The 59,553-nt window shown below is 39.5% G+C and overlaps 2 protein-coding genes across 8 annotated transcripts in view; both read left to right on the top strand.

Moving 5' to 3' along the window:
* LOC143020724 (dopamine receptor 1-like) overlaps nucleotides 1–1,294 on the top strand; it is a 389,347-nt gene extending 388,053 nt beyond the window's left edge. The window contains exon 10 of the transcript XR_012965927.1: nucleotides 546–1,294. The gene's annotated coding sequence lies outside the window, so the exon portion shown is untranslated. The remainder of the gene's footprint in view (nucleotides 1–545) is intronic.
* A 7,791-nt stretch (nucleotides 1,295–9,085) lies between these two features.
* On the top strand, nucleotides 9,086–57,925 carry LOC143020723 (solute carrier family 25 member 45-like). 7 transcript variants are annotated; one of them, XM_076177413.1, is made up of 8 exons: nucleotides 9,086–9,203; nucleotides 35,257–35,327; nucleotides 37,297–37,409; nucleotides 38,994–39,216; nucleotides 41,271–41,400; nucleotides 47,841–47,956; nucleotides 54,210–54,295; nucleotides 56,181–57,925. In XM_076177413.1, exons 2-8 carry the CDS (start codon nucleotides 35,282–35,284, stop codon nucleotides 56,358–56,360), a joined length of 894 nt encoding a protein of 297 aa, XP_076033528.1. In that variant the 5' UTR covers nucleotides 9,086–9,203; nucleotides 35,257–35,281; the 3' UTR covers nucleotides 56,361–57,925. The 7 variants fall into 7 exon arrangements, with proteins under 7 accessions (XP_076033528.1, XP_076033532.1, XP_076033525.1 ...); XM_076177417.1 differs by lacking the exons at nucleotides 9,086–9,203; nucleotides 47,841–47,956 and adding exons at nucleotides 11,530–11,611; nucleotides 52,051–52,154; XM_076177410.1 differs by lacking the exon at nucleotides 9,086–9,203 and adding an exon at nucleotides 11,531–11,611.
* The last annotated feature ends 1,628 nt before the right edge of the window (nucleotides 57,926–59,553 follow it).

Below are 59,553 nucleotides of genomic sequence, written 5' to 3'. Positions count from 1 at the left end.
CATGCAGTGCAAAAAAGGATTAGGCGGGACGGCCTCTGTGACGCGCGCGCGCGCGCGTGTGTGTGTGTGTGTGTGTGTGTGTGTGTGTGTGTGTGTGTGTGTGTGTGTGTGTGTGTGTGTGTGTGTGTGTGTGTGTGTGCTCGCAAACTTGCGCGCGTATATGTATATTTACCTAATTGTATTTACCTAAATGTAATATACAGGAAAGGAACTATACTCATGAGTATATCTCCTATTTTCCAATTGTCATACTGTGTGTGTGTGTGTGTGTGTGTGTGTGTGTGTGTGTGTGTGTGTGTGTGTGTGTGTGTGTGTGTGTGTGTGTGTGTGTGTGTGTGTGTGTGTGTGTGTGTGCAAAAAATTTGTATCTACTTGCGTTAGAACATTCCAATAATTTGGCATGGATGTCTGATTTGTTTCCATTTAAGAACTTATTAATAACTTATTTTTACCTCTAATTTTTCAAATGGATTAAAATATGGATACTCATATCCACTGGAAACTTGTCATTTTCATCATTTTTCTCTTTTTTTTTTTTTTTTTAGCAAAGATGGTGAGTTAATAAGTTTTACAAGTCAGTGTGTACACTGAACGGTGGGAACATAATTTTTATAGTATAATTTAGAAAACCTATGTAGATTTGAAGACATATACACATGCAGTGTATTCTTCGTTCCATGTCAAAAAATCATTTCCCCAAGTGATAAGCTTTCTTCATTGTGTTGATATGTAAAACAGTATGCACATATATGATAATCATTGATATCATTACTGCGTTCTTAACATGAAATAGTCTTAAAATCTACTATCATGTTAGATAAGAGACTCTACGTATTCAAGGATTTAAACCTAAGAATCGTAGGTCCTAAGCGCAGTTTCTAGTCAATTTAACAGTGAAGATGATTTGTGTAAAAAAAGTATATACATACATTATATATATATATATATATATATATATATATATATATATATATATATATATATATATATATATATATTTCTTATGAAGGATCATGTTAAGTTCATTTTCTGAAATGAGCCCGCTCTTAACAGGACCTAGTTTTTTGAAACGACAGCCATTTTCACAATTGGCCGTCCGAATTATAGATATAACCAAAATAGCTGAGATATTACATGATATTACGTAAATATTTTTTAAGAATGCGCTAGACACTGAAGCATTACAATATTTTTTGTTTCTATAAAATGTTCAATTCTGGACGAGATTGTAAATTTTGTAATGTAAAAAAAGTAATAAAGTGGAAGAGAAGTGCAAGTTTGGTATTTCAGTAATTCCTTAAAAATCATTTGTGGTTACTTTTTCCTCTCAGTCTTAAAACCATTCTCAGACAACTGGTACAATATTTCGTCTGAGCTTTATCAAATACATATGTACAGTGTCATGGCATTGTTCCATTTTCTTTGTATATGTTAGTATTCATGTTTGTCTTTATTTCTCTTTGTCTATTTTTGTTTTTGTGTTTATCTTTACGTTTATATTTTGTCATGGTCTCATTAATTTTTTCCATTCTCTGTATCCCACTGATGTGCGAGGCGTTTAGGTTGAAAATTATTATTTTTTTATCCATTATTTCGTCTGTATCGGCTCCATCCCTTTGGGGAAGCCATAGGTCACAAACTCCTATGAGGTTTACTTGGTAAAATAAATATAACCTGTGTTAGGCCGGTAGTCTCTATGCCCTACGTTGGGCCGTCAAATGTTAGGCTGGAAGTCTGCCCAACGTTGAGCAACCAGTTAGGCTGGTTGAAGGCAAACTCTGGTGGAGAGTTGTGCCTTATTTGACAATGAAATGTTGGATTAACAAATTTTGGGCGCCAGTGGGGGGCGGGGAGGAACGAGAAAGCAAGGGAGGTGACAACTGTGCTTCAAGTCGTGTCTCCGGTGATCTGCTTATAGGGATCATAAAGGGGGGGGCGAGAAGCAAGGAGAAGAGAGCTAGACTCACGTATGCTGTCCGAGGCTATCTGTATCTTCGGCATCCGTACAACTCCTTATATACACGGGCAGGTCATAACCCGTGCTCCTAATTGTCGTGAGGTCACGTGTGCTGCGTGGGAACTCAGAAGCAAAAGGTTCTGACGCCGGTGACTCACGAAGATAGAGGGTAGGCACTCCTCAATGAATTCAGTGTTAGGTCACGGGCTATCCGAGGTGCAGGCCAGCCATGGCGGGCCGATACTGGCACTACACGTGTGTTTCTTGAAGGCAGCTTTGTGTGATGGCCATGCGGCAGACCCTAGTATTGTTTAGCGTATCCCATGGGGCCACTTGGGGATCAGCAAGGTCGTGAGACTCCGAGAAGAGATGAGGCGAAGGAGTGAGGACCGGTGAGTGAGGAAGTTAGGACCTGTCGTGATGACTACTAACACGCCCCCACGGAAGTCGAGGCTGGAAGTGGTGCCTCGACAAGAAATCGTCAAAAGTAGTTGTCCTCACGACTAGGTCGGAACTTGAAAGCGGGCTAGTGCTGGCCATGAGACTGCCGGAGTAGCAGCAGGTGGCAGTCCGTTTGCCACAGGGATGACGTCGAAGACGATGGTGCATCTCGGGAGGCTACTCAGGGGATCTCGTACCTGGAACGCGTCCTGGGATCACGGCATACGTTGGCATTGGAGCGTGGTTACATGGTTACATCTCCCTGAAAAGATAGACACTTGAGAATGGTCGTGCTTAGTGGGTGTTAGGCCGTCGGCAGACCTGGCAGTTAGCAATGGCAGTCGGCAGACCTGGCAGGCAGCGACGGTAGTCGAGCTGTTAGGCAGGCGAGCTGCCAGACGGCAGGCCTGGTAGGCGAACTGGCAGTCACGGTGGCAGGTGATTTGGCAGACAATCTGGCTGACAGTGATGGCAAATAACTGTGGTAGGCGAGAGTGTGGGGAGTCAAATTGTTAGTCGGCAGACGACCTGGCAGTCAGCGACGGCAGGCGAGCGAGCAGAAGGCAGACCTGGTAGGCGAACTGGCAGTCACGGTGGCAGGTGATCCGGCAGACAGTGGAGGCAGACGATCTGGCACCTGTGGTAGGCGAGAGTGTGGGTAGACATATTGTCAGTCGGCAGACGACTTGGCAGTCAGCGACGGCAGGTGAGCTGGCAGACGGCGGTAGCAGATAGCGGTGGCAGAGCTGGGGATTGGGGCCCCAAACATTGGGCAGCCAAATATTAGGCCTGTGGTCTATGTCCCACGTTGGGCCATCAAATCTTAGGCTGGTAGTCTGCCCAACGTTGGGCAGCCAGTTAGGCTGGTTGAAGGCAAATTCTGGTGGAGAGTTGGGTTTTATCTAACAATGAAATGTTGGGCCCCAGTTGGGGTGGCAGTGAAGGAGTAACGAGAAAGAAAAGGAGGTGACGACTATGTTACAAGACGTGTCTCCGGGATCTGCTTGTATGGATCAAAGAGAGGAAGGGGGTCGAGAAAGCAAGGAGAAACGAGCTAGACTCACGTATGCTGCCCGAGGCTATCTGCATCTTTGGCGTCCATTCAGCTCCTTATATACATAAGTAGGTCATGACCCGTGCTCCTTATTACCGTGAGATCACGTATGCTGCGTGGGAAGTCGGAGGCAAAACGTTCTGACGCCGGTGACTCACGAAGATAGAGGTAGGCGCTCCTTAATGAATCCAGTGTTAGATCACGTGGTATCCGAGGTGCAGAGCAGCCATGGCGGGCCGATACTGGCATTACACGTGTGTTCCCTGAAGGAGGCTTTGTGTTATGGTCATGAGGCAGACTCTAATGCTGGTTAGTCATCCTGGGACCCCACGAGCGATTCTCTCAAGAAGGCTTTGTTCCAAACGTGGGCCTCAAGGAAGCTCTGGGTCGCGTCACAGCTGGGCAGACGCGAGCATGTCCCATGGGGCCACTTGGGGGTCGTGAGACGCCGAGAAGAGGTGAGGCGAAGGAGTGAGGACCGGTGAGTGAGGAGGTGGGGACCGGTTGTGATGACTATTCCTAACCTGTAACTAATAAAATATACAAAGCTACTTTCTACACCTGCGTAGTGCTGCCTCTTTTCTACGCATGTACGAAATCATTTACAGTAATGTCGCGCTCGATCTCGGTCTCTCTCTCTACCCTAAAAGTAATTGGACTGTCTATTCGTATTGAATATTGATTGTGTCTATACTTGTTTTGTGAAATATATATTTTGATTTTTGATATGCACATAATTTCAGCAACATGTTAAGTAACAACAACCACCAAACCTAACCAAACCTAACCTAACAAAACCTAACCTAACCAAACCTAACCTAACCTAACCAAACCTAACCTAACCAAACCTAACCTAACCTAACCTAACCTAACCAAACCTAACCAAACCTAACCAAACCTAACCTAACCAAACCTAACCTAACCAAACCTAACCTGACCAAACCTAGCCTAAGTTAACCTAGCCAAACCTAATCTAACCAACCTAACCTAATAAAAACCCAAAATCGGCAGGTCACCGATTTAGACCAACCTTACCCTAGAGAAGAGTAGGGCACATTGCACTGCGAGGTAGACGGAAGGAGCCTGGGCACAAGGGCCTGTGTGTAGCAACCATCCTAATTTGAGCCTTTTTTTTTTTTTTTTTTTTTTACATTTCCGCCTCTGGGCGAGATGGTGGCCCAATCGGAGCAGGTGACCAAAATGATCCCATAACGGAAAAAGAAAAAGGAAATCCCAAAGGATCCACGGATTTTGCCCAAAATCTACAGGTCACCAATTTGGCCCAAACTTAACCCAGAGGGAGAGAGTCGGACACATTGCACCACTAAGTAGACGCTAGGAGGCTGGGCACAAGGGCCTGTGCGTGGTGACTATCTGAATTTGAGCCTTTTCTCCGATTTTTCACATCTCCGCCTCTAGCGCCCGTACTGTTACCCTGAGCGGTGTCTAAGTGGAATCCACAGGAGCCCTGGCGGCCCTCAACCTGTGGATGAGGTGGTGGCCAAATCGGAGCAGGTGACCAAAACAACCCCAAAAAATCACAGGACCCACGGATTTTGCCCAAAATCTGCAGGTCACCGAGTTTTGCCTTTCCGCCTCTAACGCCCGCACTATTGGCCTGAGTAGTCTCCAAGTGATATCCGCAGGAGCCCTGTGGCCCTCCACTTGTGGTTGAGATAGTGGCCCAATCGGAGCTAGAGGCTAAAATGACCCGAAACTCTCACAGGGATTTATAAGCGAAATCGTCAGGTCAACCGATTTGGCCCAATTCTGACACAGAGGGAGAGAGCCGTGTATAGAGCACTGTGAGGGAAAATCGATGTAAACATCACTCATGACTTCTCGCTAGAGAGGTTCCTCAAAGCCAGTGTGTCTTAACCTCACCACCTCTTGTAGTCAGGTCAATGTAGTGTAACACTCCCTATATTTATAGACTAGAGACAAGGATTACAGCTGCTAGATCACCACAAAGAAGAGAACGTTATCATACATCCCAGATAAGTTAAATAGCATTGTTCTAAGCTCCTGTATTCAGGTCTAGGTACTGTAGCACTCCCTATACCTCTGGGGACAGGGACTACAGTTTCTAGATTACTACAATGAACACTTCCCAGGTTAAGAAGCACTGTTCTAATCTCCTGTACTCAGGTCTAGATAGTGTACCACTCCCTATACCTCTGAAGATAGGGGTAAGCTAAGTCGAATAAATTCGCCTGCCGAGAAAAAATCCTGAAAGTATACGACCTTTCTCTTTGTTGACCAATCTTTAAGATACCCTTCATAAAGTACATGAAATATCTGAGTAACTTCTTTTTAAAGCAAAGATTCATGTGGAAGGTCCTTCTTCTGTGGACTCACCGATTCTCATGGGAAATAGTCTCGAAGTCTTCTTTCTCGAAGTCTTCTTTGGTTCAGATCTAGTGATCGTGCAGGCTAGAAATAATTCAGAATTAGCCAAGGATGGGTCATAAGAATCTGGCTTTTCACTCTAGGAGGCACTACCTTGGAATCAGTTATATCATTGAAGAGCACTTGAGGGGATAGGAAATCCATATGGGCCATAGAAACCTAGTCCCTAAGTAAGGTATGGTTCCAAAGTTCAATCCTCGCAAACAAATTAACGATTTCTATTTGGAATCTGAAAGGTCTCTACCTTTTCTTTTGTCATGATATTTACATTTCCCTGTGGTCACCGTTTTGTACAAATAATTTCTATGAGTGAGACTAAATACATATGACTCACGGAATCTGCCAATTGCTGTTATAGAATCCCTGCTTTTATGTACAATGTTTCCAAAGAGTTTAGTCTCCATATGTCATAGCCAAATGCATGAGTGCTGGTATCCTCTTCAAGATGTCCATACACTTTGGTCGATTCACTGAACTTCCACGGCATCTTAACCAACAGCCCTAGCTCCGGGGTTCTCAATCTACATTCACGTATACCCCGTAGTTATACACTACTGTTTCTTAAACTACTGGAGATGACCTCAACACTAAATATAATCGTTTTGCATTCCCTAACTGCTAGTGGCTTTTGGTTGGCGGTCCCTTTTATTGACCCTCGTGGCCAATTGAGTTCCATAAACCACAGGTTGAGAACCACTGCTCTAGATGAACGTAAAAGTCCAAAGACGTTTTTTTGTCGTGGTTTTTGGGACTAGTACCCCACCTGACCTCAACCTTGCAGGCACTCCGGAACAATTCATATACAAACGCAGGAGACAGTGTTCTCCACGTTGGGCCACTGTTGGGGGTAGTGGTACCCAGAGGAAGCTAAAGTCTCCTCGAAAGTGGGAACTGTTTCTTTCCATCAATCAGTCATCTACTCACAGGGCCTGAGGAGAACCATAACATCATCCGATATGTATGAACGTGGCACTTGCCGACAAGTCAACCGAATTAAACACCACAAATGAAGACAGAGGCTTTGTCAGTTCGATGTTTCCCTTGTTATTACAGCTTTTTTCAACCAGAAGTGTATTACAACACATTATATTTACACGACTCGGTGGCGCGGTTGGTAGAGTCTCAGACTCTCAGTATGGGAGTGCCGGCGGTACCTGGTTCGAATCCTGCCCAGGGCTGAAATTATTTCAGTATTGCTGCGCTTCGAGTCGTTACTCCAACTCTCGTGGGCGGGGAGTTGGGTGTGTATGTGCGTATAAGGTCATAGCATTACCCATAGATCGGTCATACGAGCTCTGAGCTCTCTTCCGGGAGGGAAATAGCTGTCGATCACGAGTCCAACACGTGATTCAAGGACCAAGGTGAATCAAATGTACTTGCGAAATGTCATACTAAAAAAGGCTCCGTCCTCAAATAACCCAATATCAAGTTAATCAAGTCACAGAAGACCGATATCTCTACGATGTGTGACAACCTTTGGAATTTCCCCCGTGGTAAGTACTGTATAGACGACCCATACCAAGATTGGTCAGTCAATAGATACCATGCTACACAATTATAACGACACAGGTACGTGGAAAAATAGGAGGAAATGCACAACTAATAGAGGTGATTAAGACGAGTATAAACAGAAAATATGGTATAAAGTTTGCTCAGACATACGTGGTACAACTACAATAGAATAATCAGAATCTTATCAGACAAAAGGTCTGGGGTATGATCTCGCCTTGAATATTCTCAACAGAAGTACCCTGGTTTTGCATTCGCATAGTTGTGGGTTCGAATCCCCCACTTATCTCAGACTCCTTACCACTTATTTACCAACAATAGCCCTTAGAATAAACTAGATTTACCCAGAATATGCCTAAAGTACATGTTGGTTTGCTACAACGGTAGAAGACCCTTTTAGAAGACTCAGGTAACATCATATCATGATACTCTCACCTGGTGGGCCACCAGGACGGTTTCGCTGACAAGGCTGTATCCAGGATTAGATAAGATATAAGGAGTTCTGTGCTATCTCATATCAACATGATGTCGCCCCCCCCACGTGCAGATGCTGAGACAAAATTATTTACGATGTTTATCACTTAAGCATAATTTTTTTTTTTTATCATCACTTCCGTGCTTCGTATGCGATAATGGTTTATCTCGACAACTTCTCTGACTTGTCAAAAATGTGAAACCACGGATTTCAACTGGTTATGTAACCCTGTAAATACTTCAAAACCGCTTACAGGATTATTACACACGAGGGAATATTTTCAGTGCGATGCACGAAGAGCAACTAGGTTAAAAAAATTACTAAAAAAAGTAACAAACATATTCTACATCTCGACGATAATTATCCGCCATGCTGAGCCGGGGCCGTTGTCATAAGGTGAGTCTTCAAAACTAAATGTTTTTTACACAGATTTTTTGAAGGAAAATTATCATACGATGCTAGTTGAGGTATATAGCCCTAGCTGGCCTATTGACTTCGATGTTGACAACTTTCTTCTTAAACTAAATTGCCAAATACTTTCAGTTACATTTACAACGGAGATTAAACAACAAAATGTAATTTTCAATGCTTCGATACATCAACATGAAAGACACTTTAATGTATTCAGGAAGCCCATCTTATATTTATTTTCATTTTCTTCATCATCATAATAGTAATATTTGTGTGTTGGCCTCCATATTTCGGGAAGCTTATAAGGTTAGTAGGTTTGGATTTTTAGATCACAAGTTGAAAAAGTTATGTAACATTATCACTTCTCCATATATGAACAGGTGGAAGAAATGCAGTTGAAGTTGATAGAATTCTAGGTTCCAATCTGGACACTAAATGTTAACCTCTTGGAGTTGCATTTCCAAATGGAGAGAACGGAGGTTAGGAATTTCCAACAAGGAATGAGGCACATCTTACAGGACCACCACAAACAAGTACTCGTCATTAGGCATAAATTGGGTTGACTAGTAGTTTTCCTTGATGTACGTTGATGAATTCGGCCGTTTTGATTTTTTTTTTTTTTTTTTTTTTAAGATGGTCTTGGCTGTTTTTTTTTTTTCAGCGTTGATCTGGTGAGGACAGTGTACTTGTTTTTTTGTTTTTTTTTTGCGAAGTACTTTTTTCTTGCGCCGTTCTCAAGGCTGTATGCCAGCCTCCTTGAGAGGCCAGTGTTGTGCTCGTTTTTTTTTTTTTTCGAAGTACTTTTTTCTTGCGCCGTTCTAAAGGTGGTAAGCCAGTCTTCTTGCGAGGGTCGTGAAAGTCATGCCCTTGTAAGAGGTGTGGTACTGGACAGGGCAATAATAACGGCACACAATATGGACTTTTTACAGTGGGAGTGTGGTGGTGAGGCAAGTACTCTTGAACATTTTGTTTTCGTCGTTTTAGCCACCTTAGATTACACTCTCTGGAAAGACGTCAAGTGCGGAGTGATCTAATAGAGATAATCAAATACGTCAAGGGCGATGCAAGCAAGGACATCGTATTAAGATAGTAGGGTGGGCCTCGTAGTAATGGACGTAAATTAGATCAGTTCAACTGTAAGAAGGAAATAAACGAGCTGATTTACCAATAGAGTGGTAAACAAATGGAACAGATTTAGTAACTATGTAGTGAGCGGTTTTTTAAGAGAAGATTAGATAACTTTATGGATGGGGATGGTAGGTGGCAATGGACATGGAACTGCCTAGTGTAGGCTTTAAGGTCTCTTACAGTCTCCTTCGTTCTTATGTTTCGTAATAGGTGACAAGGAAGACCTTTGTTTCTGGTGCTTGTGGATTTGGTGCTTCACAAGATGATTTGATTTGAACTGTTCTGTTGTCTTCTTTCTTTCCGTTCATACGTCCTTTAGAGTTGAGATGGAGATGGAGAGATGGACAGTTGGAGAAACTTGCTGATCGTTGGCCGAGGCATAATATGATCTATATTTTTCTTTAATGTTCAAAAACATTTTGTTGTAATAAAACACCCGTTTTCTTTACAACCAATAATACACTATTTTCAAACACTATATGGCCAGCATGCAGCAAAATATGAAGATCAAATAAAAATGAATGTGATAATTAATGATGATACATTAACATACTTTCATACTTCAAGGAAAAAAGAAAAACAAGAGAATTACACAAAAGAAGCATTAAAGTTGGTACAAAATTTGAACAAATTGAGAAGCATGATGATCAAATCTACAAATGTAAAAAAATTTCTTTCCTATAAAATTTTAACAAATGAAAAGTGCTAAAAAACAATACAATGATCTATTGAAAATATACATTTCATGGAGGCAAATTGTTTCATAGTACATATTGTATTCACTTATAAAATGTAATTTTCTAATGGCACACCCGCTAATTTAATCTATTGTCTAGAACGGACGTATGTTTAGAAGACTTTGTTTACTAATGCTTCTCTCACGGCCACTATCAGAGGAGCAGTTATCATTATATTAACTCTTCTTTTTTTGTGCGCTTTCAAATGTCGAGGTAAAGCGACCAGAATTTGTGCACGAAGCATAAAATCTAAAGGGTGGGGGGGAATGTTACTGGTATTTCGAAACTACGCAGTGTATATTTTAAGCCCTGTAGCACTGATACAATTAATATATATTATATTTTTAATGTTGAAACGACAGTACTACTTCCAAACAACTCTGTCGGTTTTATCACGGTGAAGGTAGGGAGGTAAGGAGGAAAGTGCACGACGTTTCAAAAGGGTACTTGGTACGTGCGGTTGGGGAGGGGGAGAGGATCTCATGGTCAAGCAGACAGGAATGTAACAAGGGGTACCCAAACATTGCTGGGATTTTCTTATCTTTAAATACAAATCCACTGCAATGAATTTACATACTGGAATTATTACCCATTAACTGGGGGGGGAACTACAGTCATTCAGACCCAAAACCACCCAATTTCTTTCCAACACTGTAAGGTCTGAACCTGAACGAGTTTACAAACTCGCTTCGCCTCTTGCTGTTGTCTTGTTTCACCACCAATCTTATTCATATTACGAAATGCACAGGTCCTGGTGGGTTCGCAAGACGGGGAGATGTGGCGTGTTTGTAACGTGACCTTCGTTAACCTTATGGACGATGCACGTACGCTGCTTTTTCTTCTTCTTCTTCTTTTTCCCTTACTCAGTGTCGTCTGTTGCTGATGCCGCTGCTGCTGCTGCGCGCTCTCACCCACAACGCATCTGATAAAAACTACAAATCTTTTCGTACAGCATCCGCCTTCATAATCCTATCAAAGAATCTTACGTTAAAAAGATTAAGTAATCAACTAGGAAAGCCTGTTACTGTTGGATACAGACGTACAGTCTTATTTTGAGGAAATGGTTTGTTTTTCAATTATTTATCATTTCTTCGTAGATTGTGCGTTTTTTCAGACCTGCTCGGCGCGCGATCTGCAGCGACGTTACCCGGGGGCCGTTACTCAAAGTACACGACCTTGCTCGCCTCTGCGCAGCGGCCAGGATTCGAACAGACCCCAAAATCCCCCGCGCAGTTATCAGACGTTCGTTTCTGACCATAATGCCTACATACTTTCTTCTCTTAACTCTTTCTCTCTCCACTTTGTACATTTCATCGTGGGAAAGATGGTTAACCTAATCTTGTTTTCGCTCGGATTTCAGTCATAATACTGACCTGCGATTATGAACTATAACTAATCAGTGATAACAGATTACTTATCACTGAGCCCTCGCGCATTACGATCGGCATTCGTGGCTATAATCCAGTCTAGGAACCATCACTACTACCACGGTAATTAGATTCTCCTCTTCTAAGTATAACTACCATAGTCCCGTCTAGAAGATAGCGTCCCACGATATAGTTGAAAGTCCCGGGTACGAGGCTCAACCAACCGTTTATGGTTCAGTTTTGTATCATTTGTGTAGTAATGTACACACACACACACACACACACACACACACACACACACACACACACACACACACACACACACACACACACACACACACACACACACACACACACACACACACACACACACACACACACACACACACACACATACACGACTCGGTGGCGCAGTTGGTAAAGCGCTGAACTGCCACAATAGTGGCCCGCAGTTCTCGGTTCGAATCCTGCCCGGGGCCGAAATTATTTCGGTACCACTGCGCTTCGGGTCGTTACTCTGACTCTCGTGGGCGGGGATTTGGGTGTGTGTGTGTGTGTGTGTGCAAGGTCATAGCATTACCCATAGATCGGACCTACGAGCTCTGAGCTCTCTTTCAGGAGGGAAACAGCTGTCGATCACGAGTCCAACACGTGATCCAAAAGACCAAGTGAATACATATACACATGCACGCACGCACGCACACGCACATACACACACACACACACACAAACATGCACGCACACACACACACGCACGCACCCTTCTTCGAAATGTTTATCATGTATTTAGTGACTAACTGCTTGATGTCTGCGATAATCAGACGCGCGTTTGGTGGCTTTAGACACGTTAAATTTACATATTCATTTACAAAAACAGTGCTGGTAAATAATGGTGAATGAATATCAAGAAAAACTGACGAAAATGTCCAATCAACGTGATGGCCATTTACTCTTAGAAACGTGAAAACAATGTAAGACAGAGTACAAAGAATAAAAAGGAATATTAAAAAAACAGAAAACGACATCATGAAAACTTGCTCTACATTTTCTTTTGAGGAACTCTTAGAAGATGTGTAACGTCGTCCAAGATTACAAAGGATTACAAAGGCGGAGCATGCCGACAGGAGACCTTTTGATCCATATCTAGGTCGGATGCAAAAAAAAAAAAAAAAAAAAAAAAAAAAATATATATATATATATATATATATACACACATATATACATATATATATATATATATATAGAAATATTACTCCAAAGAAAGAAAAATTATAAGAGAATGTCAGATGTGAACTGTGCTGTGATTGTCGATCAGTGAAACTTAATATAGTAAAAAATATCGCTCGCTAGTGTCAGCATAGATAAAAAAATATATATAAATAAGTGGATAAGTAAGCAAATAAGTAAATAAATGAACAGATTAATAAAAACATTAATAACTTAAATAGATAAACAAATTAATTAATAAATTAACAAATAAATAGATAAGCAAATAAATTAATAAATGATTTAAAAAATAAATATATGAATATACTGATAGATAAATAAAGAAATAAATAAACATTAATAAGTAGAAAATACATAAATAGATAAATGAATAAATTAAATGAATAAACTAATGAATAGACAAGGACATACGAGGCAATATTTACATCGCATATAATTCCAAGAAATGTGTGATAAAGAAAAAAAATAGAAAAAAATAGTTCGTGGTACATTTAACAGTGTGTGGAGAATATTGGATACATATATTAATGAAGGTACAAGACTATATATATATATATATATATATATATATATATATATATATATATATATATATATATAACATATATATGTGTGTGTGTGTATGTGTGTGTTTAACCCCATTAAATGTTTCCGTTTAACTCCTTGCAAACGCGATCAAGACCAACGGAAACCGGGGACCATTCAGTGTGTGTCGTAATACTATCCCATTTGTGTACATACTACTAACTGCTCTATCGTGGCGGGGGTGGGTTGAGTATAAAATGTGCATATGTAACTTGAGTACACATGTACAAGAAATTGTGCACATCTCCTATCCCACTTGATGGCGCAATTGGTTAAGTCACTGTCCATTTGTTACGAATCGGCTAGGTTCACGGTAAGACAATTGCTCATAAATAATTCTGTTAATAGTGATAAAGGGTGTTTGATTTGGTTAATGAAATATAGATAAAAATTCAAGTAAAACAGTAAAAATAATAAACATTCACAAAAACACATCACAACAACATACTCTCACACAATCTTAAATAAAATAAACCGATGTCTTTCAAAAACTTTACAATATTCTTCACATGAGCTTCCTCCCCTAAAATTTGTTTAAAAGATAAATTTGTTTAAAAATTTGCCCTGCGCTTATTAGAGAATGCAGGGCACTGAATTAAAATGTGTTTTATTGTAAAAACTACTTGGCAAGTGGGACATTGGGGGGCCAGCCTTTCTGCTCCACTTGCCATCAAAAATTTATGGGTAATGTAGGAATGGCCAATTCTCAGTCTTGTTAGAACAATACTTGACCTTCTGTCCAAAGAAAGACACTTCCAAGGGTTCACCAAAGGGGTGAATCTCTTTTAACTTGTAACTACCATCCAGCCTTGTCCATTGTTCTTGCCACTTTTCCATTGTATAACGATGAATTACTTGTTTGAAGTCTGTATAAGGGATCTTTTGGTCTGTTATATGGTTAAGCCTGGTGGCGGCTTTGGCTGCACCATCGGCCTGTTTATTTCCAGAGATACCCACATGGGACGGCACCCAGCAAAAGTTTACTTTTATTTTCTTTCTGTTGTTAATGAGAATCAACCAGTCCTGTATTTCTTGGATTAAAAAGTGACGAGGTAATAATGTATTTAGAGAGGATACAATGCTCATGGAGTCTGTGAAAATAACGACGTTCTTATTACATGGAACAGAATTAAAAACAAATTTGAGGGCGTTGCTGACTGCCAGCAGTTCAGCAGTAAAAACAGAGCTAAAATGAGGCAACTTTCTCTTTAAAACTGTGCTATCAGATACAACAGCACAACCAACACCATCTTGGGATTTTGAACTATCTGTATAAATAAAAATTGAATCAGCATGTACTGATAAATGTTCTAAAAATTCGCTTTTTAGCTCTACAGCAGTTCTATTTTTCTTGTTTTTAAGAGGACATATTACAGTGGGGCATCGGTTCCAAGGAGGGAATTTGGGAGGCGTGATCTCAGCAATTGTATTAGGAACAAGTCCTACCTTCTCTGTCCCAACTTCACATCTCACTTCTAAAGGTTTCGGCAGAGTACTTTTCCTTGGAGCTCTGTCTACCGGCTGCTTTACATATTTGAAGTTTGGATTCTGTTTGGATGTCAAGACACGAGATATATATCTAAGGCTTAATTCCTCCCTGCGAATATAGAGGGGAGGAATTCCTGCGTCCACATACAAGCTATCCACTGGAGATGTTCTATAGGCTCCCGAACAGATCCGTAAAGCCATATTGTGGACTATATCAAGCTTCTTTAATGAAGTTTTACATGCCGATCCATAAATTTGACATCCATAATCCATTTTGCTAAGGCACAATGTTTGGTAAAGCCTTATTAAAGTTATACAATCTGCTCCCCAGTTGAAACGAGACACTACCTCGCTGTTTAACAGTGTATACAACCTCGTTTATGTGATGAGTGAATGTCAACCTTTTGTCCAAAACCAGACCCAAGTATTTTACTTGATCTTCATATAGTAATATGACACCCTCTAAGAATAGTGTTGGTATCTCTTCCTTGCGTCTTAGTCTGGAAAACCTTACGGTTTTTGTTTTTTCAGCAGAGAATCTGAAGCCCCTGCTATTAGCCCATGCTGTTGCTAAGTTAATAACCTCTTGAATCTTTTGGCCAGTTTCTAGTGTTGTCGATTTGCTGCACACAATAGCGAAGTCATCAGCATAAGCCAATCCATGAACTCCTGCGGGAACTTGTTCTAACAACTTATTAATGGCTATGCTGAAGAGTGTAGGACTCAGAACACTTCCTTGGGGAATCCCTTCCTCTTGAAGATATGCAGAAGAGAAAGAAGAGCCCACTCTGACTTTTAGACAACGGTCAGACAAGAAATCCTTTAAACAATTGAACATATTACCCCCGATACCCCACTCTGCAACTTGCTTCAGAATGCCTCCCCGCCAAGTAGTATCGTAGGCATTTTTCAAGTCAAAAAACACACCAATGCTAGAGTTCTCAATTGCAAAGGCATTCTGAATCTCACGAGTGATAAAAAGTAAGGGGTCCAGAGTGCACTTATTTCTTCTAAATCCAAACTGTCGGTTAGATAGGAGATTTTTAGATTCCAAAAACCAAACTAAACGCATATTAACCATTCTTTCATAGATCTTACAAATGCAGCTAGTGAGAGCAATAGGTCTGTAACTTTGTGGGTCATGAGAGTCTTTTCTTGCCTTTAAGATTCCTATGATAATTGAAGTCTTCCAAGATTTAGGAGATCCAGAAGACCAAAATTTGTTCAGCACATTTAAAAGGAATTTCTTCGACGATATGGATAAGTGAGCAACCATGGAATAAAGAATGTCATCCTCTCCAGGAGAGGTTGGGGAGGATAAAGATAAAGCATGATCCATTTCATCCAAGGTGAAAAGATTATATGCCTCCGAGTTCGTATTGGTAGGGGGAATAATCGTGTTCTTGGCTCTAATTCCTCTGAAATCATGTGAATAATGTAGTGGACTTGAAATATCAGCATAATGTCTTCCAAAAGCCTCTGCTACCTCTCTTGTATCTGATATAAAAGAGTCATTTATCTTTAGAATGGGTAAAGGAGATGGAGTAAACTTTCCTTGTAATTTTCCAATCCTATTCCATTCTAAGGTAGGGGAAGAGTCATATTTCAATTCGCTAATATATTTAATGAAGGATTCCCTCCTTGCTTTCTTGAAGATTTTCTTCTGCTTTGCTCGAGCTCTTCTGTACGTTATCTTATTGACTAAACAAGGATATCTCCGATATCTCTTATAGCAAGTTCTTGTAATCTTTCTGCTTAAAGCACAGTCATCGTTCCACCAGGGGACTACTGGGCGTTGAGTTTTACCAGCTGTCCTAGGAATGGAAGAGAAAACACCAGAAAGTATAATGTCTACCAGATAATCATATGCATCAGAGTTACTACAAAAATCACTAGTCTTATGATTAATCTCTGTGGATCTCCTAAATAATTCCCAATTAGCCTCTCCTGTCTTCCATTTAGGTAAGCAAGAGGAGGGAGTGTTCTTTAAATATTTGATATGGATAGGCCAGTGGTCGCTACCATGTAGATCTTCATCTATTGACCAACTGTAGTCTAATCTTAAGGATGATGAACAAATAGTTAGGTCTATGGCAGAACTTGAGTTGTGAAAGATATCAAACCTAGTTTTGGAACAGTCATTCATCAAAATGACATCGTTATCAATAAATTCTTCAATTATATTGCCCCAGGGGTCACACCTTGATTCATCCCATAGAGGATGCTTGGCGTTAAAGTCACCCATTAAAATAAAAGCCTCAGGGAGCTGGTCAACCAAAGATTGTAGGTCATTTAACACAAACTGACGGGGGTGGTTATATATGTCTAGGAGTCGATCTTCCAGTTCAAGTTCCAAATACAAAGAACATAAAGTGATCCATTTAGTGGTAAAGATTTGTACTGCACAAGCCTGCAACACCGAATGTAGGTGGACACTTCTGTGGTTTACAGATTTCTTAACAATGATACCAGTACCTACCTCCATGGGCACGGCCCCCAATCATAGGAGGAGATCTGTAAAATTTATAATTAAGTCCAACATTAGGGGATAAGTCGCCAAGCATAGTTTCTTGGAGACAAATAGCAGACACATCATGTTCTTTAAAGAGAATCCGAACCTGCTCTCGATGAGAATTAAAACTTTGAATATTCCATTGAGTTATGGACATTATACTGTTTCCTTTTTCTTTTTTGGGTCTACTGGTCTGGGAAGAGAAGTCTGGGAGAGAGAGGGTCTACAAGATGGGTTCTCTTCTAATTTATTTGCTTTCGCGGGTGGCATCCTCCTCTCTGACAATGGTCCGACCGACGATGTAGAGTCTGGGTTATTAGTTCCTTTCTTAGATTGCTTATCACGATTTGGAGAAGAAGATGGAGATGAGGGTGGACTGTGGAGTATTTTACTGCGCACAGCTTCAGACTCCATAGCTTTGCTTCTGTGCGCCTCAACTGAGTGAGGCACATCAGTCCGTGATCCCTTTATTGGGGGGCACCCCAAGTTTGGAAGGTTGACTGATTGAGAGGAGGCTTTATTAGAGGAACCCTGTGGGGTTTCAGCAATGGGAACTTTAGGTGCCCCTCTAGATGGGGCAGGAGACATTCCCTCAACTGGGGATGGGAGAACCTCCGCAGAGGAGGGTTGAGGAGTACTACAATTTCCAAGTTGTGGAGCAGAACGATTAGGTCTAGTAGTGACTCTTTCACGTTGAGGCTTGGGTTCAGCATTTGGTTGCTCCTCATTGCTTTTGTGCACCTCTACCGAGTGAGGCACACTAGTCAGCAATCCCTCTACTGGGGAGTCCCCCAGGTCTGGAAGAGAGATTGCCTGAGAGGAGGCTTCATTAGAAGAAGTCTGTGAGGTTTCTACAATAGAAACCTTAGGTGCCCCTCGAGATGGGGCAGGGGACACCCCTTCAACAAGGGGCGAGGAATCCTCCGCAGAGGAGGGTTCAGAAGTATTAGAAATTCCTAGTAGAGAAGACGGTTAGATTTCATAGTAACAATTTTACACTGAGGCTTGGGTTCAGTGTTAACAGAATTCATATTGGCATTTTTATTTCTATTGGGTTCTACAGTTGGCTGATCCACTTTACTGTTTGTTTTAACAACATGACTGTATCTTTTGAAATTACTTAATAGTCTTTTAGCATGTCCTACACTTATATGTTCTGCATGAGCTTTTAGTAGTATTTCCTGTTCCTTCTTATAAATTACACAGTTCTTATCTCTGGCATCATGCTCTTCTTTACAATTTATAAAAACTGTTGGGCGGGAATAATCCCCATGTTCAGGCTTAGCACATATCAAACACAGTTTGTCCCTTGCACATCTGCGGGAAGGATGACCAAAACCATAGCAGTTAAAGCACTGAAGGGGACGGGGCTTAAACTGCTTCACATAAACTATCTCTTTTTCTATCTCTACATAATGAGGTAGATCTTCACCAGAAAAAATTAGGATAATCATAGAAGAACGAGGGATTTTAGCAACCTTCCAAACATTAGTTGGGCACATTTCTAAAATTTCTTCTTCCTCAAAGTCATACAGATCTCTATTAAAAATTACCCCTTTGGCATAACTAAGGGTATAGTGGGGTTTAACTTCCTTAATGTCGGATTTCTGTTTCAAGTTAAGCACCATGGCAGCTTGTTCGTAAGATTTTACATGAATTAAGAAGGACTTTCCTCCAAATCGTGATACCTGCGAGTTAGTCAAATTACCAGAGCCAAGGTGACTCTTCAAGAATCTTCTAAACTCGAACAAGTTAGCACGTTCCTTTGCAAGAGTGATAATAAGCCACTTAGCTGGATTGGGAGGCCTCTGCACACTTTCCTTCCTTTCCTCTACCGGAAAGATATCCAGGTTAGGTGGCACTCTAGCAACTTTTCATACAAATCTGTATAACTCTTATCAAGAGAGACATATTTTAGATGTAAGATTCTATGACTATTAGGGGCAGTATTTGAGCTATTTATTGGTTTCTGAGTATCTAAAGATGTTTTCATCACTTCAGAATCCATTCTAATTGTAAGTTTCTGGGCTACAGAATTATCTGTCAATGAAGTCTTATTATTTTTACCAAAGTCCTTTTTTCAAGCCGGAGTCATCAACTGGGGGTTTTACTTTTGCTGAGTCAATAGCGTCAACATTAGGATTGGCAATATTAGGAGAGGGATCGGGGGGTTTAGGAGGAGGATCAGATAGTGGTGGAGGTTTAGAATATTCAGTTTGAACAGCCGCCATGATCGTATATATTTATGAGGCCACACCATATATTAGGAAAGAAAGATAAATGCATAGAAGAAGATACTGCAGTTGCCTGATGCCTCAAGCAATAAAAGAAAAGTCTCTGCAGAGTCGGGAAGTTCCAGAAACGACTATTTACACATGCAGGGCCTCGGAGGCGAGTTAGAAACTTTGTCAACCCGGGGTTTGTCCTCTTTTGTTTTGTCCCATTTAGGATGGGTCCGGCGTAGTCACTCTGCATGTGTACTGGATAGGGAGAAAGGAAGTCGGCAGCCTAGTACCTACCTCACAAACATGCATTCCCCAGTCGGTGGGCTTTCGGCCCTCGCAGGGAGTAGTGACCTCGCGGTATACATCCCCACTTGACTGGGTTCAGACATGTAGCTTGGGAGGCACCAAGATACCAGAACCTTCCTTAACAAGTATTGGAGAAAGATGGTGAAAAAGGAGAGTAGGGTAGCAAATATGAAGGGTGGGGATAAGGGAATTCACAAAGGAAAAGGGTGAGGGACCCCCTATCTATTCACTACCCTCCCCCCCCCCAAAAAAAAAAGAAAAAAAAAATGGCTCAGATTTCGTCTGGTAGCTTAGGGCTGACCTCTCCAGTATGGTTGCACCTGGCTGACACAGCTCAGCCCGTCCTTGCTACACGGAAGCCCCCCCCCACACACACACACACTACATCAAAGTACTGGGCCTCGGGGGGGGGGGATGAAGGCACTGAAAGTTAGTATATGTTTACGTTTAAACTTGATAAGAAACACGAAGATGATTGAAGAACTTGAACTTGAATTAGTGTTGGATTTCGTGGAACGAACCAACATGAGAAGAATGGAAGAAAGATACCCATAAATGTATTGTGGATGGAAACTCGCCGGAAAGAGGCCCACAGAAAGACCACGAACGAGATGGAGGACATTTATAGAATGGATCATCGAGAAGAGAGGTACTACGCCCGCAGTCAGAACTTACGACTTGGGGTCGGGGAGGCTTAACGTTATCGAAATAACTAACCTTGCATAGCTTTTACGTAAACAGTGACACAGCAGTGTTGCGACACCACTGCTGAGCCATCAGACATTAACCCATTCAACTCCGATGACAAGATGTCTTGTCATTTGGTCAAATAAAACAAAAAATCATAAAACACCAAAATGTTTGATCAAACACCAGAAAAATATGACGTCAGTCCTCACTTCGCTGCGAGCGAAGCGAGGACTGACGTCATATTTTTCTGGTGTTTGATCAAACATTTTGGTGTTTTATGATTTTTTGTTTTATTTGACCAAATGACAAGACATCTTGTCATCGGAGTTGAATGGGTTAACTGACTATGATTAATTATCAGTCAGAGTCAACAAGATAATCAAGGACATATGTTTGCAGCAAAGAATATTCTCGAAACTCATTAGTCTGCACCGAACTGCAAACTAACTTGCAGTTTTATTCTGACAATCAATGTATACGAAAAATTAATGAAAATACAAATATATGAGCTTGAGAGTTTGGGGGGGGGGGAACTACCTGTACAGTCTCCTCATATTGGAAGAAGTCGAAAGAACAAATTCATTTGGAGACAATGGAAGAAGATTAATTTGGTCCAATAACTGACAAAACATAGTATCTATCAGGAGGAGGGTGACCATATAAATACTTTTTTTTTCTGAAATGCGAAATAGAATGCCAAGACTGCCCGAATGACAATCCTGTAAACTAAAATTTCACGTTTTTTTAATAACTGGAAATGTGAATTTTTATATTATTTTTCCAGTATAAAACTCAAGTGTTGGGCATATTTCTTTTCATTATATGGAATGATAAAACATTACTGTTAACAAAAGGAGTTTCTTTGTCATAAAGCTACTTTTGTATTGTAGTTACCCATATAATAATATCGTTCTCTATCATGCCTATAACAAAGAAAATCGCGCACCTTACTCAAGTATAACCAGTATACATGTAACTAACACATAATGTTGATTTCTGTAAGGGACATTTACACGATCAAACGGTTTGGCAAACCCGGTTTGTCAAGAGGTTTGAAAAGGTGTCAGACGGTCAAATCAAACGATTCAAACTCAGCGTGGCTCGTGGAGTTGTTAAGCAAAGATGTCTCTCTACCAAGACATATTACTTGCTATTGATTTGGCGGTGGCATTAAGGAAAAAGAAAAGAAGATCGAAATGGACAAAGGATTGGTTGTTAAAAAGAAACCAAAAAATCACAAACCAAATTGCTTGCCTAATTTCTAGCAATTCTATCTACGACCCTATTTTCAGAGGGGATGAAGAAAGTAGTCTATCTAATATCAGCATTAGTAAAGTAGTAGTCAAGCAGATTGAAAGACAAAGCTACAAAATCCCCGGGTCCAGACGAAATTTTTCCGAGAATGCTAAAGGAGTGTAAATTTGAAATCTGCAACCAGTTAACTGAAATATTTAATAAATCAGTAGATACTGGCTTCGTGCCTACTGCTTGGAGGCAAGCAAACGTTGTTCCTGATTTAAAGAAGGGAGATAGATCGTCTATATGCAATTACAGGCCAATCAGTTTGACATCGGTTATAGGAAAAATGCCTCAATCAGTAATAGTAAATAGACTCGGAGAACACATCGAAAGACATAATTTAATTCGTGATTCACAGCATGGTTTCTCCAAGGGTAAGTCATGTGTGACTAATCTTCTATTCTTTTACACTACAGTATATAAGGCGTCAGATAACAATGATAATTACGATGTTATTTACCTTGACTTTAGCAAAGCGTTCGACAAGGTCCCACACCAGAGACTACTAAATAAAATCAAAGCCCATGGCATAGAGTTAAAGTGTTAGAATGGATTAGAGCTTGGATTAGTAACAGAAAACAGCGGGTCACTATAAATGGAGTAAAATCTAGGTGGGACAATGTTGCTGGTGGGGTCCCCCAGGGCTCGGTTTTGGGTCCCTTGTTGTTCATTATGTACATAAACGACTTAGACGACGGGATAAGTAGTGATGTTAGTAAGTTTGCAGACGACACTAAAATAGGACGCCTAATTAGGTCAGGAGACGACGCAGAGATTCTGCAGGATGATCTTAACAAATTGTTCACATGGTCGATGAAATGGCAAATGAAACTTCAATATCTCTAAGTGTAGCGTGTTAAACGTAGGGCTACACAACCCCGAAAATAGATATAGCTTAGATAACACGCTTTTAGAGAAAACTGAGTGCGAGAGAGACTTGGGAGTTCTAGTGAGTCCGGACCTTAAAACCAGGAAACAGTGCATTAGCGCCAGGAATAAAGTTAACAGAACATTAGGTTTCATTGCTAGGACGGTAACGAATAGAAGTGCAGAGGTAATTATTAAACTCTATCTAGCGACAGTTAGACCCATTCTTGACTATGCGGTACAGTTTTGGTCTCCGTCCTACAGAATGGACATCAGTTCACTAGAATCAGTACAGAGAAGAATGACCAAAATGATACATGGACTCAGAAATTTACCCTACGAAGAGAGGCTTAGGCACCTTAACTTACACTCTCTGGAAAGACGCAGGGTGCGGGGTGATGTAATAGAGGTGTTCAATTGGATCAAAGGCTTTAACAAGGGTGATGCAAACAAGGTCATCATATTAAAACTGGGCAGGACTCGCAGTAATGATTATAAACTGGACAAATTTAGATTTAAAAAGGAAATAGGCAAGGATTGGTTTACTAATAGGGTGGTCGACGAATGGAATAAACTTAGTAACCATGTAGTAAGCGCTGAAACTATCAGTTGTTTTAAGAAATGATTAGACAACTTTATGGATGGGGGTGACAGGTAGTGATGGATACGGAGCTGCCTAGTGTAGGCCTTATGGTCTCTTACAGTCTCCTTCATTCTTATGTTCTTATTTCTTATGTCCTTATGTTTCGATTTCACCTTCCCTTAACCCATTCAACTCCGATGACAAGATGTCTTGTCATTTGGTCAAATAAAACAAAAAATCATAAAACACCAAAATGTTTGATCAAACACCAGAAAAATATGACGTCAATCCTCGCTTCGCTCGCAGCGAAGCGAGGATTGACGTCATATTTTTCTGGTGTTTGATCAAACATTTTGGTGTTTTATGATTTTTTGTTTTATTTGACCAAATGGCAAGACATCTTGTCATCGGAGTTGAATGGGTTAAGCTGGACGTTCTCTGTATTTATGGATAAATTCGAATACCACCTCTTCTCGTTCCTCTTTCCATTATATTCCGCCATATCCATGCTTTCGACAGATGTAATTATTGTTTCCACTTTAAGGTGTGAAGCGCTACTAAGGTTTGATGTTTGACCGTCGCTCTCACGACCAAACTGCTTGTTGATGACGTCATACAAAGGATTACATAGGAGGAGCATGCCGACTATGTCGGATGCGAAAAAAATTATAATGATAAATAAATAAATAAAAAGAATAACAATATAATAATAAATCAAATAAATAAATAGGTAAAGTTAAATAATAACCAAACAAGTAAACAGTAAATAATAATAAATGGACAGATAAATAAAAATAAACAATAATTGAATAAATAATAATAAACAATAATTAAATAAACAATAATAAACAATAATTAAATCAACAATAATAAACAAACAAATAATAACAAACAAATAAACAAATTATACAAAATAAATGGATGGCAATACAGCATCTTGCTTAGGTGTTTAAACGAATCTTAAAGTTTCGAACCGAACTACATTGCACTGTGGGGTCGCTTGCAGGTCGTTCACAAAAGTTAAACTCAGCCAGATATACTTCAAACCGTTTAACAAACGCGCTTGATAACTAAACACCCTATTCACATAGTCAAACGCCACTTCAAACACGTGTTTGACAAACCATTTGACCTAATAGCCTATTTTATCTACATCAAAATGTCCTTCAGATAAGAAGATTTAGCCTTCAAGATTTGATAAGCCCTTAACTTGTGTTACCTGCCACTGGGTCAGTACAATCCTGATTGCAGTGGTGCAGATTGTGAAGAAAAAATAGATTCTCTATTAAGAGTAAGTATCTCCCAAATTTGAGGAAATATACTTTGGTTCCCTCATAATAATTTTCTAAAACTAAAATTATCTATGTCGACTATATGTTGTGTAGGGAATTATATGATTACTTTTAATATGATGTTGAAACGAGACCTAAACAGGAGTGAAATGAGAATCATTATACTAAACTGTGTCCATTTTGGAGGTAGTTTTGTTGTGTTTAATAACAGGGTAATTGTTTAAAATCTTAAAATCGTCTGGTAATTAAATAAGTAAATTATAAAATAAATCGATCAATTAATCGGTCATTTAAGAGTTACTACTGAATAAAGGTTTTTCTATAATCATTCCATGACTCGTTCGACTGCATCAACATCTGCCACATCCCTCCTCCTATCTGGTCTCCCTCGTCCACGCTTCCCATCTCGCGGTGTCCAGTCAGTAACACGCTTGCTCCATCGCCCACCACCCTCTCACGCAAAATGTCTTCCTAATTTTATTCTTTCTCTTTTACCGCCTTCACAATATACTTCACTTCGATGTGTTCTTTCATCTCATTTCCCTCTTACCGTCTTTCAGCGTTATTTTCACTCTCCTTTCATTATCAAAGTTTGTAGATTATATCTGACTTTATACATTAATTGTAAAATTTGCGTTTTAGGCGTATAGGTAACTTCTCATGATCTTACATTTACCAAACATTTCCCAATCAATCGTAATACGCCTTTTTATTTAATTCTACCTCATCTGTTTAGCATATGGCCTACATAATTCTGTTATTTGAACATTACTTTGATTTTACTCATATTACTGAAAAAGAACAATTCCATCTGCACATATAAAGTCATTAAAATATTCACCATTAATCTTCCAAACGTTCTCCTTTCCGACCTTCTTAAAATCACTTCCAGCCAAGATGTAAATAGCTTTTGTGAAATTGTATCACCTTTCGTATAAATTTTCCCGAAAAAACATTACATGTTCATTTATACCCTGTTTGTGTATACAATTTACTATTGTATTTTATTCTACAAATTCTAAGGCATTTTCGTTATCAATAAAAACCCAAGCAATATAATTTTATTGCATTCTGTCGTTTTGTTGATCCATCGTCTGCAAACAGCCTGCCTGTTCAGTTGGCTGGTTTTCATCTCAAATAATCTATTAATCAATAATTCCAATGATACTTAATTCAGCTTGGTTTAATAATCTTAAATGAAATAAAACTGACGGCAAGAAAAATGGATTGTCAAGTTATTAGTACAACGTTCAATTTGATAAATGTCATGCTTCTTGATAAATGTCATACTTCGGCATTTTTATACGAAGAGAGTCAGATTACTGTCAGATTCGTGTGTGGTCGGCAGTGGCGTTTCTAACCTGCACATCGTAGGCAGAGCAACTTGTAAGGTAACGTTAGCTAATACAACTAAAGTTAGACATTTATAACATTCTATATTGATTCACAAACGTAGCATGGCGTTCCACGCATATGCCGATAATCTACGAATTAATTACTCCACAATTAATGATTCATTGGAGTATAAGCTCTAACTCAGCTGTAAAATTATTGGTTCTAATGTTCTCCACAGATTGGGCATGCAGCACAAAACACAATGCCAAGCACTATACAAGAAACATAGGAAAATATGGCAGTATTTGTATAAGGCACGAATATATATATATATATATATATATATATATATATATATATATATATATATATTCATTGTATATATGGGCAGGAGATTTTCTCTCAAGCATGTATGGTTAAACTTAATGGCAAGATTATTATTGCAGAGTTTTTTATCTGCCTTTTCTCTTTCTCTGAGAATCTTTTTCCCTTCCACGGGAAGTTGTCTTATAATGTCACCATATGACATTGTTTTGTCAGTTACTTTGGGCATGGCTTTACCAAAGTGAAAAACTGGCCAGTTTTTCACTTTGGTAAAGCCATGCCCAAAGTAACTGACAAAACAATGTCATATGGTGACATTATAAGACAACTTCCCGTGGAAGGGAAAAAGATTCTCAGAGAAAGAGAAAAGGCAGATAAAAAACTCTGCAATAATAATCTTGCCATTCAGTTTAACCATATATATATATATACACACACACACACACACACTTTCAGCGAAAGGACGGCTTGCAGAGCGCTCTGAAGAAAAGTGCAGATTGTGGATACCAACGCAAAGAGAAGTGCCTTTTTGTATTTGCAGGGGGGGGGGAAATTGCTCGTGAGGTAGTGGGAAAGTAAGGAAAGAGGAGAGGGGGAGGGATTGCTGGGGAAATGGAAGGAAATGAGGATGTGGTGGACTTGGCCCAGGCAGACGGGCGTAAGGTCAACATGAAAAGACCACCGGACCAGCTCAGTGATGACGAAATGGCAAATAAAAATGTAAAGATTAGAAGTATAGAGAGGAGCAATACAGAAGAAAGTGACGAGAATATGTTCCAGGGATTTAAAGAGGGTGGGGGGGACACAACCCCCCCCCCCCGACTGATAAGACTAGAGGAGAGAGTTGATAAGGTGATCGAGGACTTGGAGCGTAAGTTAGGTAACGTAGACTCCATCTTCCAAAGAATTGAAAGGTTGGAACAACTAGAGAAGGCTAACAGAAACTTAACTGAAGAAATAGAGGACCTAAAAAGACAGTTAGGAAATGTAAAGGAGGAGAATGAGAAATTGAAGAAGAATAGTAATGAAAACAAAGAGAAAATAGCTACAGAAGCTAAAAATTGGAGAATAACTCAAGAAGGGAATAAGGTTTCATTCACTGACATAGTCAAACAGCAATTGAAAGAACATAATGAAGACTCAGTTATTAAAGTGATGAGACAGAAGGAGAATATAGTAAGAGAATTAGCTGACAAAAAGAAATGTATAATTATATTAGGAATGGAAGAGAAACATAACCCAGATAGAACCGCAAGAATCAAGGAGGAAAATGAAAGAGTAAGCAGTTTATTAAAATTAGTCCAGGAAGATGAACCAGAAATTATAAAGGAAATTGAGGAAAAATTCAGACTCGGAAAATATAGTACAGATAAGACCAGACCAATTAAGATTAAATTCAGGTCACAAACAACAGCAGAGAAAATTCTATCCAAGACAGGGAAACTAGCAACAAATGATCAATATAAAAAGGTATGGATAAAAAGAGAAATGAATAAGGAGGAAAGAGAGGCAGAAAAGCAGAAAAGAATTGAAGCTAAGGCAAAAAACGAGGAAAGAACGGAGTCAGAGAAAGAGAGATTCTATTGGAGAGTAGTGAACATGAAAATAAAGCAGTTCGACATACTAAAGAAAAACATAAGGGAAACAGAGAATACAATGGAAGTGGCAGAAAACTAAGAGTGTCTTACACAAATATAGATGGATTGATAACAGGATTGAATGAACTGAATGATTATTTGAAAGAAAAAGAACCGGACATAATGGGAATTGTAGAAACAAAATTAAAAGGCCCACTACCACCCAACAGTGTAGGAAATGATACATACAATTATTGGATTAGAAACAGAGAGAAAAAACAAGGGGGTGGAGTTATGTTCCTGACTAAGAGGGATATAAACGTGAAAAGTGTCATATATGGAAAGAATACAGTAGAGATGATTATGATAGAAGTGGAAGACCGAGATAAGAAGAGCAGAAAATTTGTGATCAATTATGTGCCTCCGAAAACAGCCTCATGGGAGGAGAGTGAACATAAAAGTATGTTAGAGGACACAAAGATAGCATTAACTAAAATAATGGAAGACGGAGGAAGAATAGTTATGATGGGCGACTTTAATTGCAAAGAAATCTGCTGGGAAGAAATGACAGTAAAGAGTGGTGATGACTCATGGGGAAATGCTCTACTTGAGATGATTACTGACCATTCAATGACACAATGGATACAAGAGAACACTAGGTATAGAAATGAAGAAGAACCATCGAGGCTAGACTTAATAATTACATCTGAACCTAGAATAGTAGATAAGATTGAATATAAAACACCAATAGGTAAAAGTGACCACATATTGATTGAACTGGAACTTAATGAAGAAAAATATATGAAAAGAAATGAACAATATAGAAAAGGAAGAATGATGTATGAAAAAACAAACTTTGATAAAATAAGAGAATTCTTCCAACAAGAAAACTGGGAAGAAATATACAAAGAAGAAACAACAGTGGAAGAGAAATGGAATATTTTGACAAAAATTTACAAAAAAGGAGTGGAAAAGTATGTCCCAAGACAAAAACAAGAAAAAGAATATGTAAAATGCTGGTACACAACAAAAGTTGTAGGGAGTTAAAGGACAAAAGAGACAAAGCCTGGAACAGATGGAAAAAAGACAGAAGACCTGAAAAATGGAAAATATATACTGGTTATAGAAATGAATATGTACAAAAGTGCAGAGAGGAAAAAAGAAAATATGAAAAAGATGTTATAGAAAAGTGTAAAGATCAACCAAAACTATTCTACAGATTTGTAAACAATAAACTGAAAAACAAACAAGACTTAGAGAAATTAAGACAAGGAGGAGTTGAATACACTGAGGAAATGGAAATGGCAGAAATTATGAACAAACATTTTAAATCAGTGTTTACAAGGGAAAATATACAACCTGAAGAGATTGAGTGGAAGGAAAAAGTCCCCCCTATGGAAGAAATAGAAGTAACAAAGAATGAAATATTGACACACTTGGGTAATTTTGATGTCAGAAAATCGCATGGGCCAGATGAAATAGCAAACTGGATTCTGAAAGAATGCAGGAATGAACTGGCAGACAAAATACATAGCATAATAAGCAGTTCCTTAAAAGAAGGAAAAGTTCCAGAAGATTGGAAAAAAGCAAATATAGTACCTATATATAAAGGAGGAAATAAAGAAGAACCTACCAACTATAGACCAGTCTCTCTAACAAGTACAATAGCAAAAATATGTGAAAGAATTATCAAAAGTAGATGGGTAAAATACTTGGAAAAAAACAACGTACTAAACCCAAGGCAATTTGGATTCAGACAAGGACGATCATGCGTCACCAATTTAATATGTTTCTATTCAAGGCTAATAGATATAATACAAGAAAGAGATGGATGGGCTGATTGTGCATTTCTAGACCTAAAAAAAGCTTTTGACAAAGTACCACATAAGAAGTTGCTTAAGAAATTAGAATATGAAGGAGGAATACAAGGTAAATTGCTAAATTGGATGGAAGACTTTTTGCAAGAAAGAAAAATGAGAGTAGTGATAAGAGATCAGCACTCAAAATGGAATGAAGTAATAAGCGGTGTCCCGCAGGGAACAGTTCTGGCCCCAATAATGTTTGCTATATATATTAATGATATGGATGAAGGAATTGAAAGCTATATGAGCTTCTTTGCAGATGATGCAAAATTACTGAAAAGAGTGAAAACTGAAGAAGATTGTGAATCACTACAGAGAGATCTAAATAAAGTACAAGAATGGAGTAGGAAGTGGGAGATGGAGTTCAATACAAAAAAGTGTAGTATAATGGAATTTGGAAAAAGCAAAAACAGAATAACAGGATCATATAATTTGGGAAAAGAAGGAATAAAAAAAGTAGAAAATGAGAAGGACCTGGGAGTCATTGTTATGAATAATATGTCACCTGAGAAACATATAAATAAGATTTTTGGAGAAACTTATAATTTAATAAGAACAATCAAAGTGGCATTTACATACCTGGATGAAGAAATGGTGAGGAAAATCCTAACCACCCTGATAAGACCAAGGTTGGAATATGCAGCAACGATATGGTCACCAAGTACAAAAAAATGTATAAAAAAACTTGAAAGAATACAAAGAGCAATTACAAAACTGGCACCAACACTCTCAAAACTATCATATGAAGAGAGACTCCAAAAACTTGAACTACAGACACTAGAGCAAAGAAGAGAGAGAGGAGATTTGATAGCTATTTACAGAATCATGAAAGGCATAGAAATTACTGATAGAGAGAATCTGATAAAATGGGATGACAGAAATACAAGAGGACACGGAAAGAAAATAAAAAAAGACAGCTATAGAAGAGATTTTAAAAAGAACAGCTTTCCTCACAGAGCAATAGACAGTTGGAACAAGTTAGATGAGAAAGTGGTGTGTGCAAAAACAATACATGAATTTAAAAATAGTTTAGATAAAATGAGATATGAAGACGGGACCCCACGAGCATAGCTCCCCTTCCCGTAAAATACAACTAGGTAAATACAACTAGGTAAATACACACACACACACACACACACACGTATGTAATAAAAAATAAGCATTGAACCATATAGTCGGATATGATTTACATTAATGACTATGCCACTACCATATTAAACAAAATGTCAATGATATGGTTTCCAAAGAGTACTGATATATTTATTGCAACTAGGGTTATCATGTCGGCTGTCAAATTCATCAACAAAATCTAAACTCGCCGCGGATTTTCGATCGACAATGGCGCCACGTAAATACGTAATTCGATCATTCTCTGGTCATAGAATTTCCGATAAATATGTTCACTAACTTCTTTAAAATTTTCTTTAACTTGAAGGGTTGGTAACAATAAATTACATTTATCAACAATAGATTATAGCAGCAGTCAAATACCCTTGACGTATGAGGTCGAAATACCCTGGTCGGGTAAGTCTTAAATGTGGAACCACGTGTTAGACAAATCCACGTGTTAGACAAATCGGGACTCTTATAGAGTCCCGATTTGTCTAACACGTGCTTAAAGTTGTACCACATGAATGTTACATTTTCCTAGAATTAGACGATATTAGATTAATTTTGTTACGCAGATTGCTGGTAAATAATCATATTCTATAACAGTAACTTAATCTTTATTCGCAATACACTAAATTTAGTCATCGATTTGAAATGCATATGCGAAATGTGTAGGGGGGCAGACTAACCCAAGGGGCGCAGACTAAAATAGGGTGGGCCGTGGCGCCCCGCAGAAACGTCACTGCTTTTATACAAAGTGATACTTATGTGTAATCGGAACATAGGATATTCCTAGTTCAGATTCATGTGGACTGCATTTTACCAGCGCTTCTTTCCTTGTGGACAGTCTCGAATCGTGTGGACTGCATTACCGCACCGATACTGAAGAACAGTTTCATGCAAGGTAATGACAGTTGATTGTTTACAACGGGTTGCAGTGCCAACAAAAGACCTTTCAATTCGTAACATATGAATAAGTAAATGAATGAACAGTATTTATATATAAACAAATAGATAAATAAGTGAATAAAATAAGATGTATTGATTTTCTAGATGTTCATATAAGTGAATTTTTAAATTTTATCACATTCAACTGCCTCAGCCTGGGATGCACGTAAGACGCAGTTGGTAAAATGTTTTCCTGTTCGTGCTCACAAATAATATTTTTCTTATCCTGTCACAATGATACATTGTGTTATCAGCCGTTCCATACGCTAATGTACTTTTGTCACTTTAGTTGCCATATTTCCCCTTTCTTTTTTTTTCATATTTTCCTACTTTTCAATCTCTTCCTTATCCTGATCAATTAGTCCATGTCTCGTTTGGATACTTTCAATTTATCGTATCGTCTGGTAAACCTATGTATAACTTCCCATGTTGTTTGTAGATAGAATAAGCGCGAAAACAATTGGGGGGGGGGGGTCAACGATTTTACAAAGGATTACAAAGGAGGAGCATGCCGACAAGGGACCTTTTGGTTCATAACTAGGTCGGATGCAAAAAATGATAATGATAAATAAATAAATAAATAAATAAAAACAAGCAAATCAATAAAATCCTTGGTCGCCCCCTCATGTTCACTCCTTCCACCTCTGCCTTCCACACCTCTTTTACTAATCTTTCTTCACTCATTCTCTCCATGTGTCCTAACCATCCCAATACTCTTACATCAACCCTATCTCCCAACTCCCTTTCCAACCCCATTCTCCCCCTCACCTCCTCGTTTCTCACTCTATCCAACCTCTCTTATGTTACATGTTTCTGCCCCCATACAGTGCTGTTAGCACAATCACTCCTTCATATAATCTCATTTTAGCAATCATTCCCAAATGTCTATTTCTCATTACACTTTTTAATCCCCCAAGGCATTTACTTGTTTCTCTCAATCTACATTCTACCTCCACCTCCACTCCTCCCTTTCCTGCCACATTCACACCAAAGTATCTAAAATTATCCACTTCCTTCAGTCTTTCTTCTTTAATACTTCCAATTTGCTGTCATCATTTCCCCTTGTCCATCTCACCACCTTACTTTTACCCACATTTATCTACTTTCACACACCTTCCCAAAATCCATCACTATCTTCCTTATCTCTCTTCTGATCCTGCCACAAGCACAGTGTTATCAGCAAACAATTGGCTTATCTCCCATTTTTCTCCATTTCTTTAACAATCTCCAATCCCCAACCACCCCATCCATGTATAAATTGAACAGCCAAGGTGACATAACACATTCCTGGCAAAGTCCTACCTTTACCTCAAACCACTCACTCTCTCCATTTCTAAGTCTAATACAGGCTCTACTACCCTCATAAAAATTCTTGATTGCTCTTAACAACTTTCCTCCTATCCCATATATCTGCAATATCTCCCACAGTGCATACCTGTCTACCCTGTCATAAACCTTTTCCAAATCCATAAAGGCCCAAAAAGCATCCTTACCTTTACCTAAAGCTTTCTCACTCATCTGCTTTACCACAACAATCTGATCCATACAATCCTTAACTGTCCTAAACCCACACTGTTCCTCACCAATTACTCCCTCAGTTCCTCTCCTAATCCTCTCAATCAAAACCCTACCATAAGCCTTCCCAACTACACTCAAAAAACTGATCCCTCTGAAACTGCTACACTTCTCCCCTTTCCCTTCTAAAGCACAACTATACAGGTACTCCTCCAGTCCTCCAGTACTCTACCCTCTTCTAGACAAATATTAAACCACCTCACCAGCCAGTCTACCATCAGTGTGCCTCCCTTTTTAAGACACTCCACATAACACTCATCCAACCTAGGTGCCTTACCTGCTCTCATAATTTTAATAACTGCTTTCACCTCATCTTTCCTCATTCATCACTGTCATTTCCTTAGTGCTTCCCACTGCAACTACCTTTCCCTCCCTATCCTCCTTCATAGTTAGCAACTCCCTAAAATACTCTGCCCATCTTCCTCTTACTGTGCATGCTCGTTCTTCTCTTCTACAACCTTCTTTGCTTCATCATCCCACCACTCACTACCCTTCCTTCTATTTCCTCCTGTTCTTCTTGTTCCACACACCATTTTTGCACACCTTGTGACTCCCTCCTTAAAACATCCTCATTCCTCCTCAACTCCTAGCTCTACTCTATCCTTCACTCCCTCCCACTCTTCTCTCCTCAGCTTCTTGTACTCCTATTTTTCTTTCTCATTTAAGCAGTTTACTCTAAACACCTCCCTACCTTCTGTCTTTTTCCTCTTTCTCCATCTATCCTCCACTCTCAACTTACCTTCCACCAAAAAATTATCTGTCTCCCCTTAGAACATGTACATCCAAAATTCTTTCTATTCTTCTCCTGGTGACCATTTAGTCCAACCCCTATCTACCACCCTTCCATCCACCAACATCTACCATATGTACTTAAGCTTGACTTTCTTCCTAAACATGGTGTTTGCTATCATCAGCTCTCTAGACACATCTCTCCCATCATCTCTCCACTATGATTTTTTCCTGGAATTGCACCTTTCCCAACGACTCCGTCCATTGGTTCATCTCCTACCCTACCACTGAGATCTCCCAATACCACTATATTGACATTTCTACCTAAACCCACTATGCACTCATTTAAATCTATCCAAAAAGCCTCCCTTTCTTTTACACTCTTCTCAATACCAGGCCCATATGCATTTACAAAGGCCCACATCTCCCTTCCCAGTTTCACCTTCATCCACATTAACCTTGAAGAAACCTTTTTCCACTCCACCACAAACTTACCTATCTCTTCACTTATTAATATAGCCACCCCTTCTCTCCCTCGTCCTCTCTTCACTCCCGAGAACCTCCTAACTATACTCCCAAACTCAAATTTACCCCTTCCTTTCAACTTAGTTTCACTCAATGCCAATACATCCTTTTTTCATCTCACAAACATACTGCCTATCTCTTCCCTTTTACTCTCATCTGTACCACATCCAAGCACATTAAAAGACCCAACCCTTAGGGTTCTGGTTGGAAAATTCCTCTCAGACCCTCTTATGCCCTTGCTATTTTAGGAATGTCCCCTTTAGGGCTATAGAGAGTAGGATGTTTAGTCCTATCTCCATCCTGTTTTTGTTGCCTTTTATGACTCAAGTGGGAACACTTGGTGGTAGATTTTTCTCCCCTAACACAAGGTTCAGCAAAAAAGGAAATTAATATACAGAGAAGTGGTACAGGACAGTATCAAGAGTGGAGGGACAGCATAATGGAGGGACAGTCACAGTATAATAAAGTAGAAGTAGCATATATTATATATATATATATATATACATATAAGAACATGTCATACCCTCAGACCTGCATATCTGATGTATCCTTTTCAAAATTCTTTTACAAGTTCAAAATAAACACAAGGTAGCACAAGCAAACATAGTAACTGTTTGTGCATGTAAATCGGTATAAAGTTTCCATATTTAGGTTGCAATGTATGTGATATATGTAAGCAAAATTATATTAAACTGAAAATTTATTTCAGGTTTTGCTGTCAACGTTGAATTAGCATGGACAAGGACTTTTGGTGTGATTTCGTAGCAGGATGGATCGGAGGTATGATTTACCAATACTGGATTACACCTATTTCAAGGATGAGCATAGATTATTTTTATAAGTGAAATAATAACACTATAAGTAAAGCATATGTATGGCTAGTGAATACACCAAGGACCACTGGGTAACTCTAGGGTGGTGGTCACTCTTTACACAAATGATCTGAGGTAGACTGGATGCTGGTAGTCAGGTTTCATATGTAATTACTCTCAACAGTATGTTTGCACAACCAGACTTACCTGGTGTCTCATAAAGACAACACATGGCTAGACAGTAGTGGTACCATTCTCAACCAGTAATTCTGTAATCCAAGTTCAAGTTTCACCCAGGGCTGATAAAAATTCAGCATCATTATACTGCTAGCCAACACTCCAATTCTGGTGGGCAAGGAGTTGTGTGTGCGTGTGTGTGTGTGTAAGGTCACAGGATTACCCATAGATTGGACTATATATAAGCTGTGAGTTCTCATCTGGGAGAGTAGTAGTTATTGGTCACAAGTTCAACACATGATCAAAGACCATGATGAATCACACATGCACAAACAAGACCAGTCTAGCACCTTCCTACCACATGCACTCTATTTTTACAGCTTTCTGTGTAACTACATACCTGTGTGGCAGAGGAGAACATACCCTTGATCCTCAGGTTTCCACTAAGGTTCCTGTCCAAGGTGTTGCTTCTGTTGTTGTAGACACAGAAGTTGCACAAGAAACTAATCGCCCTCTCAGGATCCAGCCAGACAAGGTTCTTCACACTGTTCGTGTTACGTTCTTGCCTGAGTGCTGTCAGAAACAGTCTGTAAATGTTTTGCTTCCTCACAAGAACAACAGCCTGACAGAATGAACATGTCATCTGTTGTGTATATAACAGTTATTCTGTTTATATAACAGTTGTTGCAAGCACAGGTGGTCAGCAGAAGGAAACTCAAACCATATTCTACAAACAATTCCTAAAACCCACACTTGACAATGCTTTACATGGACAGAATAATAATAAAAAGGCAAAAAGAACCTAATCTACTCCATATTAGAAAGTGCAGAGTATGATGCTCTCCGGCCAAGCAGGTTGGAGTGTTGCTACTTACGGTGGAGGTCAAGTTGACGGCAGTTCAAACCCTCCCAATAGCGAGTTGGACTAAGGGTATGGTTTATTGAATTCCATGCTACAAAATCCTCTGTAGAGGGCACCATCCTAGTCTCCTGATAGGGGGGATTGTTCTTAACATTAGTCCAAATCATCATCATGAATCAGATCAAGAGAATACAAACAGCAGCAACCAAATTGATCCAAAGCCTAGTAAATAATACAAGGAGGTATAAGACACTGTTATTTGGACCTCTACCATTCCAGGCTTTTAAGAGAACCTGAATGAAGGTACCAAAATTCTTTTATTGTATTCCCAAGGATTACAGTGGGAGGATGATCCAAGTAATTGACCTTTGGATCAGTTGTGATAGATACAAGTGTTCCGTTTTACTAGGTATAAAGATGTCAGGAAGGAATACCCAAAAATTCACAAATACGATTACAAAATCAGTCTTCAACAATTGTTAAAGTGCTCATATAGGCATATCAACTGTTTTGATGTATTTGCTACATTTGATGGTACATATTTTTTCATAGCTACATACATACATACATATACCAAGGCTTTTTCCCCCTTCCAAGGGAGGTAGCCAAAAAGGGAAAGGCATAAAAACACTCATAGCTACTACTAAAAAAATCCTGGTCATCAGCATTACTTTTACATTGCAGTGTCATTGAAAACAAAGTGATAAACTAAGATTTTTAATAACTTTCCACAAATATGGGTTCATTCTTGAGTAATTAGGTGCACATGTATTCTCAGCATTTCTTTAGCAATGTTGAGTGTAACTGACAACAAAATGATAAAATAAGATTTTTAATATATTTACCCTCCGATATGTGATCATTCTTGAATAATTAGGTGCACATATATTATCTTCAGGTTGCACAGGATTGTTGGCAGGGCACCCCATGGACACTATCAAAGTGAGACAACAAGCGGTTACCCACACATCTGCTGCAAAGGCCATCGTTAACACATTAAAGTTTGAAGGAGTATGTTTTTTTTTTTTCATATTTCTTATTTTTCAGTACGTATTTTGCCAATGGTATAAAGTGTCTTGATTTTTACAAAAAGAAAAAAAAAATTGGGTTATGATTTAATGCCCAATGGCACATTTAGTTGTATTGTGACAAGTTTCCTGTCACTTACTAAGTACAATTAGATGAATACATGAATTATTGCAGGCTAGTTTTCTGTCACACATTGATGCTCTCACGTTCAGTTTTCATCACACCAAGCTCTACTCCATTTTTCTTTGTAATTCTTTCTACTTGTAAGTCTTACTATATTCAACTCATAGACCTGTCATCATGTACTTCTGTTTACTCTCCCCACATGTCTACACTACATCAGGAAACCATAATCCACATTGGTTTTCATATCTACTTTGTTCCAGTGTAGTGGCGAGATGCAGGGATCTAGGAGGTGCCAAGATAAGAGGGAGGGAAGAGGGTGGAGGAGAGTGGAGTATGATGGGGATGGAATGGGTGGGAGTAGTTTTTATGCCTTTGTTTTTAGGTACCTCCCTTATAAGAGGAAAAAAGCCTTTGATATATATATATGTATTATTTTGATAATACTATACCATCCATTCACATTCCTCACACAACTTTTTGTTGCCATTTCAGTCTTCTTCCTCTCATGTATTATTCACTGCCCTTTTCTAGAGGGTAACTACATTTCTTTTTACTTCACCTCTGACTTTCGGCTCCTACCATCTGTAGCAATATCTACATGTAGACACCTGAGCGGGTTAGGGCGTCGTTACTCGTGGTGAAGGTCAAGGAGATGGCAGTTCGAACCCTGCCACCGGCGAAGTTGAACCAAGGGCATGGTTCATTAAATTCCACGCTACAAAGTCCTTTGTGAGGGGCACCATCCTAGCCTTCTGATAGGGGATGTTTGCGATGTTAAACCATATCATAAACATTATACCTTGTATTCATAATCTAGACTATCTCCCATATTGAAGTGCTTCTTTCCACACTTAATAACTAGTTTGGGTACTTCACAAAGGTTAATTTTCTATTTTAGGAATGCTGATCAATCCATTTTCTCATGAGCTCTCTTACAACAACATATTGACTCTGCTGAATGCGCAAATTTAATGTAATCAACACATTAGAAACTTTAGTGGCACCTCTATGGCCCAGTCATGCAACATTCTTTAGGATTTAAGACTAATCTCCATTTAAAGAAGAAAGCTGATCATTTTTAATTTCTTTTATACCTCCTTTCTGCTGACCTCAAATCTCTCCCTTACTACCTCTATCACTTCATCCCTTCAGGGTGATATTGTTCCCAAAAATTGATGCACTGCTTATCAAATCAACAATGAAAATGTCTATCTCTCTCTCTTTCTCTCTCTGTCTCTCTGTCTGTCTCTCTCTCTCTGTCTGTCTCTCTCTCTCTCTCTCTCTCTCTCTCTCTCTCTCTCTCTCTCAAATAGTGGCAAGTTTTAACTGGAAAAGGGCTATCAAAAACACAATATATGAATTTGTGTGTATACACTTTAAGCTTTCATATAATAAATATAGTCTTGTGTATTTCAGTACATTACTCCTTATTTTTTTCAGGTGCGAGGGTTTTACAAAGGAATGGGTTTTCCTATTCTTACCACTGGGGCCATGAATTCATTGTTCTTTGGCGTTTATGGTAACACCCTTCGCTGGATGTCATCTGGACGAGAGAAGCCCCGGTACCTGGATATTTTTGTGGCAGGTTGTTGCGGAGGAGTCGTCCAACTGATAGTGGCAGTGCCAGTAGATCTGGTGAAAATAAAAATGCAGGTGCAAATAAGTTAGTATGAAGTAAATTGTTTTTATCTCTGTTGTGTACTGTGGATGGCAGCAGTCGTGACAAATGTACGAGTCCTCGGAAACAGTGAAAGGATTGATAAGATTGTGGTACATCATACATACATATACAAAGGGCTTTTCCCCCCTAATAAGGGGGTAGCCAAAGTCAAAGGCATAAATCCACTCCCATCTATTTCACCCTTACATACTTCACTCCCATTCACCACCCCTCCCTCCCTCTTTTCTTGGCTCCTCCTGGATAACGGGTCATCCCTGCATCTCACCCACTGCCCTGGGTCAGAAGTAATGCTGCAAAACACAACACATCCACAGTAAGGCCACTTCATTTAATCAATGGCCCCCACTCTCTGTCTCCTCATGCAGAAAAAGAGAAGATGGGAAGAAATCCCTTTGGGTTAGGTCAAAATATCATTCACACATACTCTCTAAACCCACCCCTTCCCTTCCATACATCACAGCATCATCCATACACAACTATTCTCCACTCACCCCTATCTTCTGTCTTCTCTCTTCTTTCCTCAACAGACATTCCCCTCTTTCCCAATGCTCCTGTTACCCTATCCATCCATCTCATCCTTGGTCACCCCCCCCTCATGTTCATTCCATCCACCTCTGCCTTCCACACCCCTTTTACTAATCTTTCTTCACTCATTCTTTCCATGTGTCCAAAACATCCCAGTACTATTTCATCAACCCTATCTCCCAATTCCCTTTCCACCCGTTCTTCTCCTCACCTCCTTGTTTCTCACTCTATCCAGCCTTGTAACCCCTACATTACTTCACAAACACTTCATCTCGGACACATTTAGACTGTTCCTTTGTGCCTCCCTTAAAACCATGTCTCTGCTTTATACAGTGTCATGGGCACAATCATTTCTTCATACAGCATTCCCTTTGTGTTCATCCCAAGATACAGTAAACCTTCAGTATAACGGATCTCGACGTACCAGATATCGGATATAATGGACAAAAAATCTGACCGGACTAACCCTTGCTATAACGAATTTTCATACATTATAGCGAGGGATCCTCGGTTATAACAGATCTTCAGATATAATGACAGACCCATCCTCATATCATCCATTATATCAAGGGTTTAATGTAATTTCTAATCCTACTAATTTCTAATACTGGACAAACTTCGGGATATAACGGATCTATCCGGTTTTTCCATCAGATATAACAGATCCTCAGTTATAATGGATCTTTGGATATAACGACAGACCCATCCCTATATCACTCGTTATATTGACAGTTTACTGTACCTGTTTCTCATGTATCAATGACAGGTTCCTGCTTCTGTTGGTCCTGCAAGATGGACTGCAGGACTGACCATTTTCAAAACCCATTAAACCTTCACCACCATTAGGAGGTGCAGCCCTGAGAGGCTGACACACAATCCCCAGACTGAGCCCATGATATCTATCAACTTCAACATTATTTCCCACCCTTTTTCATACTTGGAGAGCTGACAAATGGTGACTGCTCCCCTCCTATGTTCTTCAGCCATAGAAACAACGCCAACCCAATACAACACAGACAACAGTATAAAGATTCTTCCCAGAAATATCTGTGGAAGAGCTTGAGGACTGCTGCCAGCCATACAAGATCACTTAACGGAAGAACCATGGCCGACTACCTGAAGGCCACAGTTCTTCTACAAGGGAGAACCAGGGCAATTGATTAATATCTTTAAGTTCATATATTATTTTTTCCTTGTGAAATAAAATAATTATATGTCTAATATCAAGGGATTTATAACCAAGATTAATGAATTATTATATTTAGTATCAGTTTCAGTATCAGTTGCCTATTGGTATTCTTTTTCTTTATCCTTACGTATGTATGTATATATGAAATAAAAATATGCTTAATAATAAGAGAGTTATAACCAAGATTAATGAATTATTATGTTTAGTATCAATAATTTCAGTATCAGTCCTATTGGTATTTTTTTTTTCTTTTCTTTTTTTTTAACTTTCTACAATTCATTTGCAACTTGTATGGTAAAATTTCACCCATCATTTACCATAGGTGCGGGGGAAGGAGTATGGGGCTCCAAAATTATGCCTAAGTACAACACACCAACTCAGTGTTTGGTTGATGCAGTAAGAACACAGGGCGTATCAGGCTGCTACAGAGGTCTCTTCACTATGGCTTGGAGGTTTGTTAACTTACTTTATTTCTATTACTGTTGGAGTCATTTCTATGTCTTTGTGTTATGGCTACCTCCCTTGTAAGGGGGAAAAGCCTTTGGTATGTATGTATGTGCTATCATGTAGTTTTTAAATCAGAAAATATGCAATTTTTTTTTTTTTTTTTTTTGGGGGGATAAACTAATTTCAGTGAAAGACAATTAAACCTCCAACTCTTCACAATTTTGGATGTGTGTGTGTGTGTGTATTATATATATATATATATATATATATATATATATATATATATATAATATATATATAATATATATATATATACATGCATACATATATACATACATACATATACCAAAGGCTTTTTCCCCCTTACAAGGGAGGTAGCCAAAAACCAAAGGCATAAAAACCATTCCCACCCATTCCATCCCCAATACACTCCACTCCCCTCCACCCTCTATCCTCCCTCTTATCTTGGCACCTCCTGGATGACGGGTCATCCCTGTATCTTGTCCACTGCCCTGGTTCAGAAGCAGTGTCGCAAGACACAGCACATCTCCCTGACTGGGGTATTGGCTGTATGTTATGGCAAAGTAGCATGCAGTTGATACTTTAGGGTCTATATGGGGCACCCCTACAGACCAGAGCCACACATCATTTTGTCTGTGATAGAGGAGGACTCTGCTCACAGAGAAATGATTAAACTTTTATTATACTGCTACTGTCCCTCCATTATGCTGTCCCCCAACCCCTTGTTGCTGTTCTGTACCATTTCTCTGAATTTCATTTCCTTATTTTGCCTACACTGTGGTGGGGGAAAAGAATGCTGCCACCAAGTATTCCCACTTGGATCGTAAGAGGCGAGAAAAACGGGACGGGGATTGGGACCAGGCATCCTTCTCCCTGTAGCCCCACAGGGGACATTCCTAAAAAAAGTAAAGATATACATTCATATATATATACATTTCCTTTTCATCTCATTTCAAATTCTCTCTCCTACAATTATAAAAATAATAATAATAATAATAATAATAATAAAAAATAATTGAATGAACCAATGATTGATACTTTCCAAGAGAAAAACTATATTGTATACAATTCTTAACCCTCAAAACAGGGAAATAATTATGAAAAAATATATATATATATATCTAGGGATATTGTGCAGAAAATTCAATTGAAATTGGTTGAAGTTTTGGACTTTTTTCAAGTTTTCACTTGCTTGTAACTTAACTACAAGTATGTGATGTCACAAATTATTTCATTACTTTCTAGATCTATACATACCAAAAGTACTTGAAAAGATAATTCTTAATCATATTTCCCTCACGACCAGACCTGTTCGCGGACTCCCTACCTCCCTCTTGACCGATTTCATATATAGTAAGAAATGTGCTAACTGTACAATGTTGTACAATACCCAGGCACTATAATAATAATAAGTTTATTTGGCAATGAATCAATATACATGAAGTGCGGATACGGAAAAGAACACATAGTTCAAAATAACAATTACAATTGCCGAGGATAACACAAAAAAGCATGTAAGCTTATTTCCATGTGAAATGATGATTGTTACCCGAGCTTCAGGGACTGAAAACTCGCAGCCCCACAGTAGCTATAGCCATGGTCCTTGGAACTTTCTATAGATCTCTCAGGAAAGAAGCTTTGGATCATCATCTGCGATATATTAGTATGGGTCCATTTCTGTGTTGCCAGCCAGCAGGAGTGGGAACAAGGAAAAATCATCATTTGCCATCTAAATGTTTAACCTCTTCAGTACGAGTCAAATTCTCACGTGCAGCATCGGATGCCTGATGTACAATGATTAGATGATGCATCACAATACTTGAATTATGAAAAATTAAGTCACCATTGATTTACCTGTTCCCTTTCACTCTGAGCAATAATAAACACTTAAAAACAAAATCAAGCCAGTTAACAGAATTCAGGGGTCACTAGGCTACAACTACAAAATAAATATAATCAAAACGCCAATCCTGGCATCCTCTTTATCTGGTAAATTCACAGTTACGCTATTTGGTAATTACTACCCTCAATTCTATTTACGGTAAGAAAAATTCACAGATACGGTATCCGCTCGTGTTTTGGAGGTAAAATTAGATATTTTGAAGAGGAAAAAGCAGGGAGAAGGTACGTCTGCCACGTGTCGAAACTTGGGTTCGGTATACGATAATTTCAATTTGCGGTAAGGTTTTCAGGAACGCATATGTACCGTATAATGAGGACTTACTGTATACCCACTCGAGTTTCATTATGCCTATGTAGGTGTCATCATATGGAGGAGGTTAAGGGCAAGAAAAAAAATAGTCAAAGTTGATCAAAAGTTTAGGGTATGCTTTGGAGACATGCTCCCTTTGGGCTCCACCACCAGACATAATTCATTTGCCTTCTGGTGCAGTGGTACCGCTTTTGACTGCTAACTCGTCAGTTGCGAGTTCATTCCTCATCCAAGGCTTGAAAAAATATCACAATACTACAAGTCATCATGACTACTCTCTTGGGCAAGAAGTTGTGCATAAGGTCAGAAGCATTATCCATAGATCAGGCAATACACGAGCTCTAAGCTCTCATCCAGGAGGGTAATAGTTGTTGATTACAAGTCAGGTAAATGATAAAAACCAATATTCTAGAATACAGAATGGGAGCTATCCTCATGGAGTCCTCTTTCTTCATTTATCAAACTTTGTCTTAATTTCATTTATGAAGTCTACCATTATTTCTTCTAATTTGGCTCACAAGTTCATACGTTTATGTAAAAAGTAATCCTTTCAACACCCGTTAAGAAATTTGTCTTCTTTAATTTTTCTTATTCCTTCCTCCATTCTGAAGATAACTATCACACTATTGCTCTTGCCCCGTTCCTCATATATTTTATCAGCCAGGCTGGGCATCATTCTGACTGCCACCCTTTCTATTTTTCTGTTGATAGATTTTGAATATAAGTGGTGTGATGTTTATCTCCAACACCTGTGCTGTAGGACCACCATTAGCAGGTACCTGTAGTTGGTTCCTAAGCTTATAAGCTTTACATGAGGTGTTCTTGATAAAGTATAACCCAACGTCTAATGGTCTCGTGACATGGATCACTTTAACCCAAATTGCCCGGGTGCCGCACATGTGCGGCAATCACTTTTGTTCCAAGATTTCGGGGTCAGCATATATGTGGTACTTGCAAATTTCTGAAGATATCGGGTGTCAGCATATATGCGTTACATAGCCACGTTCCAAATTTACGGGGAACGCACAAATGCGGTGTTGTCTCTTGTTCTCGGTCCTCAGCATATGTGCGTCTTTTTATCCTATAAGGCCAGAGGTTCTTTGTTTACCATTTGAAGTAAGAGGGGAGGGGGACTGGGGGGATAATTAGTTTCGCCTCATTACTCCAATACCCCCCTACTCAAGGGGGGGTGAATGATGTCACCGAATTGGCGCATTCTGATTGGTTTATTTGAAATATATTATCTTATAAGACGATCTGAGATTGGATAATAAATTATGTTACACTATCTATGATTGACCATAGAGGTGAGGGGTGAATGATGTCACCGAATTGGCGCATTCTGATTGGTTTATTTGAAATGTATTATTTTATAAGACGATCTGAGATTGGATAATAAATTATGTTACACTTGGCTATCTATGATTGGCCATAGAGGTGAGGGGTGAATGATGTCACCGAATTGGCGCATTCTGATTGGTTTATTTGAAATATATTATCTTATAAGACGATCTGAGATTGGATAATAAATTATGTTACACTATCTATGATTGGCCATAGAGGTGAGGGGTGAATGATGTCACCGAATTGGCGCATTCTGAATGGTTTATTTGAAATGTATTATTTTATAAGACGATCTGAGATTGGATAATAAATTATGTTACACTTGGCTATCTATGATTGGCCATAGAGCTATATATAAGGCGAGACTCAGACTCAGCCGGTTGAAGTCGTTTCTCGCCAGGCCTCTGAACTGCTAACATGCCTCGCCAGCCCTCAACCTCTCTACGTTCAACTTCTCGACCTACGAGTCATAGAAGGCCTACTTCCAAGTCTCGCCCTTTGCGTATATCATCCTCTGACGAAGATGACCCTGCACCTCTTGCTCCATCACCCAAAAGGCGTGCCATTCCATCTGCAAGTGGAACACAACTTGTACCATCGGGTACACAACAACCTGTACCCTCTACTTCGGGTACACAACAACAAGTAGGCGATTCTGACTGGGATCCTGAGGACGTGGACAGCTCAAGTGAGGGCAGTGATGAAGAATGGGGAGAATTGGATTATGTAAATATACATGATTCATCAATAGACTCGGACGAGCCGCTAGCCAATGTGGTGAGGAAGGAGCACGACAGGAATGCACCAGGTACATCTGGTTTCCAGTGGAAGAAGAAAAATAACGTACCAAGGAGATTTGCTTTCTCTGGTTCTCCAGGAGTACAGAATGAAGATCTGGATGGATACTCCACTGTGTCTGATGTATTTTCCTCTTTATTCCCTCCTGAAATGTGGGAAAGATTTGCTGAGGAGACAAACACATATGCCAGCCAGAACCCACCCAAAGCCTATGCCCATTCGAAGCCTTGGACACCTGTGGACGAGACTGAGATGAAGGCCTTCATAGGTCTCCGTCTTCTCATGGGAGTGCAGAATCGTCCGCATGCACAGCACTTCTGGTCAAAAAGCAAACTTCTGCACTCCGAAATATTTGGTGAGACCATGAGTAGGGACCGATACTCCATGATTGCATCAAATATGCATTTTTCCAATAATATGGATCCTCAGAAGGACAATGACAAGTTGTGGAAGCTAAGGCACATCATTGATATGTTTGACTTCACCTTCAAGACTGTTTATACATCCCCCAAAATTGTGACAGTCGATGAGAGTCTCTTGGCATATCGTGGCAGACATCATGCTGTCCAGTATAATCCCTCAAAGCGGTCACGGTTTGGTCTGAAGGTATACAAGTTGTGCTGCAGTGATGGTCCTGCTGCTGGCTACACCATAGCTTTCAAGGTTTATATGGGGAAGGAACCAGGAAATGATCCAGTGGCTATGAGGGCAGTTGTTGATCTGATGACGAAGGCTGACATGATGGACAAAGGATACGACTTGTATGTGGACAATTGGTATTCGTCACCACAACTTTTTCACTACCTCCAGGCAAGGCGAACAAATGTGGCTGGCACAGTAAGGATGAATAGAAAGTTCATGCCAAAAGATATGGTAGTAAAGAAGAAAGGAGAGATAACATCACGGTCAACAGCTACAGGCATGATATGTATATCCTGGATGGACAAGAGGAGAGTAAACATCCTCTCAACAATGCACAGAGACAACATGGAACCCCTTCCACCCAACAGGAGGGGAGAGGTACGCCACAAGCCACAAGCCATCCTAGATTATAATCTAGGAATGAAAGGAGTGGACTTGTCTGATCAAATGGCACAATCGTACCCTGTACCGCGAAAAAACCAACAAGTGGTACATAAAGTTATTTTTTCATCTGCTGGACACTGCCATTGTGAACACTCATCTCATTCACCGGGCACTTGGAAGCACCAAATCACATCTGGATGACAGGCTGGAGCTGATAGAAGACCTTATTCAACCTCATCACACCAGATGCCGCTCACCATCACCAGGACCAGGAGTTATAGGTGTACGACCAGGTCATCTTTTGACTGAAGTCCCAGACAAGAAAAGAAAACGCTGTCGCCAGTGTCGCTTAGAAAGTGGGACAAGAAAAGACTCCTTCTACTGGTGTGCCAAGTGTAAGTTAGGTTTCTGCCCAGGGAAGTGCTTCAATAACTACGCAGAACACAGACATGTCTTCTAGACTGACCACCAGTGGACCAGAGGACGGGCTGCCGCATATATGTGGTGCTTCTAATTTTATTATTTTCCTTTTTGTAAATTCAATAAAAATTATTTTGTGATCACTATTTTTATTACATAAACATATATGTAAAGGATGGAACCTGATATACATAAATAAAATAAAAAAAACAAGGTAGTTGAAGCTTCTCTTAGTAATATAAGCAACCAAACTCAAGCTTACATAAATTTAGGATGTCTTACAAATTTTATTCTCATATGAACACATCACAACACATAATAATAAATAATACATGTTCGTGAATCTGAAGGGCCCTGGCCTTATACAGAAACCCCGCTATGCGCGGAAGTTAAGTAGATAAGACGTCCGAGAGTGAGATGCGTCAACAACATCTCAGGCCCGTCAAATTTGGGTTAAAGAATTATTTTTGTTTTCCATAAACAGTGAAATACAGGGTCATAATCATATCTTTTAGTCAGAATTACAATTGAACAAATGATATATAATTCATGATCTTGTGATAGTCACTATATTGTGCAAAAAGTATTTTGATTAAAGCCCCTAAAAGTTTGTATGTCTTGCAGAGACATTCCTTCGTTTGGTTTGTACATGACCATCTATGAACTGGTAATCCAAGCCATAGCTGGTGGGGAAGAAAAGGCTTCTCCTGCTGAACTGATCTTTGCAGGAGGAATTGCAGGTATGATGCTAATAATATGAAAATACCAAATTGGTTCAGGTAAGGTCTCTTGCCAAGCTTGGTGGTTTCATGCAAGTTAGTAGTGTAAAAGTGACTAGGGCTTGGATGGTAGTATGTAGATGGATCATGGATGTGAAAATTGTACTGAAAGAGTATTTAACCCACGGAGAAAGAAATCCTAATCAGAAACAAACTTGCTCAAGAGAAAGTGTTAAAATTTTCAATTATGTGAGTAGTGTTGATGATGCTGATAACAATAATACATACATACATATACCAATGGCTTTTTCCCCCTTACAAGGGAGGTAGCCAAAAACAGGCATAAAATCCACTCCCACCCATTTCATCCCTACATACTCCACTACCATTCACCCCACCCCACCCCCCAGCCCTCCCTCTTATCTTGGCTCCTTCTGGATGACAGGTCATCCCTGCATCTCGCCCCCTGCCCTGGGTCAGAAGCAATGTAGCAAGACAGCACATCCACAGCAAGGCCATTTTATTTAATCAGCAACCCCCCTCCCCTCTCTGTCCCCTCATGCAGGAAAAGAGAAGATGGGGAGAAATCCCTTCAGCCTGCGTCAAAATATCATTCATAAAAAATAACATTAATAGTATAATAATAATAATAATAATGATGATGATGATAATGATAATAATAGTAATACTCACTCACCATCTAAGTCTCACCATCCCACTCCCACACACTGGGACGTGAGAAACCCCTTGTAGAACAAAGCCTTGTCAGTTGCAGCAAGCCGCAGGGTTTTTTAGGTCGATCTTGGGTCACTTCCCTGCCTGGCCAGGGCTATTGGGAACCAATGCAGCATAGCCCACAGCGTGTCCCAGGAATCAAACTCATGACCACCTGCTCATGAGTTCAACATGTTATCCACTGGGCATCCACGTGAGAGCAATAATAGTAAATACACACATATGCCAAAGGGCACTTTTCAGCCCTTGTATGGAGGATTGCCAGCCAAGGCATGTATCTGTTCTATACCCATCTGTTGTCCCTTTCATAGCTCCTTGTGGGTGAAGGGTAATCCCTGTCCCCCACCCACTGCTCTGGTTAGAAGCAATGCAGCAAGGCACAGCATCTCTGTAATGGTGGTTTATTTCAATTAATAATTTTTTTATCTTTATTTTTCAATTTCTACTTTATACGTTAATTCAATAAATTCAATAATTCAATAAATTCATTAATTCAATAAAAACAATAATACCTTAAGAAAATTTTGTGGCAGGAAGGGTCTGAAAGATAAGACATGAGGGTTTGTTTATGTTATTTTACGTCAACATTCCTGTAGCCATTCAAAAAATACATAAGTAAAATAGATAAATAAATAAAATGAAATAAAAAATAAAACACTGAACTCTTCCTTTTCACCAACACTTCATATCTAGACTTCTAGCATACAGTGAGCAACAGAGGCCACACTGCACTAAATCACTAATTCATTTCACCAATTTATCATGTGTGTTGAGTTGGAGACACTGACACCTTGCCTGGCAACTAGCCTGTTCCCTCAGTAGAAATGCATGACCCAATTTTTTTTTCCCAAATACAATAATAATCTAGCTATAACTAGTGACTATATATCCATATCTCGTTCTCTATATCTATATATCTCACTATCTCATTGTAGGGGGGAGGAGAAGAATTTTTTTTTTTAATGTAGTTCCCTCAGTAGAATGACGCACAGCACCTGCGGGTAATACCACCCTTCATCTATTGACATCCCACTCTTTAGGTTAACATCTTTGTGTACCTAATCCCTGTATGTATCCACCTATTCAAGCTGAGTTACTCCATTCGGGTGATTATAGTGACATCTATACTCCCAGTGTTATGGAACCACCCCAAGCTTCCATTCTTCTCTTGAATGCAGAATTTTTGCAAATAGCCCAAGGCAAAGTTCCGTCACCATGGACTCGGATGAGTGTGTTCCCCAGGCTAGGGTACACTTCCTTCCCGCCAAAACACAGAGAATGCGATAGGGTGGAAAGGAAGTTTTGTTGCTAAGACGAAGGAAGTCACGTAAGTCAACAAGGAGAAAGGATAGGGAGGGGGGTGGGATACACATCCTACATGACATCACCATGAAACAAAATACTATACAGGGATTTCTTGATTTATGCAAGGGATATGTTCCTGAAGGGATCGCGTAATGTAAAAATCACAAAGTGAACAGTTAAGTTTTTTTATTGCTTACTCTATTTTTTACATCTTGTTATTCTAAATAATCCATGTAATATGATAAAATGACTAGGTTTTTTTGTCTCATGTTATTCCAGAATCACATATTCTAAACACACATAAATCAAGAAATCCCTGTACTATATATACATACATACATATACCAAAGGCTTTTTCCCCCCTACACAGGGGGTAGCCAAAAAGAAAAAGGCATAGAAATCACTCCCACCCATTTCATTTCCCATATATTCCACTCCCCTCCACCCTCCTCCCTCCCTTCCTGTACTATATATACTTCCAAAAAAAGACATATGGCAGCATTACACCACAGCAGGGCCTGACAGCCAAAACCCGGTTTATCCCCATCACTTCATTACATGATGACCCTCCCTCCCCCCACCACATAAAAAGAAATCCCTTTGGGCAGTGTCACTTGGTCATCCATTCAGAACCACTCTCCACTTCTCCTCCCCATCATCTCGATGATGATGATGATAATGATGATGGTGATGAAGAAGAATGATGATGTTGTGATGATGATGATGATGATGATTGATTTGATTTGACATCAGAAACCCCTATCGAGAGGCTATGACAGTATCCCTTACAGTGGCCTTTGTAGCAGGGAATTTAATGAACTGTGCCCTTAGTTCAACTCGCCCTGAGCAGGGTTTGAATCGTCATCATCTTGACCTTCGACACAAGTAACAATGCCCTAACCTGCTCGACCAGCGAGTATCCAGATGATGGTGATAGCAGCAGCAAACGGGTGCTTCATGTTTCATTGGAAACCCACTGCTTCATGTTGGTTGGCAACAGTCCTTAGTCTCTCACAGAGATCTCTTTGGGAAAAAAGTGGGCTGCTGTCTTTGGTGTGCCCACAATTTTCAACCAGTTTCAGTGAAATTTCATACCACATACCCCTAGACAGGTCTGAAGGAAAAAAAGAATACTTTTTCCCTACAATGTGCAATTTATGTTTTGTTTTGTTTTTTTCAACCAAAATTTTGTAGAAAAGATCAAAGTCCTTGTACCATTTTTTTTTCAACAATTATAAGAGACAGAATTTGAAGAAAAAAAAAAAGTGTATATATATATATATATATATATATACATATATCTTTTTAGATATCACATCAGCCCTACAGAGAAATCTCTCCAACAACAAACAAGAACACTGGCAAGTCACCATCAACACAGGAGCAAATCCTAGATCCAATCACCACACAAAGACACTAAAACCATCCTCCATTGTCCCACTCTAGCCTTACCCAGACACCATAATATCTCTTACCCCAAGTGCCTTATGAGCTGATTACCTGGGAACTGTGGGTCTTACAAGGCGAGACCTGGGTCAATAGATTGATTGATCTATGTTGAGAATGGAAAGTCAGCTAAGGGATGTGCCACACACTCAAGTTTGACTGCAAGGGAACTTAGATAGATAGACTTTATTTGGCAATGAATTAATGTACAAGAACACATAGTTCGGAATAATAATTGCAAATTGCCGAGGATAACACAAAAAGCATGTACGCTTATTTCCATTGTGGTCCTCATCAGATTGTTATTCTACACTAAGTCACACAGACAACATACGTAGGGGGTTAAGGGGACCAGAGACAATCATGAGTAATACCAGTCAGTACACATATGACACATAAACATTGTTATAGTTTTACTAATATTACTAAAATGTTTGTACACATAGGATATTGAGAACTTTGTATCAAAAAGTTTGGAAACTTGTAGTGTAGGCTTGTTTCCATCAGCATGCTAGGTTAAATATTTAGCTATGCAGATTTGTGTTGATATTGGAGCATGTTTGTAATCATTAGTTTGGTTATACATTGCCAGTTTAGTATATATTTTGCTTCATTTTTTTACATTCTAGGGATGTCATAGCCAGTGCAGTGTACATGCTGTTGTACTGCCACCTGACAGATCAGGAAAAAGACCCTCCACTTGGTACTGTTTTTTGGGCAGGAGGGGTGGCAGGTAGGAACATGTCTTTACTCGTAGATTTAAATGAAACCGCTTAACATACTCCTCTTGGGTTCACAATCACTATTTTTTCTAATTGCATGCATAGCAGAATAATAATACAGTATTGATTATCAATAGTTTTACAATTTAGTTGAACTTCATATATAAAAAGTTATTGTTATGGACCAATAACAGGTACCTGCTAGTGCTCATTCTACAAGATGGATGTCAAAAAGAATCATTTTCCTGCCGCCCAACTTCAAAACCCATCAATGCCCAGTCTTCCATCTGTAGTTGCAGTCCAGAGGGGCTGACATTCTATCCCCAGGCCCAAGCTCTCTATGATCTATATCCTCCACCTTTTCACATAAAGAGAACAGACAACTGGTGATTGCTTCCCCTCTACTACTTTAAGAACATAACACAACATAAGAATAAAGGAGACTGCAAGAGACCATAAGGCCTACACTAGGCAGTGATGTAAAGTCACACAATATTACAACACAGACAACAGTCCAAGGTTCTCTATAGTGATTTTTATGGGAAGACTCCACAGCCAGAAGCAGCCACTGTGGAGCTACAAGTTTCCAGTTAGTGAAACTCTAGGCAGCAATTATTATGAATTTTTTTAACCCATTTTTAAGTTGACATAGCAGTCAGTGAAGATAATTGTTGCTAGTAAGTACTTGGAACAGCATCTTCACAGTATGGCTTCAGATTTCTTGCTTTATATAATTGTAATTGTTTTTTATGTATTTCCTTAGACAGTTACATATATTTTTGTAATGTGAAAGTATTTATGTTTTTGCTCTAGGGTTTTAGTTGGCCCCGTTGCACCAATGGCTCATTTCAGCTGAATAAAATCATCTGGCAATTAAAATATACCTCAGAAAATTTTTTTATCTCAATGGTAGAAGGGTGAAATTGGAGAAAACATAACAAGTAAATGACAGTTTCCCCATAAAACATTTGCAAAGGATACTGTGTTATGTACTTGGTAAATCAGTCCCACAAAGGTCTGTACCAACTACTGTAATATTCCTTATCTACACAAGTGACATGATGGAAGGTATAAAAAGGTATGATAACATGTTTGCAGATGACACAAAGATCACGAGAAAAGAGATAAGGAGGATAGTAGGTTGTTGCAAAAAGATTTGGAACATATGTATGCCTCAAGCCAAGAATAAAAAATGAAATAAAGTGACAGAAAATACTACATACATATACCAAGGCTTTTTCCTCCTTACAAGGGAGGTAGCCAAAAAGGAAAAGGCATAAAATCATTCCCACCCATTCCATCCCTGAATACACTCCACACCCCTCCACCCTCCCTCTCATCCCTGCACCTTGTCCACTGCCCTGGGTCAGAAGCAGTGTTGCAAGACACAGCACATCCACAGCAAGGCCGCTTCATTAAATCGGTGGCCCCCCTCTCCGTCCCCCCATGCATAAAAGGAGAGGACAGGGAGATATCCCTTCGGGCTGCGTCAAATTTTGCTCACACATACTACCTCACCCCATGAGGGGTGTAAGGAATATAAAGAAAATACAAAAAGCAGCAACCAAAATGACTCCTGGCCTTGCAAACAAGTCATATGAGGAGAGACTAGAAGCAATAGCCCAGTCATTGTCCAAAGATCAACGAGAAAGTGAGGATTTGGTTGCAGCTTTCGGGTCACTGGTTGAAATATCACAAAGTTGACAGAAAATAACAATCAGAGTGGTAACACCAAATCTACAATAATTACTGTCAAGCAAAACAAAGATGGCTGAGCCACTTACAAAGACATGTGACAAAACAAGAACAATAATAGCAGCTCCGTGTTTTCACATTCCAAACTTGTAAAAATAAAATCATCTAGAATCAGCTTAGAAGGCAAACTGGCCACTTGTCTAAAAGGTGTGTTTCACCTCTGATCTCTCCATTTTACTTTCTTAAATCCATTATTGATTAGCTAACAAATATAGTCTTTTGATATATATACATTTTAAACTTGAGAAATCAAGTGGGAATGTCATTCTTTTTGTACTATAAATGTAATCAAAACTACTTTTCTTATTTAGGTGCTATCTCTTGGGCTTCGATTCTGCCACTAGATGTTGTGAAATCCAGGATACAGGCAGATGATCCCCACAATCCAACATACAAGGTGAATAGTTTTGACCTGTACGCAGGTAATGAGAAGCACATGCTGGCAACCTATTTATGTTGAGTATATTGTAATCATGGACTCATCTGCCAACCTATTTATGTTGAGTATATTGTAATCATGGAAGCTCGCTGGCCGAGCGGGTTAGGGCGTCGTCACTTGCGGCGAAGGTCGAGGGGATGGTGGTTTGAATCCTGCCACCAGCGAAGTTGAACCAAGGGCATGGTTCATTAAATTCCATGCTACAAAGCCCTCTGTGAGGGGCACTGTCCTAGCCTTCCGATAGGGGGGAGTTTGTGACGTTAAACCATATCATTATCATCATATTATAATCATATATGAAATATGAACTTCTTTTTCTATCTATATACCAAGGGCTTTTTTCCCCCTTATAAGGGAGGTAATCAAGTCAAAAGACACCCACCCACTCCACCCCCCATTCCACTCCCATCCACTACCCTCGTTTCCTTTTTCTTAGCTCCTCATGGATGAAGCATCATCCCTGTATCTCACCCACTGCCCTGGGTCAGAAGCAATGCAGCAAGACAGTACATCCATAACGAGGCTGTTGTGGATGTACTGTATCTTGCTACATTATTTTTTACAAGTTAAATTTCATTTGCTTACAGCATTGAGGAAATATTTGTTGTAAATATATATTCTTTTTATATTCCATATACCCAGGTGCAATCCCTCATACCAAAAGACCTACTTACCCGCTTTTCACGTCTCAGGTTCTTAAGAGATGGTCACTCTGTACTCTGCCACATTGCTCAGGTCAAACCCAGTGCATCAGGTCACAGCTTCTCCGACACAGAACTGGACAGCAGAAGCCGATTTATCCCTGCAGCTTCACCACACAGCATTCCTCCCTTCCTCATTCTCTCATCTGTAACATGCCCCACAACATTCCTCTATTAACAAAATATCTCTTCCTCAATAGACTTGTGGGCCAGGCCAGTGGCTGTAACCAATTATCTCTGGGACCACAGACTGGCTGGTCCCATTATATGCTTTCTCCAAGTCCACAAATCCCCAAAATATTTCCTTACCTTTTCCTAAATATTTCTCGCAAGCCTATCTTACTACAAATACTTGATTCAAGCAGCTTTGTTCCTTCCCGAACCACAGATTTCCCCAGTATCTGTTCCTAAATCTATCACTTAACTCACACCCATACACTTTCCCAACCACGTTCAATAAGCTAATTCATCTAAATCTACAACATTCATATCTATCTCCATTCCTCTTTTATAGCATGACTGTACATTCACTTCTCCAGTGAACTGGGACTCTCCTCCACCTCACATGATGAACAACCTCACCAATCATTCCACTGTTCCAACTCCACCTTTTGTGAGACAATCTGTGTGACACATATCTACTCCCAGCACTCTTCCACACATCCTCTTGGGCACCTCTACACAATGTTAATACATACATACATACATATACCAAAGGAAGGCTTTTTCCCCCCTTATAAGGGAGGTAGTCAAAAACCAAAGGCATAAAAACAACTCCCAACCATTCCATCCCTATCACAATCCACTCCCCTCCACCCTCTTCCTCCCTCTTATCTTGGCACTACCTGGATGAAAGGTCATCCCTACATCTCGCCCACAATGTTAATACAGTACTACCTCTCATTAACGGACTAAAAGGGGGGTAACGGTGTCTGATGACATGAATAATCCGTTGATTTGTGGTGGTTTTTGGGTGTAGTGATTGCACAGCACTAAACAACAGCACCAAAAACACAGCGAAAACACCACAAAACACAGCTAATTGACATCTGTTAATGAGAGGTAGTACTGTAATTAGAATTAATCATCAAACACGGGTTTGAAATTCTACTTCATAATTGACAAATACCTTTCGTACTCAGGGCTTCTGGGATTGTGCCCGGAAAAGCTACAAAGCTGATGGTTTGAGCGTCTTCACAAGAGGGTTCTGGATGATGACGTTAAGAGCATTCCCAACCAACGGTGCCATCTTTTTGGGATACGTGACCTCACTTGGACTGATGAGAAAATATACGACTTCCACCAGAGAGAATCAAGCATAATTGTTTCAGTGAGGGCCCATGCACAGCGCAGGAAAATGAGAAAATTAATTTCATAAATAAAAATGATGACACAGTTTCTCTGAAAGTACAAGAATGTGAAAGATGTTAATACCTATCTATATAAAAACAACAGTGATATGAAAATATCAGTTTTATTCTTAAAATGTCTATTTATGATTTTTAACCCTAACACTGTAGGAGCATTTTGTTTACATCATGTGTTGTTGTCATTCTCTAGACTGTCTATTTGAGCAGTCCTGCCTCCCTGAAGAACACCACAGCAAGAACACAGTTTTCCCACAAATCCCATATAAAGTGTATGTTGTGTTGTTGGCATGCATGATTATGTACAATACAGTCTTCCATAATGTCCATCATGTGTACAGGGGTTTTCAGCAAAATGTAAAGAAAGTTCATTATAAAAAAAAAAAAAACAGAAAACTCATAACACATTTTATATGATCTAGAATCAAAAGCAAACCACTAACAAGTAGCATATACCTTCCACATTGCAGTGATGCAGGTCTGAGTACTTCACTGGACAGGCAGTGATTTTAGAATTTGTACAACTTTTTGTATTTTTCCACTTCCCTGACCTTGAACAAGTGCCTACCACACACATAATGTCCATTACACTTACACTGCCCTTAGGATAAACTACCAAACTACTTCACACTGTTGTGTGCTGATGTTTGGATTGCATGTCTGACAGAGTTGTTAAGGCTTTGTGATACCAAATTCTTGATCCTAGTTTCATTATTGGGGTTTCTCCTTGTGGCAGAGTTCTACATTTATCTACAAAATCATCATGTACATTCATGGGTCATTTCTTTGTTAATGACTCAGTAGATTTCAGAACCAAGATTCCCTGGGTAGTCCAAGTAAAGTTCACTTCATCTTGGTGTGCTTGAAATTGCTGTCTAATAGGTCTGGGTAAGATCAGGAATGCAATACTGCTTAATGGAGTCAGTGTTGTAGTCATTGACTGTGGTACTTGTGTTCCTTGATAACATTGATGAAAGAAGTAAAGGAGACTACACCAGGAAGCCTGTAGCTGCAGCCAAAGTCCTATGTGGTTGGACTGTTGGGGCAGGTAACAATCACTGATGGGAATTGGAGAAACATGTGGAATTCAAACCCACAATTAAGTGAATGCAAGATCAACATGCTTCCGATTATGCCACCAGTGCACAATAACATTACTGATCCCAATTATTACCCTCTGTGAGGGGGGGATGAGCAATTGCTCTGGTGTTATTTTTGTAGATTGTTCTTGAGTTGGTGGTGTCTCTTCACTCCATTCACGGAGAAGTCATGTGAGGCTGGGAAGAACTGCGATAGAGGGACTGTATTTTTGGAAGGATCAAAGAGCTAATAAAGCACTACAATAAATGATAACATCAAAACCTTGATAGTGAATGCAAAGTTAAGGGGTTAAAGGTTTCACATCAGTCCTCAAACAGAAGCATAAATCTTTCAATCTTTTGAGACTTCTGAGTGTATTTCATCTGTCCAATTATAACTCCATATTGTGTAAAGGGCCAAATAAAATTCTGTAATATTCAGCTTGTGTTCTTTATTGATTTACACTTCAACCTAAAAGGAAAAAAAAAAAAAAAAAAAGGACATTTATTTACAAAGATAAAGATCCAGCTTCGAACTATAATATAATTGGAAGAGAGGAACAGTGTGTTCACAAATTGGTTTCAGTGGTCCTTGAGCAGGCACAATCTACCAGCTCCATCAGTCTATAATGGAGTAGTCAAAGCACTGATGATGAGGCACACAACAAATGGCACACAGCACAAGGATTTGGCTAGTGATTCTCCCACTGTTTACATTGATTTCATTAGTGTGTGTCATGAAGTATTAATGGAACTATTCTGAGAAATCAGGTAAAAGAAAATTAAATGCGTATAACTCGTACAGGAATGTAAGGATTACTGAAAACGAAAAAAAAATTCTATATAAACGTGTTCTGGTAATTTCAGCAATAAGATATGTTGACTTAATTTTGAACTCCTAAGGCAGACTACACATGGAGCGTCTTTGTGACGTGCGTCATTTATGACGACCGTCAAAAAAGACGCTCGTTTTTAGATAACTATACTCACAAACGTCCTACACACGCAGCGTTAAAATGACGGTCATCATTATGGCACCTGAGCGATGCACGTCATCCTGCTAATTTCAATAACTATACTCGCAAACGCTGTTTTACACACGCAGCTTTAAAATGACAGTCGTCATTATGGCGCCTGAGCGTTGCGCGTCAAATTAGCAGGATGACGCGCAACGCTAGGCGCCATAATGACAACCGTCATTTTAACGCTGCGTGTGTAGGGCAACGTTTGCGAGTATAGTTATCTAAAAACGAGCGTCTTTTTCGACGGTCGTCATAAATGACGCATGTCACAAAGACGCTCCGTGTGTAGGCTCTCTGAAATTAGCAGGATGACGCACAACGCTCAGGCGCTATAATGACAACGTCATTTTAACGCTACGTGTGTAGGACGTTTGCAAGTACAGTTATCTAAAAACGAGCGTCTTTTTTGACGGTCGTCATAAATGACACACGTCACAAAGACGCTCCGTGTATAGGCTGCCTAAACCTAAATTTTGAGAACAGAAAAAATAACTTGATGTGACGCTACAAAATATGACTGAAGTGCATTCATCTTGCCACTGGAATTTCTTCTACATTTGTGTATACAATTCGTACTAAATGGATTTCAGGGAAATGACCAAGTAGCATAGGTAGTCTTATAGTCCCTTTGTTAAAATGCCATTCTAAGAACTTTCATTTGTATACAAAAACATATGTACCATGCAAGACCCCAAGCTTTCAAAACATACACTTCTCAAAAAGGAATGACATATTTTGATGCTGCTCATTGAAAATCTATACAGAACAATCAATTGTTGCCCCAGTTCTCTCTTCCAGGAGATACACAGCCCTTGGGAAATAAGACATGGCAGTCCATATGAAGGTCCGTTTAGTAAAGAGATTATGTTGAGCTGTCTAGCACACATATGACAATGTAGAATAATGTGATCAGTGTTTTAGTTGCATTTTGGGCACTTAGTACCAGCCGACATGCCAACTCTGTCCTGGAATTGTTTCAGTGATAGGTAGCAACCTCAACACTTGCATGCCAGTGCAATATTCACTTATCTTAGGAGTGATTTTTCT

Source organism: Oratosquilla oratoria, chromosome 40, assembly GCF_046742065.1.
Source record: "Oratosquilla oratoria isolate Oo_2021 chromosome 40, ASM4674206v1, whole genome shotgun sequence".
Taxonomy (NCBI): Eukaryota; Metazoa; Arthropoda; class Malacostraca; order Stomatopoda; family Squillidae; genus Oratosquilla; species Oratosquilla oratoria.
This window is presented reverse-complemented; position numbering and strand designations above follow the sequence as displayed.

Excerpts from the sequence above, each read along its gene's own strand:
- LOC143020723 (XM_076177413.1), top strand. The coding sequence starts at position 35,282 with ATGGACAAGGACTTTTGGTGTGATTTCGTAGCAGGATGGATCGGAG. Across the intron at positions 37,410-38,993 it reads ACACATTAAAGTTTGAAGGA|GTGCGAGGGTTTTACAAAGG; the intron begins GTATGTTTTTTT and ends TATTTTTTTCAG. Across the intron at positions 47,957-54,209 it reads CTTTGCAGGAGGAATTGCAG|GTGCTATCTCTTGGGCTTCG; the intron begins GTATGATGCTAA and ends TTTCTTATTTAG.